This window comes from Glycine soja, chromosome 12, assembly GCF_004193775.1.
Source record: "Glycine soja cultivar W05 chromosome 12, ASM419377v2, whole genome shotgun sequence".
NCBI classification, from domain to species: Eukaryota; Viridiplantae; Streptophyta; class Magnoliopsida; order Fabales; family Fabaceae; genus Glycine; species Glycine soja.
This window is the reverse complement of record NC_041013.1, coordinates 37,197,942-37,270,030: the sequence shown is the minus strand read 5'-3', so window position 1 is coordinate 37,270,030 and position 72,089 is coordinate 37,197,942. Positions and strand designations below refer to the sequence as shown.

Sequence of the window (72,089 nt, the reverse complement as noted above, 5' to 3'; positions counted from 1 at the left end):
TGTAAGAATAATATTATTTCTATTTCCTATTTACAATTTTTTAAATTTTCTCTGTAGTCTATTACTCTATCATTTTTTTTTTCTCTTCTCCTTTTATTTCTCTTTTTGTTATAAAAAAATGCTGTAAAAGAATGAGAATAACATTTCTCTTCTTCTAATGCTGCTACTAGCCTACTATATTACATTTTTTTAAAAATTATTTTTCAAATTGACACATTTCAGCACATTAAGAAAAAGACTTCAAAATAAAAATATTTAACACATGATAAGTCAACACTTGTCTATGATAAGTCAACACTTGTCGATATATATCCTTAATCCTACAAAAATGATAGGAAACTCATGTGTTTGTTCATTCCATTAATCATATGTTTGTCATGGTCTCTTGTTAGGCAACACCTACTGTGAACTCTAAGAATGATAAATAGCAAGGGAAAAACATAAATGTAAGGAAGATAAAATTAACTATTTCATTTCATACCCTAGTTTGCTCTTCAAAAGGGAATAAAATACTAGGTTCCAACAAAGTCAAAAGGCCAATAAAGATAAACAAGGTTCCAACACAGAAATAATAAGAGCAACTTGGCCCAAAAACACTAAGGCCTAGTTTGAACAAAGTCTTTCAACCAGACTAGACTGATTTTAGAGTCCTCCTTTTTGGTCTATCTAGACCCTTATCCACGAATTCAACATTTGGGCCAACAATAATACTTCCCGCTCCATAATTCACTTTGTCCTCAAAGTAAGTTGTTGTGGGTATTAGTGAATGAGAGAGAGGGGTAGGGATTGATGAGTTGGCATGGGGTAATGGATGATGGATTGGGTGGAGATGAGGATTGGATGGGTTATGTTTTCTCTTGTCTTTTCATGAGGGAGGCATTGGGAGTAGGTGAAGGTGTAGGGAAGCATGCGGGTTGGGATGGGAGGAGAGCTGATAGTTAGGGATTGAATAATGGAGATGGAGAGATGGGTGAGTGTGTGCTAGTTGGATTGCACTTCGGGGAATTAAGTGAGGAGAGATGGTGGGCATGCAGGGAAGGATTTGAGGTGGTGCAATTTGAGTAGGTTAAGTTAGCATAGACTTTTGTACTTAGGGCAATGTAAATAAACTTAATAGATGGGTATGGAAATCTAGGGGCAAATTGTGTTTCAGATGAGGTAGAGGGTTTGAGAAAATGAGAAAAACAGGTAAAGTGTGTGAAAGAGGGGAATCTTCAAGAGGAGTTGCAAGTTGGCCCCCAAAAGTTGGACAGGGAGATTGGAAAAGGAGACAGAGGCTTGTTAGGGGGAGGACCACAATAACCATGAAGGATATAACACCTTGAAATTCACTTCTTTATTTACTCTACATTGTGCAAATTTACATTGTGATAGGCTAGGTAGTGAAAATTTATACTAAGTAAATGATTTCATGCTTATGTGATTTAATTTATTCTCTGTATAATCTTAAGTATATATTTGTGTTATATATATATATATATATATATATATAATTTGTTTAGCTTAACTGGAAGAGATATGGAAACTGCCTGAACAAAAATTCTATTTGTGACAAGAGTATACTGTACATTGAGTGATAGTGTAATTTAGCTCTATGTGACAATGATCTCTGTGTGAGGTTTACTCTGATTATGCGTAATCCTTAGAAGATTAGCACAATAATCAAGGCATTTAGGATAGATTTTACTAGTTTTGGTATAAAGCAAGAATACTCATTTATGGCAAAACTCTACTTTAATCTTTTTGAGTAAAATTTTTAAAAGTGAAGCACACCACATTTGGTATTGGATGGCTCGGGTGCACATAGTTGATCAAGGTCATTTAATGCGTCAAATTTGGTCATTAACTAAATCCTACACAAGATTCCAATGGACCATGCTCTAAGCTTCTTCAACAAGTTTCATTTAAACTCCAAAAGCTCAAAAAACTTGGTCATTCTTCCTCTCTTTCACAAGCTAGTCACAAGGGAAGGAGACACCATTTTCGTTCTTCTTCCAAGCTTTTCCAAGTGTTCTTGAACCCTTCTTCCATCAAGCTTAGGTAAATGACCTCATTTTCAATTCTAAGCTTGATTTTCACTTCATTTTCTTGGTCTATTCTCACTTGTAGTTTCAAAATCTTATCTTTGAACTCTTAAAGGTTGGAAACTTGAATCTAAACTCCTTCATTCTTCTTTCTAAATTTCGTGGAGTATCATTAAGGTAGATCGGGTCTCTCCAACTCTTGAACCCTATTGTTGTTGTTAGACTTCCTTAAATATGTTGTCTTAAAAATTTCGTACTGCTACCCTGTTCTAGATTTTTGTGCTAAGCTTTTTTTTTTTCTTGAGATTTTGATGCCAAAAATGAGTTCTTTGGTTATTAAAACCTAGGGTTATACTTAAGGTGTGTCTTAACCGGATTTTTCTAGAGAAAGTTATGAGCAAAACAAGTTAATGAGATTTTAGGAAGCCATAATTTTAGCATGAAATTGAACTGGTTAGTGTTGATGTATAGGCTGTTTTAATTGAATTTCAAAAATGAGTTTGTTAGGTATGAAAAGGTAGGATAACACATAACCTTTAGGAAAAATCGATTTTCAGAGCACCTAGAAAATCCAAATAAAGTTTTGGAACAACATTTGGTGAACCTGGACAGTAGGGGAATTTTGAGTATTTGATTATTTAATTCAGTAATTTTAAGCTCACAAATGAATTTAGAACATGGAAAAACCATCGGATAGTAAGGAGTGAAAAAATTGAGTTCTGGCAAAATTACAAGACAATAGATTTAGATAGATAAAATCGCTAGAATTGAGCACTTTGTGTTTTGCATTTCCGAATGACATGAATCAACATGTTGGACCTTTTATTCTGAATTGTTGTTGTTCTTAATATGAATAAAATCGTGAGTGTGAACTCTGACACTATTTATCTATGGTGTGTGAATTTTATTCTGGTTTGGAACCCTAGGATAGTCACTGAATATGAGTAAAACCGGGAGAGTGTGAACTCCAACAAATTCTATCTATGATGTGTGAAATTTATATTTTGATATATTTCGATTATCATTTTTTGTACATGCTCTGGGTTGGGTCTGAGGGTTTCTGATCTTCATCAAATTTTTTTATAGATTCTGGTTGGTTGTATTTTTAGCCGTTACATTATCCATGAATCGACGTGTTTCGTGTTCTTTTTATTACTTGAGAGATTGAGATTGGTTTCCTGAGAATAGTAAGTATGCTTGATTCTCGCCTCTATTTCTTGTTGTGTGAATGTTTGAATATGTTTGTCATATGTGGCACGAGGGCTACATACATGACACGACGACAAAAGTGAAAGGACCAAAGGAAGAGTAAGGAACCGAAGGTTCTATGCCATCGGTGAATGGTGATGTTGCATTCACAAAGTGAATGATGGATAGAGATACATTGGGGTGTAGTGGGCAGAGAGGTTCACGAGACGTATGGGAATTAGTGAGTGATGACTACCTGACATTATATGCACTCATTTGGCATGAGGAGCTCACATGCCTCACTTTTCTATTCCTGACTGGCTCTGAGACTATGCTTTTTAGGTTGGGAGTTGGGGGTCGATGTACATTGTATTTGTATGTGGCAATCACTCTCGACTGCCATCCATATAAAAATGTATGACCATGATGACCTGGGAGACTTGGTTGCAGTGGTTAGGCCCTATTGTGAAACAAGTGTAATAGTTATGCACTTAGGATGTGAGAGTGTTGTTTGCATAGACAACCACACACAGTGGTTCCATAGATTATATATTATTGTTTTGTTTGTTGTTTATGGCGTTTAAGGAGCAGAGGAATCACCCCTACAACCAATAACTTTTAGGTCTAGGAGATGTTGAAGGAGTCGTGCCCTCTGAGGGCTTGGTGAAGTAGGCAGACAGAAAAAGTGTGGTCGTGTCGGGGTACACGCACATCACTTTACAAGTGTCACACTTTGGTGCACATGGTGTTGCTAGATAGACTAGATGCCACACCTATCACCATTGATCACTTTTGGTACTGCTACATTCCTTGGGGATTTACATCTCGCTGACAACTGAAGTGGTTTGAAGACATCAATTTTTATTTAGGCATGGAAGTGTCTCACGATGCTCAAGAATTCATAGTGACCCCAATGAGGTTTGATGCGAGAGGTAATGTCCTAAGTTGGAGATTTGAGCTAGTACATCTTGTGCAGGTCACTAAGGACTAGGGAGATCACACCTATGTGACTCTTGAGGAGGAGGAAGAGTATCGCAAGCTTCTACGAGAGTTAAAGCCTTCATCTAAGGAGGGGGTTGATTACCTTCCCGTGTCTATACTTTAGGTGTAGTTCAATACTTTTAGTCGAGTAGTGATTTTCTCTGATCCTAGATCCTTTTGATTTTTTGATGCATTTTGAGGGGTAGGATCTTCACTGTAAATGTTTTTTTTATGTAGCAGATGTATATCGATTGTTTTACTACTTTTACACTTTGGTTGTATCCAAATTTCTTCTACCGTGATACTATTTATTTTCTTTATTTATGTACAAAGGCTTCGTATTATAAATCTACGTTAATTTATCTATGGATTTAATTGCGATGCAAAAACTTAATGTTTTCAAGCAACCCATTTATTGTACTTTATTTTATTGTATCCTGTTTATAAAAAGAAAAAAATTGATGAGATATTTTGCCAACTTAGAAATAAAAATTAAAAGTTAATGACGTGTGTTCCGCAATATTTATTGTTTAAATAGTTTTTGTAGCAAAATTTTGGAAAAAGAATTTAAGGTGTTACAAAGGAGGGAGACATGAAAAACGTTATGGATCCGTGACTCCAGAGGAAGGCAAAGCTCATAGGCGACTTTGCCAATACGCTGCATGATTTGAAAAGGACCAAAGAACTATCGAGCTAGCTTCTAAGAGGTGCGATGTGCGACTGTGTGTTGATGGCAAGCTTGCAATTTAAGCCAAACCCAATCGCCTATGGTGAATGTGTGATTTGAGTGATGTTTGTTTGCTTGCTTGGTCATTCTTTGGCGAGCACATTTCAAGTTTTCTTTTAATTTTATTAAAATTTGTTTGTGTTGTTGCAGAGTTGTATCCAGGAAAGTTAGGGGAGAACAACCATACAAGGCCTGGAGAGGAGATATTTGGATGGCATGGGCGAATGAAATGTGGAGTTGTACCATTGCTCAACAAGGTGTAGGAACTTGAATTGCTTGCGAGGTTGATCGTCCACAAAACAACGCAAGTAAGTTTCTAAGCCTCTGTTCAAAACTTCTATTTGGCCATTTGATTCGGGATGGTAAACAATGCTATATTTGATAGTCATTCTTTGTAACTTAAATATTTCCTTCTAGAAGGAGTTGAGAAAAAGAGGGTCTCTATCAGAAACTATGGACTTTAAGATACCATGAAGGTGACAGATTTCCATAGAGAAATGATTGGCAAGATTTGAAGCAGTGTAGTTTGCAAGGAAGGCAATGAAATAAGCGTATTTAGCCAAGTGATCGCATATAACCCAGATAACACTATGGCCAAAAGAGATAGGAAGATGAGTAATGAAGTCCATAGATAACTCTTCCCACACCTAGCAAGGTGTTGGAAAGGGTTGAAGGAGGCCTTGTTTCTTGGTGGGAAGGTACTTGCTTTGTTGACAAGCTTGATAGCGTTGGAAAAATAACTTGGTATCCTTATACATCCTAAGTGTTAGTCGTGATTTACGAATAACTTTTGTATTGAATAGTTACATGAAATTAGTCTTTTCCCCTAATTTATGGTTCTTTTTGTAGGAGTTGTACATATTTTCATGTTTAGTTTGATTTTACACAGTAGATACTCTCATTTTGTGAATTAATGTTGAAACCACTTCAGTTTCAGGCCAAAAGAAGAGAAGGTCAAGCAGCTAGTGTCTCGCTAAGCAAGGCATATGCGCTTAGCAAGTGACATCCGCTAAGCGAGGCACACAACTCGCTTAGCGTGATAGGAAACCCTAGAAGAGGATCAACCAGAGATGTGCTTGCCCAGCACACCGCAAGCTCACCCAGCGAGTCGTTTATCTTTTCTCGTGCTCAAGGCGCCCAACTTGTTAAGCCAAATTTCACTAACTTGCGCTTAGTGAGCCAATCTTGCTAAGCGAGCCTTCAGAATCTGAAACATCAAGGGGCCTTTAAAACACTGAAGTTGGTGGAAACTAAAAAGGAGGGAGTCAAAAAACAGATCCAAAGTATAAGCTAGAGCGACAAAAACAAGCCTCCAAAGAGAGTTTAGGTTAGAGGAGTGAGATTAGGGTTCTAGAGGTTGGAGGAGACATCCTCAATCATTCTTAGCCATTTTCTTCCCTCAAAATCTATCCTTTGTGGTGAAAGTTCATTACTTGTAATGGAAGGCTAAATCTCTTGTTGGGGAGTTTTGTTGAACCTTTGATGTAAAACTCTCTTACTATCTTTTTAATATTGTTTTTATGTGTTCATTGCTTCTATCTATGCTTATTTTTGCATGCTTGTGGCTTGATCATCCATTTATATGTATAGTTAGGATTTTTAGTACTGGGAAGTGCTTTAAAACCTTAGAACTTGATAGAGCAAGCTAGAAAACTGTATGTCTAGGAATTGAGTGTAGCGATCTAGTCCTTATTATGTTGTAATCATAATGCAACTCTTTTAGACTAAGTTTGTTGAGGGATCAAGGACGAGGTTTAAATAGAGTTAGGCCCATTCACTCGAGGGATCTTGGTTTGGGTAATTTCTCAGCATGAGAACACCAGGATAACATTAAATAGAGAAAAATATTTAACAACATCAAAGGAAATTCAGTAGGACGACCCAAAGTGTTTTTTACTTGACTGTTTTTACTTTTCAACCTCTAGATAATTTAATTTGTGTTTAACTAGATTTTTATACATAAATCCAACTCAATATTTACTTGCTTTGCATAAATGTTTGCCTATTGAACATACATTTCCTGAGTGAAACAAGTTGCCTGTGGATTCGATACTCGGTTCTTACCGTTTTATATTACTTGTGCGACTCGGTGCATTTGCCGATTAGCATCGCAAAATATTAGTGAACAAGTTTTTGCTGCAAACAACACTAAGCAAGTAAAATGAGGTAGTAAGGTGAGCAAGGGTGGGTTTCAAACCCGAATGGCCAGTAATAGGGGTAGCATGAAACTTCATCAGGATAGCTTGTCTCAAGTTGTCATGGTTAGGTATAAACAACCTTTGATTGAAATATAACAATCCATTCATAATTGTGAAATGTTCATGCATGCCAAGGTTGGATTGAAATTTACTAATTATTTGTTGGCCTTCATTGTGTGAGGTGTAATATGTTTGCAAAGTGGTAAGAAAAGCTAGACTGGGGGAGGAAAGAATAGAAAATAAGGGAGGGTCATCACAAAACTTACATGAAAGGGAGTCTGTGACTATGTTGCTTTTACCAGGTTCGCAACATATTTAAAACTGAAACCCCTAAAACTTGGTTGTCCATTTTTATTGCTCCAAAGTCTATATTGTTTGGGTCAATAGGGTGTTAAGGCTTTTATGATCCATGTATATATGAAAATGCCTTCCTAAGAGACAATGATACCAATTTTTTACAACTTCAGTAATGGCGTACATCTCACGAACATAGACAAAACATGCACGGAGCTGAGGACACATTTTCTTGCTGAAGAAGGCTAAAGGATGACCATTCTAAATCAGAACCGCACCAATCACCACAAAAGAGGCATCAGTCTCCAAGACAAGTAACTAAGAAAAATCTAGCAAAGCAAGAACCGACATTGTTGTCATTTCAATTTTCATCTCTGTAAAATCCATTATGGCCTCTATACTCCAAGAAAAAGTAGTGAAACTCAATAAACTGGTGAGAGGAGAGGCAAGTGTGGCATAATGACACACAAAACGATGATAAAAACCAGTAAGACCCAAGAATCCACAGAGAGCCTTGTGAGAATGTGGTTCTGACTAGTCTAGAATAGCATGCACCATGTCAGGATTAGGGGCAACCCCATGAGCATAAAGGATATGTCCCAAGTAATTCATAATAGAGACAATAAAAGAACACTTTGGAAAATTAGCAACAAACTAGTTTAAACAAAGTAAACCAAGAATAGTAGCTAAATGATCTAAGTGGGAAGTAAAATCAATACTGTAAATTAAAATGTCATCAAAGAAAACCAAACAAACTTGTGTAAAAAAGGTCACAACAAATCATTCATTGTTGATTGAAACGTGGAGGGAGCGTTAATTAGCCCAAAGGGCATCATAAGGAACTCATAGTGACTATTTGAAGTGCGAAAAGTTGTTTGGTGTGTATTTTTTTAGAATCAAATGAACCTGGTGATAACCCGAGCATAAATGAATCTTAGAATAAACAATAATGTTGCCCAACTCATCCAATGGTTCATCAATTGTAGGAATAGGGAAGCGATCTTTAACAGTAACAACATTGAGAGAGCGGTAATCAACATAAAATCACCAACTTCCATATTTTTTTTACCAATATAACCGATGAAAGAATGGGCTAGTACTAGGTCGAATGATGTCTTCATCTAGCATATCCTGAATGATTTGGGTAATGGTTGTTTTTTGTGAGTAAGGGTATCTGTACGGTTTAACATTGACATGGACAATGTTGAGTAGGAGAGGAATGTGGAGATCATGGGGATGAGATAAGGGTACGCCATGAGGGTTTTGGAACACAATGGAGTGTGAAAGCAAAATATTTTGAATAGTTTGGGGAAGGGAGTTGAGATTGGACCCATGGAATTCTAAGGGTGAGTCCAACGAACTAGGGTAGTGGTGGTAGAAAGGGGTTGGAAGGTTAGAAGATGAAGTGAGGCCACTAAGTTATTATGTAGTAAGTGACATAATTGAGTGAAGAAGGTTGGAGTAGGGATGTTGGTAGAGTCACCTGTAAGGGTAGTGGGAGTGTTTTGATGAGTGAATGATAGGCTAGGAATGACAAAATTAGTTGTGATTGGGCCAAGGGATCTGAACCATTCAATGTCGAGGACAACATCAACACCCTCAATGGGTAGTAAATAGAAGGCAATGGTGAAAATTGTGTTATGTAGGTGAATATCCACGTGGGGATAGAAACCTTGGCATTGGATATGATTTCCATTGCCTACCATCATAGAAAATGGAGAGATAGGGGTGGTGGGAAGTTTGAGATGACGAGCTATTTGAGGTTGAATGATGTTGTGTGAGCTGCTGGAATCCACCAAAATTGTAACTGGAAAATTGGAAATAGAGTCATAGAACTTAAGTGTTTTAGGGGAAAGGTGGCCAACTAAAGCTTAAGAGAAAATATGGAAGTGAGTAGTGGAGTCCTCTAGGGTTAGGGGTTCAGATTCTGAAGGATCATGGGCAATGAGTTTAGGGAAGTAAAGGAAAATGAGATTTTTTGTATTTATGTCTAGTGATGAATTTCTCATCACAATAATAACACAGTCCCTTAGCATGACGTTTCTGTATATAACTGGAAGTGAGGTGTGTAACAGGTAAGGAGGAAGGAATTAATGAAGGATTTGGGGTAGGTGGTGGTGATTTGGGTGGTGGAATATTTTGAAGTGAAGGGTTAGTATTTAAAGGTGGAAGGAACGAGATGGGCAGGGTTTAGAATCCTTAATCTTAGCTTCAACCAATTTGGCAAGACCAATAACATGAGATATGGAATAAGGGTGATGAATGACAAGTTCCCTACGAATTTTTGGAAGTAAACCAAAAAGAAAACAATTGAGGATCATATCTTGCGGAAGTTCATTGATCTAATTGTAAAGTTTCTCAAAATTGGTTTGATAAGCAATGAGAGATCCAAATTAGTGAAGTTTGAATAACTTAGCCTAGTGATTCTCATAGGAGGATGACCCAAATCTAATTTTCATAGCTCTAGTAAAAGATCCCTAATCAGAAAAATAGGAATTTTAATGCATCCATTTAAACCAATTAAAATTGTCACCCTTCATATAAAATGAAACCATGTGTAATCGTTGACACAAAGGAATGTGATACAGAGAAAAGTATTGATTGACTTGGAATAACCAACCTAAGGGATCAAATCCATCAAAAATAGCCAAGTGTAATTTTGGTGGTCGAACGAAGGAGTGATTAAGGAAAGAGAACGTGGTTGTGGTGGGGCTCATGGAGGTGAAATTAGGGGATGTAAGGGTAGGGACAAACATGTAAGTGGCTAGAGTGGTAGTAAGGACTATCACGTAAGTAATGTGAGGGAAAAATAGGGGGCAAGGATTGGAGTTGGAATTGGAAGAATAGGGTTGGGGGGGAATTGAACGATAGTGAAGGTAATGGGAAAAATCCAAAAGGGAATGAAAGGGTAGGTCTAGTGGTGGGGATGAGAAAGTTCATAGAGAACCCAAAGGAAGTCGATGGGGTAGTAGCAGGAATAACAGGTTGGGTAGTGGGTAGTGTTTTGGGAGGCTGTGGGCACAACAGAAATAGGTAAAGATGTAACATGTGCAATAGGTAGTGAGGAAGACAAAGAGGTAACCTGGGTTTGGAGGGCGGTGATGACAGAGGTCAGGTTGTCATATCTGGAGTCCATATTGGTCTTGATCTATTGTTGATGGTCATCTTGTGTTGTCATTTGAGTTTGCAACACAACAAGTTGATCTAGAATAACCTTGAGGGGATCATCAGTTTCCTTGTTCGTACGAGGAGGCAATGAAACCAAGATGAAAACACCAAAATTGTTAGGCAAAAACTACTCTGAACTCTAAGAATGATAAACATCAAGGGAAAAACATAAATGCAAGGAAGATAAAATTAACTACTTCATTTCATACACTAGTTTTCTCTTCAAAAGAGAATAAAATACTAGGTTTAGTTGACACAAGCCAAAAGGACCCCAAAGCAAAAGACCAACAAAGAAAAACAAGGTTCCAACACACAAATAATAAGAGCTACTTTGGCCCAAATGCACTAAGGCCCAATTTGAACAAAGTCCTTCAACCAAACTGATTTTTGAGTCCTATTTTTTGGTTTATCCGCCCCTTTATCCATGAATTCAACATTTGGGCCAATAACAGTCGCATTTGAGTGAACTTGCATGTTTTGAATCAAAAAATAAAAAAAAAATGAGAGGAAGGAAAAAAAAAGGAATTATAGCTAGACAATGTTATAAGAAATGGATAATTGACTATAGTCACGTTGAATGAGATTACATATGACCTTTTGCGTAAAAAACACACTCAAATGTTATTGTTTTAACACTAGTTGAGAATTGTACTCGGAGTTTAAAAAACACACTCAAATGTTAGACAATGTTAGTGTTTAAAAAACTTGTTAACTCCTTGGTAAATGTATCAATTTGTCCCAGTAGTATCAAAACAGTAAGACTGAGTGTCAAGTCCATATGGACTTTGACTATATTCGGAGTTTGTATATATCTAATTTTAAGCAAATAAATGACTAAACTAAATATTTTTTAAGGTGATAGTACGAAAATATAAACTTTAACCATAATAAAGGATAAAAGAGCAGAGCAAGATGCAAGAGACAAAAAAATAAACACTTGAAGGTGGAAATTGATGTTTGGTGCAGATTTTTGTGGAGATATTGGATGCTTGGCCTACCAAAACTACTCTTGATGCAATGTTAAAGATTTTTTACCATTTAAAGTTATTCCAACTATTACCTTCATCAACTAAACTACTCCAATCATGATTCCTCATGTGAAAGAGCCTAAATCACCTAATTTCACTCCTAATTCTTTAAGAGCTAAACCAAATAATTTGCTTTAAGAATAAAGATGCATAAATAAGGCTAAATAACACCATTTTTTCCCTAGACACGAATTACTTAGAGGCTCCTTCAAGTTCTTAGGATAAAAACATTTTCCAATTATTAAAATCCTATAACATACATGTGAATGGATGATCAAACCATGAACAAGGCAATAAACTTAGAAAGGAAATAATAATATTGAAATAACATTAAATGGATAGTAAAGATCATTACATCAAGAGTGTTTGGTATCCAAACCCCCAAAAATGGGTAATTTAGCCTCTCATAGTCATGAGAGGCTCAAAAATACAAGATGAAGCAAAGGAAATGGAAGAAGAAGAACTCCAAGTGAGTGAGTTCTGCTCCCTTTTCATGCGCTCTTGAATAACTCCCTCCAAAAGCACAATGTCACTCCTTTATAATCTTCAAAATGTCACACAATCATGCTTTTCAAAAATGACTATTTGCTAAGTATGCATGTGTGCGCTGAGCGCACATGTAAAGTACAGTTGACTTAAGTGACCACACGTTAAGCCTCCAAATGCGTGCTTAACACACATGCACGATACAATTGACTTCTAGTTTGACTTCTTGTGCTAAGCGTGCACTGACGCGTTGCTCTAATTCTTCAACATCTTTCAAACTTTTGTTACTGTGTCAAACTCTAAAAAAAAAAAAACAAAAACATTGTGATTTCCCTAAATTTAACATTCTCTTGATAAAAACTTAAAAAAAAAACTAAATTTTTATCTTTTAAATTAAAAGAAGTATTAAAAGAGAAAAAATTAGATAATTGATATATAATTTAAATGTATAAATTAAATATACATAGCAATTATCAATTCTAAATTTAATCTTCATTTGCGTTTTAGAACTTGAACTTGAATAGCATTTCAGTTGCTTGGAGTGAGGGTCTCAAAGATTCATAAAAATTTACTTAAAAAAAGATGTCACTTACATAATAAGTTCTCGCACAGTGTAGTTTAGATTCTAGTTTTATTTAATTAAAAAAATGACTTAATTTTAAATTTTTTATATATTGAAAGCCCTCATATTCAAGGCTTAACTAAAATAGCCATAATTTTGAAATTTTGTTGCCTAATTTCCGATTCCCTGAGACAATATATTTACCGACTTTGTATTACTTGTTATGATTAAAGTACTTCTTTGAGTAATACATAAAACAATTTTTGTACGGGGTATTACATTTATTTTCTTGAAAGATTACATATTGTTTTCTCGTATAATTTTTATAAATACACTTTTTTTCTTGCAAGAGATTCAATATGTTACATTTTAGTCAAGTTAATGCGAAAAAATCTCTTAAATGTGATAAGCAATTATGGTCCTACAATGATAATTTTTTTTATAAATATTTATAGGAGAAGAAAATGAAAGTGTAAAATAAATGAAACCTTTCTTATAAGTTAAAATCAAACTTATGCTCTTAAACTTTTATAGAAAATTTTCATTTAACTTTTCCAAAAATTGAGATGTAGTGTAATTAGTTGATCTTAATTTATAAAAGAAAATTGTTTTATTTTACATTTTATTTTTTTATCCTATATTAATACTTTCTATAAAGTTTGTCCGAAGAAAATTAAATGAGTCTCTTCAAAGTTATTTATATTTTATATACAACATTTAATATCATTATTAATTATTTTTGAAACTCCATTATTAAGTTTATGACTTTAAAAGATGAGGTGAAATTTTAAATATTATCATTATAAATTTTAAAATATTGTTTAAAATCTTTATTTTATTTTTAAAATTGTAAAATTAATAGTAGTAGCTCGTAACTAGTTGAAGTTTAGAGTTGGACAGGGTAAATAAATTAACTTTATAATACATCAAAACATAAAACATACAGTATTAATATATTTAAAAATGCATATTTTTTAATTAAGAAGAAAACAATGTAATTTAAATATACATTAACTAAAGAAGTTGTTAGTCCGAGTAATTCACAAGTAAGATCTCAGGTTTAAATTTTATAGATAAAATAAATGTAATTAGAAAGAAAACTCCATTAAAAATGATCATTAAAATTTTCTGATAGAGATTATTCATAAAATTGATAATACTCCATATCAATATATTCCTTACAAATATTTGAAAACAATAATACATAACAACAATTTAACCAACATATTTATGTGTCTCTTAATTAAGTACAAAAGTTGATTTAGTTTTGTAAGATGACTGTTGGGCGCGAGAAAGTATATCTAATTTCCTTTCTCAATTTTTCTGGGTTGATTATATATGCCTTTAGACGTTTATAACCTGCTTTCAATTCTTCTTCTTCTTCTTCTTGAAACAAGCCGAAGCACATGTAAATTGATACAAACATTATTTAACTCTTGAATTAAAAAACATCGAATGTGGTCCAAAACTTCACACTATTAATTTGTTTTTAAAATGCAATACTTTATGAGAGAAAAATATAATTTGACCAAAACGGAAGTTCTCAAAGTCTGCTTTGTCGTCTAAACAATAGTATAGTTAACGCCTTAACGCGATGCGAGGAGAAAGTTTTTAGGTGACCAATGCGACTATAAAATTAAAGGTCTCCTTAACTAACTGATAAGATAGTATAATATTATTTTGGATTACTAGGCTATGGTGCAAAATATTCATCAATGGCTTAAACATTTTTAAACATTTCCGTCCTTGTAATTTATTTTTTATTTGAATTATTATAAAATGTATTTATTTTATTTTTTATCTTTAAAATGTTTTAGATAATAATTTTTTCTCTGCTCAAAATAATTTTTTATTATTCAAAATGTTATTTAAAACATTTTAAGAGTAAAAAATAAAACAAACCCATTTTGTAAGGAATAAAATAAAAAAATTATAAAGATAAAAATGAAAAAAATACTAAATTTTAAGAAAAAATATTTAAACCTCAATTGTAAAAATAACTATTCTCTATTAAAAATTATAATACAGTAAAAGAATTATTAAAAATTTATGGTCTATTATTTTTTTAAAAATTATAAGTATTTTTCATTAGAAATAATCTTATTCAAACAAAATCATTATAATAAAATATCTAATTATTGATTAAACGCTTGATGGTCTTAATTTTAGTGTTTTAAAGATATTTAGTAACGTTTATTCAAGCTGGCAAAAGCTACATTGAACTAAGGCGTTGTAAGATAAGTAGATTAGAATAGTAAATTAAAAATTAAATGAACCTCCCTAGAAGCAAGAAATAGTGCCAAGTAAATAGTGGTCATAAAGTATGAAAAATATAGGCAAAAATCACATCCATGCAGTAGTGCACTGCAGCCTAACGTTTGAGTTGACTCAGAACAACAAAGCAATAAATAACCTCCCAATATTTATTAATATTATTACTCCCAGAAATCAAACAAATTACTCTCTTCTTCTGCACTTTACTTTTTTTCTTCACTCCTCTTCCGTTTTCTCTCACTAACCTCATTTCTCCGTCGGCAAACCCTAAAGCCCATTCATTTTGTTCGCCGGCGACTAATTTACCGGCCCGGCCCGGCCCGAAATATTCGACCCGAACCGCGCGTGGTTACTGTTTTCTCTGGAGAGAGAGAGAGAAGGGGGTGGTGGTGGAAATGTACAAGAACCAGCTTCAAGAGCTGGCCCAGCGGAGCTGCTTCAACCTGCCTTCGTACGCGTGCATTCGAGAAGGTCCCGATCACGCGCCGAGGTTCAAGGCCACCGTCAACTTTAACGGCGAGATCTTCGAGAGCCCTCACTACTGCTCCACTCTCCGTCAGGCCGAACACTCCGCTGCCGAAGTCGCTCTCAATTCCCTCTCCCACCGTGGCCCCTCCCACTCCCTCGCCGCCAAGATCCTCGTGAGTCATTGCGGCTTCTCTACTTCTAGGGTTTTTGCTTCTCTTCTCCCTCTCCTTAACCCCAAAATTTAATCTTTGACGCACCGAAGCCAATAACTCTAAGACTCTTTGCTATCGTGCGCTTTCTCATGAACCTTGACTCTATTAATAGTCGTATTCAAACTTATTAATCTCTTTTACTGCTTGACTGATGCTGATGTTTTACTTAATATTGGATTTTTTAAATGTTGCTGGTAGGTATAGAACTTTGATCTTACCAATCAACCTAAGATTATTAGCTAACATTTGCAGTTAATTAACATATATAAATAATCATCCACAAGTCTTTATTAGTAGAAACCTTTTTTGAAAGAGAACAGAACATGAACTTGTTACTAAAATTAGAAGTGAACTTTATAGCTTGTGAAAAGTTCACTCGCTGTAGACTTTTGTAGTGCTTTTTTTAATATCTATTTGTCGGTATGAAAGAAAGATGTGTAATGTTTGAACCGCATTGCTTGGTATTATGTCTTCCTTGCACCTTTAGTAGCTTTTCGTGCACATGCTTAGGATGCTCTCGATGTTTTTTAGGATGAGACTGGAGTGTACAAGAACCTTCTACAGGAAATCGCGCAAAGGGTAGGAGCTCCATTGCCTCATTACACAACGTACAGGTCAGGCTTAGGACATTTACCTGTTTTTACCGGGATAGTAGAACTGGCTGGAATCACGTTTACTGGTGAACCTGCCAAGAATAAGAAACAAGCTGAGAAAAATGCAGCTATGGCAGCTTGGTCCGCTTTAAAACAATGTAAGTGGCCAGCAAACTTTGGTCTGCAAAATTAATTGTTTTTTGTAGGAATACACACGACTTCGTGTCAATTTGTTCTATCAACATAGCATTATATGTGTCGTAGATTACAAAATGGGACAATGGAAATACCCAACCCAAGCCTGTTTCCCTTATTTTTGTCACTCTTATAACACACATGGTAAATGAACCTGGCCGATGAATTTAGCTTATAGTTCCAAGATAATTTGCTTTAGAAGATGTTATGTGCCAGATAATTTACGCCTCTTTTTACAATCAAACCACTTTTTTCATCTCCTGTGTATCTGAGTCTGATTTAGGATTCCTGTGTCAATGACTGAATATGAATGGACAATAATTTTCTTACCAGTGGCGAAAGAGACTGCAAGCTCCTCAACTGAACCAGAGAACAATGACGAACTGGAACAGATTACAATAGCGCGGGCTTTACTGAACTACCGTTTGAAGGAAAAGATGGCTATGTCTAATCCAAATGCTCCCGTTTCATTTCATAAAAGGTTTCAGATTCAAAATCCAAGGCCAATCAGTTCTCAACCGCCACCAGCCACTTCATCAAAGATCCTTCCCCTAATTTGCCAGAAGACAGCACCTCGAAGTAAGCCTTCATTGGCAACAACGGCAAATGAAAGTCCTCGAAGCAGGCATCCACAGGCAGCAATGACCAGTGACAATTCCACCCTGCCACCACAATCTTGTTCTCTAGAAAGCCGAGCAACTCGTCCACTGAAATTCCGTGCAGCAGGAGCAGCACCTTATGTTCCCATTCGACAAATGAGACCATCTTGCCAGCGGATTGCACCTCCGGTAACTATAAGGACAGTTGTACCTGCATTTGCCACACCACCTTGTCCACCACCTGCCTCAGTGCCCCATCCTGCTATACGGGCTCCTCCAGTACGAGTTGCTCCTCCAGTCACTATTCGGCAAGCTGTTCCTGTATATGCTGCTCCACCTTCAAAAAAGAATGAACCTGCTGCTGTACAACAAAAAGATCTACCAACTGCTGGTGCCTCTGGTCAGCAAGACAAACTGCCCGTTAAAATTCAGGAGATGGACAAGGCTGAGAACATTCCACCAGAATCAGAGACTATGCGTAGTTTGGAGCAGCTGAGAATTTGAAATTTATTGGAGTAGGTCTAATCCATGGTAACGCTGTCATGTTTTTGTACTTGATCCTATGATGAGTGATGTTAAATCATCGATTCCTTTTTCTTTACCCCATTTTGTCCTGTTAAATGTGTGACAGTTGGCGCAGGTTGATTAGCATCAGCAGTTCAATATATGTGAAATTCAAGAGCAGTTTGTCATTCGATTTACTCATGTTTTTACTTTATTTATATGCATACCAAATCTTGTTATACCTTGTCAGCAAGTTTGCGAGCTTGATCATTGCTCGCTTTTTCAATGCTTCAGTACTGCCCTACTCTGGTGTGCGAAATCGTTGCTTTTCAACATGGTTGGTAATAGTTATTTCAGAATTCAGAAGACAAAGATTACACTTTTTTCACGAAGCGGGTAATAAAAGTAATTTTTTTTAAATAAATTGATTTAAATACGTATTTTTTTTCCACTATTTGTTTGATCATCTTTCTCATATTTGAAAATATGTGGGAAAGAACAAGAAAACACTCCCACACGCTAGTTCTGTTATAAGCCTTAATTTTGAAACTGACCAGACATGACTTAAGTGTTCCATGATTGTTATCTACTTATCTTGACCTGTTATTGTTAGGGTTACATGTGTAGAAATGTAGAATTGAATCCTTCATACTAAGAGCATCTCCGGTGTAGGTTTTTTTTCCAGATGCTTAGTGGGAAGAAATCATTTTTTAATTTTTTTTTGCACTGGAACAAATCCTCGTGGCAGGGTGTGTTCTTTCCCTGTTGAGAATCTTTCTTATATAAGAAACTATACTTAATAGTTAAAAAAAAATGATTTTCTCACACAGACTAGGTTTAACATGTGGGAAAATAATTGTCCAAGAGAAAAACAGTGAACAAAAAATTCGTTGAACAACTATGATAAATCCCAAAAATCATCAAATTTGAAAAAAAAAAAAGTGATTCAAATCCATATTCAAGCAAAACAGTAAAGGGAGAAAAGGGGAAAACCAGATGCCAGCGAATGTGATGGTGGATGCACCATGAAGGAGGGTGTTGACGCCAGACGCGACCATGGCTAGAGGTGTTGACGCCAACAAAGGTGACGCAAGACGCTATCATGAGCGGAGGTGTTGACGTGAAGCGAAGGTGAGGCCAGACGAAGGTGTTGTGAGACGCTACCACAACAACGGGAAGGAAGAAGATAGAAAGGTGTTGCGGGACAAAGATGTTGCAGTGGTGGTCGGAGGTGTTGACGATAGCGAAGGTGGCGGAGATGCTATCACGACTACGGGAAGGAAGAAGATAGAAAGGTGACCATGTTTGGTGAGGCCAGACGAAGGGACGATGGCGGAGAGGAAGAAGATAGATAGGCACAGAGGGGGAAGCTTCTGGAGAGATAGATAGGCGCAGAGGAAGGAACGAATTGCGGAAAAGAGAAAAGTTTCTATCGAGAAGATAGAAAGGCACAGAGAGGGTAGGTGGTGAAGTTCAGAGAATCTTCTGGACCCTTTTGTGAACGTGGGAAGGTTGTGGACAATCGGGAACGTCCATTTTATTAATGAGGATGAATTTGGATTGTTGAATAGCTTAGGTAATTAATTCAGAAGGATTTGGAACGTTGATGCAAATGTTACCGTTGATCTGAAAATGTTGCCGTTAAATGTGCAAACATGACCGTTGTGTAGCATTTTTTCACTATGATGCATTGTTCACTATAAATTTGTGCGTCGTTGAGCATGTTTTGCACAGTTCATTTGTACTGCTTTTTTTTTTTGTTGCTATCAAGTGTCAATCTTTTTTATTCTCTCTGAAATGGACCCCAATCGTTATAATTATCAATGTTACTATAGTTATTTGCGAAACCAATCACTCCCTACTAGTGAAAATTCTCAAAATCCACCGTAATATGTTATGTGTCCACCACTACCCCCTACTAGTGAAAATTCTCAAAATCCACCATATTATGTTATGTATCCACCACCCCCACACGTGGTATATGCATCCTCCATCCAATGTAGAGTCACATACCAGTGGTAGTTCTCAAAATTCACAAATTTATAGTGTGGATGAATACGTTCAAATTGGTGAAACAATTACAGTGGAATGCTTGGAGCGATTTGTATCAGGCGTCTGCACCATATTTGGGAATGAGTACTTGAGGAGACCAAATAACGAAGACACTGAATGACTACTACAAATGGGAGCGACACACGGATTTCCAGGTATGTTAGGTTTCATTGATTGTATGCACTGGGAATGAAAAAAATATCCAGTTGCTTGGAAAGGTCAATTTTGTCGAGGTGATCATCGCAATCCAATAATCATTCTTGAAGCCGTGACATCACAAGACTTGTGGATTTGATATGCATTTTTTGGAACCGTCAATTCTAATAATGACATTACTGTGTTAAATGTTTTGTCAGGACGTGCGCCCGCAGTGCAATTTATTGTGAATAGAACCCAATATAATATGAGATACTATTTAGCGGATGACATTTATCAAGAGTTTGCCACGTTTGTGAAGACTATCTCAATGCCACAAGGAGAAAAACGAAAATTATTTGCACAACGATAAGAATCGGCAAGAAAGGATGTAGAACGGGCGTTTGGAGTGCTCCAATCTCGATTTGCAATTATATGTGGTTTGACACATTTTTGGGATGTTGGTAAAATGAAGAATATTATCGATGCATGCATCATATTGCATAACATGACTGTTGAGAACGAACGTGACACATATCAAAATAATATTGATTACGATAGTGTAAGAAATAACACTTCAACATTCGAAGTATCTTTAGGTGCTCACTCTAATATTAGATCAACATACCTCCAAAGGAGAGCACATGTTCATGACAAACAAAAATACCGTCAACTTCAAGCAGATTTAGTTGAACATATTTGGGAACGTTTTGAAAATGAAAATAACAATTAATTTTATGTAATATTTTTTTATTTTTCATCATTATATTTTTTTATTTCAATGTCAATGTATTTAATTATCTATTATTATGTAAAAATGTATTTTTTTTATTGTTACACATTTCCTTTTAATGTTATGTAATTTTTATTTATTTTTAATTTATATTTAATATTTTATTTATTTATTCATATTTATTATTTGTATACATAAAAAACTGAAAAAATGAATTAATTATTTTATTGAAATAATAATTAAGCTATAATAAAATAATTTAAATGTTTGGATTTTTAAAGTTTCTTGTAGTTTCTTGCGATTTCTTGCATTGGAGCAAATTTTTGTATGAGTTTCTTATGAGTGACATGACATCGTGAGAACTAAAAAAAGTGTTGCGGAGACCACAAAAAGATGATTATGAAACTCATATAAGAAACTTGCGCTAGATATTATCTAAAGCAAGTTCCCAACTTCCTAGGTTTTTCATCCTCGAAATGTGGTTCCGTGTTCAATGTTTTTGGATTAACTCTAACTTTATTTTTTGGGGGTAAACTCCATCCCTTAGTGTGCATTGATTGTCAATTTAACTCTTGTATGAAAATGATTAATTTAATCCACACAACTATGTAAGCGTATCGACAATTTAGTTCTAGATTTAATGGTAGGACTAAATAGTTTGTATATTTAGATAATTGTAAACTAAATTGATCATTTCCAAAAGACAAAATTATTAACGAGTCTAAAATACAAAAATGAAATTGATCATTTACCTTTTTTTCAATTGATTTCACTTGTATCATTCACTAAACTGACTCATTGCATAGCATCCCAATAATGCCTGAGAAGTTGAGATTGGTTTTGTTCATCCGTACTAAATTTTTTACCTATTCCTATACTTAGCAAAAAATTTATTTTATTTTTAATGAAGATTGTCTCAGACAAATAATACTTTCATAAAATAGACCCTTTTAAGTTCTAACCAGTAACCACTTAGTTGAAGAGTTTGCATTGTCATCCTTTTTACCCATTTATCCTTGTCACGTTCTATTCAACTAATAGAAACACGCACTCTAAAGTAGTTCAAACTGTGAGGCTGCATTAAATCAGAAGAAACAACTTCTCTACATCTGAGGTCATTTTCATGCTATCGTAGAATTACAAGCCTAAAGACTTTCCTGCTTAAGATGGGATGAAAAACTATTCAAAGACGATACCCTTTTCACTATGTAAATCACTGTGATACAACAATTCTCAGATTCTATAATTAAAGAAGCAGAGCCTCAGACCGGTAATCCGGAATCTATACTGTGTTGGAGACTTAAATGGAACTGCAAAACGACTTACGTGGCGGTAGTTAGTTTTTGTTTAATGCTTGTTTGAATAACTGAATTGGGCGGAATTTTAAGCTCAACCACGTTTCTTCCCAAGTTAATCATTATATCGAGACAGACCATCTTTTCTATAACCATAACGATCGGAAAGTGCAAGTATATGTCATAATTTGAGCCCAGAGATACCCAGAACACACTGAGTGTTTGTTTCCCATAATCTTGATAGAGTACCGAAAATATGAAGAGGAGAATATACATTTTCATATTTGTTAGGAGATAATAAAAAAATATTCTCATGCTTTTTAATTTTTTTATTAATTTTATTCTTATGGAGAGGAGAATATACATTTTCATATTTGTTGTAGTTATTCTTGATCTTCAAGTGCTAAATGTTTGATCCTTTATATTTCAAGATTTGCTCTCTGCATTGAAATATAGGAGGAATCAAACATTTATTTCCCAAGATTGGTAAGACAGAGGTCATTCAATGAAGGCCCAAGAGGAGCATCATTGCTCCCAATGACTTGATGGATTATGTCTGAAGGGTGGCAAGTCTAGTAGTGGTAGTTGTCAATAATTGTTTTATGCTGCTAAACAACTTTATGTTAGGCAATAGCGCTTGTCGGGTTGTGTGTGTTATTTGTGTGTATAGTGGTAGTTATGTTGAGGTGTATTAGGCTGTAGTGATCCTGCGAAAATAATATTCTAGAATACTTTGTAGAAGCCTACATAAGGGGATGTTTGGTTTGTCCATTTTCTATTTTCATTTTCAGTAAAAACAGAAAATGCATTTAAAAATGTGTTTGTTTTAAATTTTGAAAACATTTTTAGTGAAAACATTCTCAAGAAAAGGCTGAAAACTGAAAACAAGGATTTGTCGTTTTCAATGTTTTCTCTAAAAGGAAAACATGGTGGCATGAGTCGTAATTATTACCAACTTCGTTAGTAGTCTCTTCTCCGATACTCTGGACCCACCCTTCCCCTACCTTCTTGTCCATCAACATTTATCTCCCAAGACCATCACCAGTCCACAATGCATCACCACCTACTTCCAAACTCCATCACCAATGCCTCAAACGGCCACCACCCACACCTCCAAACACCAAACCATAATCCAAACCGATTGCACCACCCTGTCCTCCACAATCATCAGCCCAAACGTCAGCGACCCAACCTCCACTATCAAAACGTCATGCACCGCCACCTATCACACCAAAACCCTATTGCAACCTAAATTAGTCTAGTTAGTGGTTATGTTGGGGCTTCAACGATTTTGTTCCCTTCTGGGTAGGTTTCGTGGCATCCTCATTGATGGTGAGGTGCAACACTGGCAAACAGGGGTGGTTCGACGGCACAGTAGAGGGTGGTGACGACACAGTCTTGTGTGCTAGGGTTAAAAGGGTTAAAAAGGTTTTTGTTGTTGATAAGGTATTTGTTGAAAGACCTAAACCAATTTTCCAGAGCATACATTCTTATTAAATAGATGAAATGCCTAAGCCAATTTTCAAGAAATCAAATCAAACATGTTTTCAGAATTCTAATCTTTTGAAAATGAAAATAGTTTTCAGAAAATGATAACAGGAAATGAAATGAAAATGCAAATCAAATCTTTGGAATAAAAAGGCAAGCAGAATTTAGCCATATTCCTTCTCTGTTCTACTCTGGAGGTCATTAGTCCCCAAATTCTAAGCTTAGTGTCCAACACCCACCAATGGCCGAAATTAATTCCAAACAATTTTAGCTTTGAGTCCGAGCATAGTACATCTTGAATGAGAAATCTTGTTAAATTCGTAATATTCATGACATCATGATTATTAACGATTCTAAAATTATGTTCTTTTCATTGTACTTATTTTGGGGCCCATTTTATTTTATGTTATGTTGTTTTGTAACAAAACAAGCCTTGAAAATATGAAGATAATATTTAAAATTTTAGCAGTAGTGATAATCATGTCATGAAAGTAGGCATATCATGAATCTAAATAGATCTCATTATGATGTGCACAAACTCAATACTTAACACTAGGTAGGCCTCAATCATCAAAGTTCACCCACCCCTTAAAATCATTGTTCTCTTGACGATGCTTTGTAATTTTTTCTTCAACAAAAATTGTCTTTGAAATTAATGTTTCCCATCCTAACTAAGTCAAATAAAGCCTAACCCTAGGAACCAATGAAACCAATAACTTTGGGTTAATTGTTAAACTAGTGACACCTAACCAAACTCAATTATTCTTAAAATGAAAAAAAAAATAGTAGGACAATCTATGGAGTTTATATATTCTTCCTTTCCATTGCATTTTATAGCAACCCGTCATATGCTCTAGAATCATAACAATGCATTTGAATGGAGGCAATAACAATAACAATGGGAAGAAACACCTTTTCAGTTTTCAAATTTCACTTTCACACTTTATTTTTTCTGGCACTCCTCGATGGGGTATTAGAACACTTACTGTTATGTTGAAAATTGAGAATGTGTTACAGGTCTGTAACTTAGAAACTGGTTTCAAGGACTAGGGCCTCCATGAGGAAGAAGAAGAGTAAAAGAAGAACTTCTATATTTCTCATTCATAGTTGCCTTATTACATTGCTTCTCTATTTATATTGTTACTTAGAATAAAAAAATTTGTGATTCTGCTCTATCCTATCCTAACAGAATTGGATTTGCACAAGCAAAATGGCAGACAAGCATGGTGCGATAGTGGTGGGCCTTTTTGTAGGATGCGCCAACTCAGCAAAATCAGTTAACAAAAGCAGGAGTGGTGATCCTCCTTCGGGGCCTTACTGCAGGTGGTGGTGGTGCCTATGTGTTACTGCTATCATTCCCTGACCCATCAAAAACACCTTGTCCTCAAGGTGTTGGGGCTGCAACGCATGGCTTCCAAACATAATACCGGGATCCCAAGGTCTGTCCCAAAGAAACTCACCAGTTTTAGCACTTGTCCATAGTGCTAAGACAGTGGGGATGCACTTGCGTGATACCATGATAGTCCCAAAGAATCCAGGCCCCCATCAAATAGGGCGATGTCTCTATTTTATCCATGCTTGTCATGCGGAGCTGTTGCATGGCCATAACTAAGGACAGTGCTGAATAGGTGGTCGGAAATGGGAATAGTGGCACGAACATGATCTAGAGCGGAAAGATGCGAAGTCGGTAAGGGTGTGGGGCGCGACTGTATGAGTGCGGGAAGTGGAGGTGGAGTCGGCATGGGCGACGGAGGTGGCATGGGTGGCTGAGTCAGCATGGGTGATGGAGTCTGCATGGGCAGCGGAGTTGCGGCAAGGGTGTAGGGTGCGGCTGTATGAGTGCGGGAAGTAGAGGTGGAGTCGACATGGGCGGCGGAGGTGGCGGTGGTGACGACACGGAGGAAGAAGGGTAGTGGTGGCTGGTTCTCGGAGGCAGTTTTAGAAGAAGGGCATCCAGTGTGGATTCGAGGCGGCGTTGAGCTGTAGCAAGTTTGGCAAAGGCGGCCTTGAGGCGTTCCTCGCGAGCGGCAGAAAGTTCGACGTTTGCCATTCGAGGTGTGTGCTGAAATGGAAGGGAAGGTGGTTATTGATAGAGGGTAGTGTGGAGAGGAAGAAATGAGGAAAGATGGTTCGGCGGGTGGTGTGGGTTGCGGTAGTCGAAGCTGGTATGCCAGCCATGGAAGACAGCCATAAGAGCTTTGTTTGGCGGGTGGTGTGGATTGCGGTAGTTGAAGCTGGTATGGCAGCCATAGAAGGTAGCCATGGGCAGGTGGTGGTGGTGCCTATGTGTTACTGCTACCAGAATGTATCTTTAAGTTTCTCAAAAAGCCATTGTCAAGGTCAACACCTTGGTGTTCAACTCTACAAACTCCTTGAGTAAAACACAATAAAAAATAACGGTCAAGTAAGGGAGATTCATGCACGCACCAAAAATCTGACTAGGGTTTCGTTAGTGGGAGAAAAGGGACTTGTCGTTAGTTGAAAAGCTTTGTCTTGAGGGCATGCATTTTTCAAAATTTTATTTTTGCTATATTAATTTTTAAAAATAATATTTTTTTAATGTTTTTTGAAAGTTTTATTTTTAACCACTCTTTCGTTTTCCTCCATTAAAAACGTTAACTACTTTCTGCATGGTTTTTTACATGAGTATCTAATTCATTACTCATCGGTTACACTTTTTGTTTACAATTTTTCGTTATAGCATATATATATATATACATACAAAATTTTCTTGTTATAATTTTATTTTTTCATTTTTAAAAATATAACTAATTTAAATTATGATAATTAGATAAAAAACTTAAAACTATGCATTTAACTAAAGATATAATTTATTTTTTAATTTCTTTGTTGTTTATTGTTTTTATATATTGTTTGAATAAAAAATCTAGGAAAGTTAAAACAAGTAATTTCTTGGCACAAAAATATTTATTTTTTGGAACAATTAATTACTCAAACAACAAATAAGTCAATAAATTGGTGAAAATCCATATAACTTGTGGTGTTATTTAATCTATAGCAAGTTGAAATTCCTGTCATTAAACCCATATGAGATTCAAGGTCATCTTAAAAAGCCACCTGGTTTTGTCTGCTTCTTCAGCCTGAGGAGGTTAATAAACCTGTAAGTAGTTTTCTTATTGTATGTTGATAATGTTCCTATAATATATGAACTGCATGAATGATTGAATTTTATATGTTAAGACAGTTCTTGTGTTACCTAAGAGGGCTCCTATGTAACCTTTATTGTTGTTTCTCTTATATATCCAGACTCCAGCCACATTCTTTGCACAAAAACTTCATAAAACAAAGTAACAATGTTATTGACTTGAACCAATACATTTCTTGTGTTTCTTGGAGTAGGTTGAGGTCCCTTGGAGTAGCTTTCGTTGTAATATTAAGAATGCTAGCAGGGCCCGATAGGTTCGTCATAAACCATAAGATCTTATATTGCTGGAATAAAAAGTGTTAGAACAAAGGAGAATGTGGATGAAAGTTTGAAAACAAAGAGAAAAGAAAAAAGAAAAAAAAAGGCTTCAAGTCCCACATCAGTCAAGATAAACACTTGAATAGTGTTTCACTCCTTATATATAGAGAGCTCATTTCTTCTTTTTTTCTTGCCCCAGTTGAGAAGCATTTCCTCAACTTTTCTTTCTCCCTCCCATATTCCAGCCGATGCATTTCCGGCAAACTTCTCTCTCTTTCTTTCTGTCGCTCTAAAATTTCGGTTGGCTATAATAGTGACTTTTTAAGTCATATTTTTTGTTGGCTATAAGAGTGACTTTTTAAGTCATATTTTTCGGTTGACTATAACAGTGACTTTTTAAGTCATATTTTTCGATTGACTATAAGAATGACTTTTTAAGTCATATTTTCGGTTGACTATAATAGTGACTTTTAAAGTCATACTTTTCGGTTGGCTATTAGAGTGACTTTTCAAGTCATATTTTCGGTTGGCTATTAAAGTGACTTTTCAAGTCATATTTTTGGGTGGCTTTAGAGTGACTTTTCAAGTCATACAAGAGGGTGTAATTCTAGAAAAGGTTCCCTCAGTGCAGTGAGAATCTTATACAGTGATCTGGGCTGTTTTATCCTGGGGACTTCGTGGTTGATAGTTTGCTTGCACATTTTTTGGCAGTGCCACGAAACGTCTTAAAGAAAGTGACATTGTCCGCGACTCAGCCAGTAATTTTTTCGGCTTGCCATAAACTATTGTTACAACAATTTTAAGACGTTTTCTGTTCTGCTATGGCTATCGTAGATATTACTGGCTCGAACAGCAATGACCTCAACAAACCTTTTAGGTTTGAAGGGTATCATTTCAAACGTTGGCAACAAAAGATGATGTTTTCTTTAACTATGAGAAAAGTTGTCTATGTTTTGAACACTGATATTCCAGTGGTACCTGAGGATGCTGAGAAGGAAGTGAAGGATAAAATGACTATGGAATTAGCTCTTTGGAATGAAAATGATTACCTATGCAAGAATTTCATTCTGAATGGGTTAGCTGATGATCTCTATGATTATTATAGCCCATATAAGTCTGCCAAATTAGTTTGGCTAGCTCTAGAAAAGAAGTATGATACTGAGGAAGCTGAGACTAAAAAGTATGTTGTTAGCCGCTACCTCAAGTATCAAATGACTGATGATAAATCAGTAAAGTCTCAATCCCATGAGATACAGAAAATTGCTCAAGAGTCATACATAGCTGTGATAACTGAGATCAATATGATTGGAGGATCAAATGGATGGTGGGTAGACACTGGCGCCTCCCGCCATGTATGCTATGATCGTGCTATGTTTAAAACATACACGAATGTTGAAAATAAAAAAGTGCTGCTGGGTGATTCCCACACCACTACTATTGCTGGAACTGGAGATGTTGAACTGAAGTTTACCTCTGGAAAGACTTTGATTCTCAAAGATGTGATGCATACTCCAGAGATGAGAAAGAATCTGGTTTATGATTTTCTTTTAAATTAAGGAATACTGGGGGTACTTCATCCAGTTATCTTCTTGCTATTAGTAGTGAAAATCTTGCACAACCAGAACCAGATATAGAGCCTCGAAGAGGTAAGAGAGCAAGAATTGCTAAAGAGTATGGGCCCGATTATATGACCTATACATTAGAGGAGGATCCATCAAACCTCCAAGAAGCTTTGTCTTCTTTGGATGCTGACTTGTGGCGAGAAGCCATTAATAATGAGATGGATTCTTTAGAATCTAACAAGACCTGGCATTTAGTAGACTTGCCTCCTGGCTGCAAACCTATTAGATGTGAAATCATTGTTGTGTAACAACTTTGATATGAAAGACCTCGGAGAAGCAAGTGTAATCCTTGGTATTAAGATTACTAGGTCAAAAGAGGGAATTTCTCTGGATCAATCTCACTACATTGAGAAGATCTTAAAGAAATATGACTACTTTGACTGTAAACCTGCTAGTACACCATATGATCGAAGTGTAAAACTGTTTAAGAACACTGGTGAAGGTATACGACAAACTGAGTACACAAGTATCATTGGTAGCCTTAGGTATGCCACTGATTGTACTAGACCCGACATAGCCTATGTTGTGGGATTATTATGCAGGTTTACCAATAGACCTAGTAAGGAGCATTGGCACGCTATCGAAAGGGTAATGAGGTACCTTAAAAGAAACATAAACCTTGGATTACATTATAAAAGGTTTCCCGTTATACTTGAAGGATATAGTGATGCAGATTGGAACACTCTTTCAGATGATTCCAAAGCAACCAGCAGTTATATATTTAGCATAGCTGGTGGGGCTGTTTCTTGGAAGTCAAAGAAACATACTATCTTAGCTCAGTCCACTATGGAATCTGAGATGATAGCACTAGCAACTGCTAGTGAGGAAGCAAGTTGGCTGAGAAGCTTACTTGCAGAGATTTCGTTATGCGAAAGACCGATACCAGCTGTGTTGATCTATTGCGATAGTACCGCGGCTATTGCAAAAAAATGAGAATCGTTATGACAATGGTAAGAAACGACAGATACGTCGTAAGCACAACACTGTTAGAGAATTACTCTCAACAGGAGCTATTAGAGTGGATCACGTACCCACTGATGATAATTTAACAGATCCTTTGACGAAAGGATTAGCTAGAGAGAAAGTCCATTACACTTCTAAAAGAATGGGACTATTGCCCTTACTGCGATGATCATTCATGATGGTAACCCGACCTAAATGACTGGAGATCCCAAGAACTAGGTTCAATGGGTAATAACAAGTTATGAAGTGATATGAGATGAACATGCTGTTATAAGTGAAAGCAGCATGATTCCTCAAGTGACAAGAGGATGAGTTATGAAAAAAAAATTCATAATTCTTAATGAGATCTATACTGTATGTTGAGTGGAGTACCTAGGCTACAAGAGTACTCTTGATAGACTCACCTATGTGAATGTTGAAGTGGGGGCCGCTTCATATGAAATTTTGGGCAAAAATTTCTAGAGCATTCACTATATCGGGATAGACATGCATGGCCTTTAACGCACGGGCTTTATAGAATACACCTATGAAAAGGTTGTGTGTGGTTTGATGTTAGAGATAGAGTTCAAGACTTCGAGTCACTCTAGTAAAATCTGAATCTTACTCACTATGCAAAGGTTCAAGTTGTATGACACCTTTGTTTATGCACAATTTTATGAAATCCTCGAAAATCTTCTTTTCAAATTTCAAGTGGGGGGGATTGTTAGAACAAAGGAGAATGTGGATGAAAGTTTGAAAAAAAGAAGAAAAAAAAGGCTTCAAGTCCCACATCGCTCAGGATAAACACTTGAATAGTGTTTCACTCCCTATATATAGAGAGTTTCTTTCTTCTTTTTTTCTTGCCCCAGTTGAGAAGCATTTCCTCAACTTTTCTTTCTCCCTCCAATATTTCAGCCGATGCATTTCCAACAAACTTCTCCCTCTTTCTTTCTGTCGCTCTAAAATTTCGGTTGGCTATAATAGTGACTTTTTAAGTCATATTTTTGGTTGGCTATAAGAGTGACTTTTTAAGTCATATTTTTCGGTTGACTATAATAGTGACTTTTTAAGTCATATTTTTCGATTGACTATAAGAGTGACTTTTTAAGTCATATTTTCGGTTGACTATTAGAGTGACTTTTCAAGTCATATTTTCGGTTGACTATTAAAGTGACTTTTCAAGTCATATTTTTGGGTGGCTTTAGAGTGACTTTTCAAGTCATACAAGAGGGTGTAATTCTAGAAAAGGTTCTCTCAGTGCAGTGAGAATCTTATACAGTGATCTGGACTGTTTTATCTTGGGGACTTCGTGGTTGATAGTCTGCTTGCACATTTTTTGACAGTGCCACGAAACGTCTTAAAGAAAGCAACATTGTCCGTGACTCAGCCAGTAATTTTTTTGATTTGCCATAAACTATTGTTACAACAAAAAGGTTCTAAACCAAGCAGCAGACAGATGATAAAATCCAAGACTAAAGTTCTTGAGGTGGCATAATGGATCAACAAATAAAATTTGAATTCAAAAGTAGTAAACCAAGATCTTATCTCTTAGTTTATCTTGTAATTTGAACACAAATATAATCTAATTGTTACAACTAAGTTTATATTAGTATATATCTTTTTCTTTTCTTCTAAATAGTACTCAGATTGAATTAGGATTTAGGAGAATTGTTGCTGATTATGAAACTTAATCTTCGAGTTTCTCTATTCTCTTGAATTTGAATTAGTTTTTATCTTAAGAATTTAGTTTCATAAATCATTTCCAACTACTATATACATATATACACTGCATACACATTTAATGTGATTCATATACGTTTTATTTTTTCCTTTATTTTTTTCTTGGTATCGGTGTTCAGAAAATAATAATTCTAAAGTTAAAAAGGTTCATGCAACAATTTGAAAACTTTCAGAGCTTTTGATAAAATTGACTTGATTAAGAAGAAAGTGAAAAAAACATGTCCTCAAATTATGTCAAAACCTCCTCCTTTGATCAAGTCAATTTTGTCAAAACCTCAACGAAGCATCACACCCCGTGATTCATCAACACCCTCAAGGAATCAAGATAAACTACAAAACCAGTAGAAAAACACGGCATATGCAGTTTCAACAAACACAAAAAAAAAACTAATACTCAAAATCCATTCTCTAATTCTCTTTCCACACCATCTTTAGCTTGTGAGATCTCTGCTCTGCAGTTACATTTTTTCATCCATAGATTGACATTTGGGTGTGCACCAAACATTATTCAAAAATGCATTTTTTGGAATAAAATAAAATAGTGATATAACACCTCGTTTTAATGTTTTTTTTTTCGTTGGAGTCTCGTGGCCTTTTTTCTCTTGTACAGATGACCATACAGAAATCACCATAATAATTTAGAAAATAGGATAAATCTGCAAGGATGTGGACTAGCACATAAATCAACAGAAAAATTAACATGAAATGTCATCATACCTGTTTTTTTTCCAAGAATGTACCACTATTAATATATGTTCATTTCTCTAACAAGATATTAAAGGCGAAATTATAAACAAAAAATAAAATCATACACTCTTGGGTTTTTTAAGTTTTAGAATTTAAAAAGGGTGTGGTTTTATACACCCTAGTCTCCTTGCCAGATAACCAGACATACCTCACCACGTAACAGCGCACTCCCCGCATCCAAACCCTCTTCACAACTTAAGTGACCTCCAAAGTAGAACAGAGAAAGAATAAGACTAAATTCTGCTTGGCTTTTTATTCCATAGAATAGTTTATATAAGCTGCTACAAAGTATTCTAGAATATTATTTTCGTAGGACAGCCTAATACACCTCAGCATAACTACCATTATAGGCACAAATAATATGTACAACCCAACAAGCACTATTACCTAACAGAAAGTTGTTTAGCAGCATAAAACAAGTATTGACAACTAGACATAATCTTTCAAGTGATTGGGAGCAATGATCCTTCTCTTGGGCCTGCTTTGAGTGACCTCTGCCTTACCAATCTTGGGAAATAAATGTTTGATCCCTCCTATATTTCAATGTACGGAGCAAATTTTGAAATATAATGGATCAAACATTTAGCACATGAAGATCAATAATAACTACAACAACTGTAATTTTCATCCGCTCTATCAAAAAGAGAAAGAAAGAGAGGATCTTGCATGCAGGCAATAAAAATACTTATTTGTTAGCCTCCTTGGAGTTGAAGAAGAATACAAAATCAAACTCCTTTGTAACCTTGAGGACAAGGTTCTCAAAAAATGGGGAAGTACGTCTCAAAAGCAGGAATTGGGCCAAATCAGTCTACTAGGCCCAATTTGGAGAGGCTCTAACTAGTCAAGACAATTTCAATGTGGATGAAGGATTTTGTAGCCTTAGTTTACCAATTAAGATTCATTAACTTTTATAATAATATTTCTTTATTTTTAATTACAGTTGCATGATTCTCTTCTCCGTTAGAGGAAATAAGCTTTCATATAAAATGCATGAATTCACTAAATGAGAAATCAAAATATTGTTGCTTAAAAGTATCTTACTCTCCTGCCCTTATTACATCACAACCCTAATGCACTTCAAGGCTAATGAACACAGGGTAACAATAAAACATGAATCCAAATTATTCTCAGTCACTCTTGAGAGAACAGAATTCCAACCTCTCAAATTCCTTCTCTCATTTTAATTTTTCTAATAATGGTATAAAAAGGTGTCACTCCTGATATTTTAGGCTGTTATTATGGGCTTCTCTATCGGCACGAACTACCTTGTACAAGTTATATTACTTGTGTATGGTGTACAATAAATAATGACCTTTACAAAGAGAGAAGAAAAATCAGATAATATTATAGAAAAAGAAAGAACCAAAAAACAAGTTATATACACATTATGACTCATCCAGCTTCAGTTCAAGTTGTAATTTGTTACAAAATATGACCATTTTCTGAGATGGCAGAAGCAACGGACTCATCCAGCACTCCTGAATTGCCAATACATGTAGTACAGCCAAATCCAACAATATGAAAACCTTGTTCATTTAGATATTTTTGCAGTCCACTGGCAATAAAACAGAAACAAATACAAAATTAGAATATATTTTCCCTAATTTGTACAGAGGGGAAGTGACTACATTATAATACAAATTACTGCATAAGAAGCACAAAAAACCTCTGGAGTAGATATTTTGTAACAACTCCAGAGCCTAGAGCAAGACTTGTTTTAACCCAAGGCTTGACCTGGCAAAACAGTGAAAACAGTAAACAGTTAGAATCAAGAAAAGAAAAGAACCATCCAAAAAACACACAATCTTTTCCTTTTATTATGCAAAGCGAAAAAAAGACACCAGAAGATAAGGACTTCATCCTGATATCATTGCTGCTGTTAAGGTCCCCAGAACAAAGTCATTTACATGGATCTCCCAAACACTCATTTTGACATCATTGCTGCTGTTAAGGTCCCCAGAACAAAGTCCTGCAAAAATAGGAACATGAGTCATAGACAAGAACGAACGAGTCTTGACTTTTTCAAAGGCCAGAAAACATATCATGCATAAGTGGTCACTAATAGCTTGGTGCTCAAGCTAGTGAAAGCCAGCAAAAGTTGATAAATATAATGAACAGGTGAATGGAACAGAACTGATGTTGAATGGAACAGGTGAATGGAACAGAACAGTTGACAAAATGAAGATCAATAGATCTATAAGCACTTCACATCAGAATATAATAAATGAGTTTGATATATGGTACTTACAGTCTCATCACTTCTTCCCGTTAACTTGAGATACTGTAATGTAACATGATCCACAGGGAAGAAGCCCATGGTGGCACCATATTCAGGAGACATATTGGCAATAGTGGCCCTGTCAGCCAAAGATAATTCACCCATACCATCACCTAGAGAACAAAGCAAATAACTATTAATCAGCAAGGACAATCAGTGTAAGTTGAAAAAAGGAAGAAAAAAATATGCAACAGTAGGCCACAAGAGAATTTAATTACCATAAAATTCAACAAATTTCCCCACAACACCATGCTTTCTGAGAATTTGAGTCACAGTTAGAACTAAGTCTGTTGCTGTAACACCATTGCGTAGTTTTCACTTCAAAATGGACGTTGTGAGGAGTATATGTTCTTAAATTGTGTCTAATTATAGTTGCAAACTGTGATGAGTTTTTACGTATTTTGCATGTTGAGAAGTGAAATGATAAAAAATTGTCAAAAAAAATTAATAACAATAATAAGTGGTGAATATTGAATAAGCAGAAGTACCTGATCTTGTGTTATTCACATTCAGCTGCTCAACTGTGAGGGCTGCAATGGAAGCAGCTACTATGAGTCCTAACCTGACTATCATGAATCTATAGGCCACATTATAATGTCTTATAATCCTTAAAAACTCATCACTGGCACATGAACATGGCCGAGAAGCACTCTACAACAATAACAACCAAACATTTTTCCCACTTGGAAGGCTCAGCTAAATGGATCAAATGATGACAAAGAAACACCCTATACACAGTAAATGATATATTCAAAGGAATTCAAGTGCTCGAGACAGTTACCAAGCAATTTTATTATGAGAACATTAAGTTCAATTATAATATATAATCACTGCAACCTGCCTTTTCATGCTATTTCAAGTCTCACCACATTTTGCTCCGGGCCTTCTGGCCTAAAAGTTGATCCGAAGTGGCGTTTTCAAAATAAACATGAAGCTCATGTTCATTTGATTGACATGAATTAGTAGGTATTTAACTCCTATATTATATATATATATATATAATGTAAATTCACTTGTTTGGTATGTTCTAAATTCAAATCATCCAAGGTACAAGCCCCTTACAATTTGAATCATTAGTAGTAGTAGAACTATCCACGTGATCAAGAAGTAAATCAACAAAAGGCTAGAACTTTTGATAGAAATTCAGTGTCAACCAATTAGCACTAAATAAGAACAGGGAAATTCTATTTATTCTCTGAAATAAATAACGGAAAAATAAAAATAAAAATTGAGTTCCAATGGAGTTCCTCTATAGATGAGGAAGACTAGCCTTCCCGATTATTCATAGTAAACTAGAATACAAATTTCCTATCCCTCAGTTCTGCCGGGCCCCTATACATATTGTTTCTCTTAACAGTTTTTCCTAAAAACAAGAATAAGGATAAATAATAGAAAAAGATAAAGATAGATGAAGGAATGGCTAACTCATTTCTATTTATTAGGCTTTCTTTCTGCAAGAGTAAACTTGAGTTATGAGGGGATATTAAAACTACACCTATGTCATTTTAGTGTATGCAAAAAATATATAAAACTTTCAGCTGTTAATTAAGTGAAACTTGTTATGGAGTTAACTTCATATTCCTTATACAATTAGTAACACTACTTTTTTTGGCTAAAAATTAATAGTGGGAGGGCTAACTACAACTACTGACATTTAAGCCTAGGCATATATTTATTACACACAAAGGAATTATAATTTAAAAAACATGTTTTTATAGTAATATGGCATGTCATTAAGTTTTGTGCTTAATTTTAATTTCCTAATTTCATTAAATAACAATCATATTTAAAAAAAATCAGTGACTTAATGAGAATTCAATCATAATATTTAAATAGAAAAATTAAGAGGTGCCAAAATATAAGCTTCTTTAAATTGAAAAATCTAGAACTTTTTAACTTTGATAGAAAACTTAGAAGGGGTAAAATTATGAAGTAGAAAGCTAGGTGTAGAGATAAAAATAAGAGGTGCCAAACCTTTTGCTTTACACTGTGTGTATGCATTAATTCCTCTGCACCTAGCTAGTGTGTAATAAATATATGCCTAGGCACCTTAAATGTTGAAACACTAGAGTGGCTACATGCACTAATAGAGATTTTTTTTTTTTTTACGTGAAAGTACTACTACTACTGCACTAATAGAGATGCTTTATTGATCTATAAAATATCCTTTGAAATCACGCTGCACTTTCAAAAGATGAATGACATAGACTAATTAAAAATTGTATTAAGTAACATGTTATCACATGACAGGCGTAAGCAGCAAACAGGTGCTATGAAAATTAAGTAACAAGGACCCATGCCAAAATATTGAATATTGCAAGGACTATTTTAATTGATTTATAAATAACTATAAAAAAGTGAGTATATTACATGGATTAAACATATTTAAGCCTAAAAACATTTAAGTTATACATGAAACCAAGCAAGAATAAAAAAAAATATACTTTGAAGCATGAATCACATGCACTTTCAAAAGATGCATGTCAATCATAAAAAAATGAATAAGTAAACTGGCGAGTTCACAGAAGTCCAATTTCCACTGCATGCATGTCATTTGTACACTCTTGGGCAGCTAGACTAACCTGTGAGTAACAAAAACAACAGGACGATTCCCAATTCCAGCAGCAACAAGCTTCTCCAACAGCATAGAGCTAACTTCCTGCAAATTTCAAAATAAACAAGTATATCAAGTAGAATCTAACAAGAAAAAAAAAAAGGGAGAAGCCAGCAGTAGGAAAGTGCAAGGAAAGCATAGGTAAAGATACGAAAGAAACATCATACTGCAACCATGTGCAGGGAGGAAATGGAGAAATTGAAAGACCTGGGTCACTCTGACTAAGAAGCTGGTATCATCGAACCAAAGTTCAGTAAAAATAAAAACCAACCAATATTATAAATACAAACAAAAAAAATGCCCAACACCACATATATACATTCTCTTTGCCGCTTTGGTCCATCCTTGTTAACATCTGCACTAGCATTATCAGTCCTGGGGGTGTCTCTCTTTGGAGCAACAGCAAAAGCCTTTGGGGGTGGTGAAACTTTCTGCCTTGGAGGTAGAGTATATCTTGCCTTCATGACATTGCCATCTATTTGGGCCTGCATTACAAAAAGCAAAGGTATAAATCTACAAATGTAGCAGCCAGCAAGCTTGATTTATTGAAAACAGTCCTATTCAGTCACAGAAACCTACACCACCCATGTACAATAATGCCTTTCAGCATCCCCTCTTGTCTTGAACTGCACATATCCATACCCTTTTGGAAGATTGACCTGGAAATGAGGAAAAAATGAAATGTCATATCACATTAAATTCCTCTATATAGCTATGATGCCAAAGTAAATGCAAACTTACAGTTCGATCCATTGCCAACTCGACACTTATAATCCCACCAAAGTTACCTGAAGTTAATGCATAAAGGGGGATTCCTAAAAGGTCAACAAAAACACATGTGTACAATGAAGTTATAAAGGTTACTAAGAGCTTTCTTTCATTACTGATATTAATTCCTTAAAGCCACTAAAATGTCTCTTCACTAAATTAGGCAATAAGACATCAAGCCAATATGTCTCCACAGTTAATGATATTAATATTAAAATTGCTAAGTTGAAGCCCAAATGATTGAAAGTCATAGTTTAATGAGAAATAAACGAAAATGGAACAAAAAGAGAAGCTGCACGGGGCTTAATTCATGGATTCTACCTCCATGAGACATTGCTTACTCCACCACTGGACTAGACCAATTACATGTGAATTGCCAAATAATAACTCTTACAACTATTTGGCAACTACAAGGATAACAGAGAGCATATAATATATTATTACATTCAAAATGTAAGATAAAACTAAAAGGTATAAATAATTAAAACATACTGAAAATTTCTTTCTAGTGCCCTTCATTGACATTTCTGCTAAGCTTTTCTACATGAAGAACAAGTGATCCACGTACAGGAGAAGGTTTCCTGAGTTCAAACACAGGAGATAAATACATAAGCAAGAAGTACGAGTAACACAAAAGGGAAAAAAGACTGTTAATGTTGAAGGAAGATACCAAAGGTTAGTTGATAAATTGATTTACTTGTCTCATATCCGACCTGACATTGCTTTTTCAGTGAGTGTTGTAAGTCAGTTTATGCACTCTCCTTATGAAGAACACCTTGAGGCAGTCTACCGAGAGCCTAGCAATTATTTGAGAAATTGGATGCTGGAATTATTTGCTTGCCATTTGTGCCTTCCAATCAGCAAACAGCTGACATCTTGACCAAAAGCCTAGCAAGACCCATTTTTGAGCGTTTAACAAGCAAGTTGGGCATGATAGATATCTATGCATCAACTTGAAGGGAGAGGGAGGGGTGTAGGAATTAATAGAAGATATTGCAGTTTCTTATATTAGATGAATCGAGATTTGATTTACTTTGTTTTAAAATAAGATCTTTATCATTATTAGCTATTATTTGTTTCCTTTATTATTTCTCGAATCAAGGAACAAACTTTATTGTAATATTTCTATATAAGCAGTACTTTTACTGCTTGAATAAAATAAGAAAGTCTTTCCTATTACTTTCTACACAAAGATTCAAGTAAATTTTGTTTACATCTAATCCACACACTCTGCAAATTAAGTGGGGTTAAGAAAGTTTAGTGTTGAGGCCGATCCATGGGTTATCTCTTATTTATTTATTTATTTACTTCAAATAACATAGTAAATGCAACAGCAACAATAGAGCCTTATCTCGCTGGGTGAGATCGGCTGCATGGAACCGATAACAAAGTAAATAAATTAAAAAAATTTAGAATGAAAGACTCATCTATGAAAAGCAAAACCCTAAGAATACTACATGAACTTCTATTCCCTAAGTGGAGAATCTCATCATTGCCATCATCCCCATCATCACTACCATCATAGTTCCTCCCATCACAACCATTACTGCTGTTATCATAAACAAACTAAAATCTCTCATCAGATAAAATCGTAAAATTCCTAAAAATTTAAGAAAATAGTATATGAAACCCCTAATAAGATAAATCCTCAACAAAATTACAAAAACTAGTAACCTAAAGATTATTTTTGCTGGGAGAAGATTATTTTTTAAAATCTGACTTATATAAAATAAGATATTCATAGACAAATGACATTTACAGCATTACATAACTGGTGTTACTGTAAATATTTCTAAGCTTTTGACATATACATTTGGTTGATTCATTTTCATATCTTTATACGTTGTGTTCCACATAATGTTTTCTTTCTTCACCTTCTATTTTTCTTGAAAAGATATCCACTGGTTCTAACTGAGGTTTACCATTAATTGCTTGATTGTTGAATTCCCTGCATGTAGTAAAATTTGCAAGCTAATTAATTGCTTGATTGTTGAATTCCCTGCATGTAGTAAAATTTGCAACCTAATTAATTGCTTGATTGTTGAATTCCCTGCATGAAATAAAATTTGGAAGCTAATGAAGATGATTGCATACTCACGGCAGAAATTCAATTTTGTCCTCTGTTGAGAATTTCTCGATGGATAATGTTCGCCTTTCTTGCGTTACATTCCTGCACCCACATCAAGGAAGCACTAGAGTATGTGTTTAAAAAACTTGATGCTAATGGTGACAAAAAAAAATCTCCTCCTCAGAACTGGGTGCCATGACGAAAAGCCTTGGGCAACACATGAGCTAGGAAGAGCTTCATAAAATGATCAGCGAGGTAGATTCTGATGATGGTGGTCACATCAACCTCACAGAGTTTACTGAGTTGAACACCAAGGTGTCTACCCTGACAATGTTTTTTTCTTGTTGGAGAAACTTGAAGATTCATTCTCAATTTTCGACAGTAGCAGTAACAGTACTATTTCTGCAAAGGAGTTGTGCATGGTGGCGGCCAGCCTAATCAGTGAATGCTCTGTCGAGGAGTGCCTGAAAAATAATTGGCAACATTGACAGCAATGATGATGGCACGATAAACTTTGAGGAGTTCTGGATGATGATGACAGAAAAAATATAGAGTGGAAGTGAAATCTGAAAACTGAAAAGTTGTTTCTTCCTTTGTTGTTATTACCTTCCTTCAAATGCACTGTTATGATTCTAGACTGTTTGATTCGGCAGCTATAAAATGCAACGGAAAGGAAGTATATATAACATTCTAGAGTTTGGTTAGGTGTCACTACTCACTAGTTTAACATAAAACGTTTTGGGCAGACATCCCAACTGAGATGATTGGATTTAATTCAAGTCTGCAATTTGTCTAGCCTTTATATATAATTGTAGTTTTGCTCTTTGAAGCAATTCAAGACATAAAAGAAAAGAGGCTTGGGAAATTGTAGACTTGAAGAATTGAATCCAAACACATGTTAAGATCAAGACTTTGTTTGCTATCGGAATGGTGTTACAATTATTAAACCTTGATACATTTGACATCATGTATCGATCATTAGGGATATTATAAACCAAAAAGAAAAGATGAGCCTCAACTATGAAAAAGGGAAATAGCACATTTATAATCAAATAATCATGCAATGAAAGTAGGTATATTACAGATTTAAAAAGATCTCACTCTCAAGATGCACAATACTCAATAGTTAAAATCAAGATTCATGGCATGACTATTTTCAAAGCAGGAACAGTATTGAAACCAATAAGAAAGAACATTATATTCAAATTAGATATGCTTTTATTGCATTTTACAGAAGCCCGATCATAGGGTACGAATGATAACAGTACATGTGAAGGAAGGAAGGTAATAAATAAATACGATAACAATAAGAACGAGAAAGAAACAATTTTTATGGGTTTTGAGATTTCACTTTCACCATATATGTTCTTCCATGCCATCGTTGTTGGGGATGGAACTGCTACCGTCAATGCCGAAAATGGAGAACGCGTCATTGAAGGTTCTTGATAACCTGGTGGCGGTGGATATTGCTTTGCGTTCAACTCAATAAACTCTGGGAGGTAAACGTGACCGTATCGTCAGAATGTATCTCAGAGCATTTGATGAAGCTTTTCTTTCTGGCTTGTGTGTTGTTCTGGATTTTCATCACTGAAACCACTTCCAAAGAAGAGATGTTTCGTCACCATCAGCATCAAATCTTTTACAACACCTACATTCTCTTCTCTTCTCCCCCTTTCTTCCACGTAATGAAATTCAGAAAGTTATAGCTGTCAAAACGGGCCAGCCCGGTTAACATGGGTTGGCCCGCAACGGGTTGAGTTAAAAATGGGTGGGATATGCTAGGTGCACCCAGCAATATTACTGGTGCACCCAGCAATTTAATGAAACTACCATTTTACCCTTCATTAAAAAAGTTTAAAATATTTAAATAGTTTTCTTCTCCTCTCCCGGAATCACTCAGCCACTTCTTCTTGCTTCTGCTTTTCTTCCTTTGCTTACCTCTTCCACGAGCCTTCTCCTTCACCGCGAGCCCAGGTGCTGCTTCTTTCGGTTGGACGCCATTTCCGTTCGAGGTAGGTGTCCCTAATCTTCCCTTTGCTTTTATTATGCACTGTAGTTGTAGCATTTAGGGTAGGTTAGAAGAACCTTAGGTTAGTGGAACCGTAGGGTAGAAGACGAGAGCAGGAGACGCCGAAAAAAATGGGGAAATGGCTGACGACGGAGTCTTCCGAAAGACCCGTTAGGGGTTCTTCCGGAAGTTCCGGAAGAACCTTTTCCGAAAAGTTTCCGGAAGAAGTGTTCTTCCGGAAGTAACCAAACGTCTTCCGGAAGAACACTTCTTCCGGAAGACTCCCGGAAAACCTCTTCCGGGAACTTTCCGGAAGAAGTGGTTCATCCGGAAGAATTCCGGAAGACGCGCACTTCCGGAAGAACTTTCAAATTTCCGGAAGACCTTTCCGGAAGAACCACTTCTTCCGGAAGTGGTTTTTTTATTTTTTTTGTGTTTTTTTTTAAAATTTTTTTAAACAGAAATTGTTTTGTTTTTTTTTTAAATGAATTATTTTATTTATTTTGGTTATTTTGTTTTTTAGATTTTATGAAAAATGAAGTTTGGGTTTTTGATGTCATATTTTTTTTATAATTTAAATTGTGTATTTTTACTAAATATTAATTTGTAAATTAATTTTTTTTATAAAAGTAGTTGTGTTTGTTTTTGTTTATTGTTTTTTTTTAAATTAGTGTTTTTTCTTTAAAAATGAAGTTGTCTATTTTTATAATTAAAGTTGTGTGTTTTGGAAGTTTTATAAAAATACTAATTTTTTATAATTAATTAGTTTATTTTATTATAAATGAAGTATTTTATTTACTAAAAAAATTGTGGATGTTTACTAAATAATTTTTTTTACATTAGTTGTTTAATTTTTTTTAAAATTAAGTTGTGGATGTTTAGTAATGAATTATTTTTATATTAGTTGTGTTTTGTTTTTATAAATGAAGTTGTTTATTTTTTAAAAAAAAAATTAACTTGTGGATGTTTACTAAGTAATTTAGTTGTGTTTTTTTTTAGAAATGAAGTTTCTTATTTTTTTTTAAATTAAGAGTTGGATGTTTACTAATTAATTTTTTTTACATTAGTTGTGTTTTTTTTTATAAATGAAGTTGTTTAATTTTTTTTTAAAATTAAGTTGTGGATGTTTAGTAATGAATTATTTTTATATTAGTTGTGTTTTTTTTTATAAATGAAGTTGTTTAATTTTTTTTAAAAAAATTAAGTTGTGCATGTTTATTAATAATTTTTTTTTACATTAGTTGTTTTTTTTATATAAATGAAGTTGTTTAATTTTTTTTTAAAATTAGGTCGTGTATGTGTGAAAATAATTTGATTTAAGTTAGTCTTATTTGTTTATAAATAAAGTTGATTTTTTATAAAGAAAATTGTGTATATTTTGACCGAAAAAAATACGTGTTCGACATGATTTACAGATCATGGCCAGAACACGAGGTTTAGGTCGTGCCATAGGTAGAGTTGTAGGCAGAGATAGAGCTGCTGACGAGGATGCTGGCGATGTTCCCGAGAGGCGTAGGCCTACTGCCTCAGCCCGTAGGCTACGCGTTTATCAGATGACTACGGAGGGACGTGATATGGTTGAGGACGTCGCTGACATGACTGATGATGTCCCTGATCAGCCTACGGAGGCACCTGAGATGCGTGCGGACGCACAGGGTGCTGATAGTGGTGAGGGGTCAGATGGTGATGATGCTGCAGAGGGATTCCCTGGTGGTCCACGTGACCCGTCAGTGCTCACATCATTTGCCGAGCATGTTGCACATGCCGTGTGGAGTGGACAGGTATTTTAATTTGTTAATTATTTGTCATTGTTTATTTATTTGTTTATGATTAATTTTTTTTAATAATTGTATAATTTGTACTTCAAATCAGGAACGTCCTGATTTGAAGTTAGTGTCACATGGGAGGAAGGTGACACTGATTGGGAGGCCAGTGCCTGAGATTGAAGGCCTGGTGGCTGCCACAGGATTAAGTCCATTGATAGATTGTTCAGTTATTACTGGCGATCCTAGACTTATATCCGCATTTGTGGAGAGGTGGCACAGTGAGACTAGCACCTTCCACCTTCCTGTAGGAGAGCTGACGATCACATTGGATGATGTGTCGTCCATTCTACATTTGCCCATCACTGGGGCCTTGCACAGTTTCCACGCTCTTTCTACGGAGGAGGCCAGAGCCGAGACAGCACTCACACGTGGAGCATATGTACGATTAGGATGGGTTCGTGACATTTATGAGACCAGATGTCAGGCCCGGCGGTGGATTGTCGCAGCTCGCGCTTATCTGCTGCACCTTGTCGGTTGCATTCTTTTTGCTAATAAGAGTGCAACATACGTGCATGTGGTCCACCTTGACGCTTTCCGGGACCTCGCTCATAGTGGTGGTTACGCTTGGGGGTTGCCGCGCTGGTTCATATGTATGACCAGTTAGATGAGGCTTGTAGGACCACCACCCGACAGCTTGCGGGGTACTTGACGCTACTTCAGGTAAATTTTGTGTTTATTAATATGTTAGGTTCGATTATGATTTAAACATGTTTTTATGTTATGTTAACCTCAATTATTGTGTAGTGCTGGATCTATGAGCACTTCCCTAGTGTGCATCAGTGCGTGACTGACGATACATACCAGGAGACGTCCCCACGTGCTTCCCGGTGGTTGACGTCGAAGGCGCACATGAAGGGCATCACAGGAGCACCCTACAGGGCACGTTGTGATGGTTTGACCGTCACAGATGTGTCCTGGTTGCCGTACACGGAGCATCGGGGTGTTAGGGCGTTTCAGGAGATTTCATCGTTCCAGGGTCAGCTCAGATGGGGTCCTATGATCGTCACAGTTCGACCGGAGAGGGTGGTGCGCCAGTTCGGTTACATCCAGAGCATCCCTCCGCCGCCTGTTAGTGCACGATTGTCACACGATCAGATAGATGACAGGTGGATGGAGTTTGCGGATCACTTACTACCTGCGGGTCAGCCTTGTCTAGTGCCTGGGCAGGTATCTGCGGATTACATTGAGTGGTTTTTCCGCATATCTCACCCTTTCATGACACCGACCCAGACAGCTGACCAGCAGAGGGATGCACCAGCTGCAGACCCTGAGGACTACATACAGCCGCCCAGCCCCCAGGTTCCAGTGGCATTTGACCCCCCTCCATATGTGGTAAGATTATTTGCGCGTTTAATGTTTTATGAGTTGTTGTTTATTTTGAATTTCATAATAAATGTTTTTACTGACTTTGACAGGATGATTACGAGGGATATGAGGCGATTGCACAGAGGTTGGAGCGTGTGCTCAACCTTAGGATAGTCACTGCAGACACAGAGTTATATGACATTATGCAGGACTGCCTGACGATCGCGAGAGGGGGACCCAGTGCTGATGGGACGGTCAGGGCTTGTCAGAGACGCCGCACGGACCATTGATCATTGTATTTATTTTGTTGTGTTGTAGTTGACATGAATATTTGTAATTATTACAGTTTTTGTTTAATATAGTTGACGTGTTTTGCACAGTTTATTATTTTATAATATAGTTTGTTATTCCGATTGTTTATGGTCCTTAAGTGAAGTTTACGGTTGTTTTAAATTTATTTTTAAAAAAAGGGAACCTAGAATCATGATTTTTGTTTGTAAGAATTACATAAAAAATAAAAGTTTTTAAAATGATTAATAATTCATAAGTGAACCCTTTTTCCATGTTCAAGTACCCATGTTTGTAAGAATTACATAAATGAACCCTTTTTCCATGTTTGTAAGAATTACATAAAAAAACATAAGTTTTTAGAATCATGAGTTTTGTTTGTAAGAATTACATAAATGAACCCTTTTTCCATGTTCAAGTACCCATGTTTGGGATTTTTTTGCGTGGGTGTGCCAGTGCCCTAAGACAATGGAGGGCAGCCATTTCTCATGTTTGGACGTCAAAGAATCCAAAAAAAATAGTCCCGTTCCCCAGTTCCGTCAACTAACACGTCAAAACAAAGCCTCAAAATCCAAAAAAATAGGAAATGAACCCTTTTTCCATGTTCAAGTACCCATGTTTGGGATTTTTTTGCGTGGGTGCACCAGTGCCCTGAGACAATGGAGGGCAGCCATTTCTCATGTTTGGACGTCAAAGAACCCAAAAAAAATAGTCCCGTTCCCCGGTTCCGTCAACTAACACGTCAAAACAAAGCCTCAAAATCCAAAAAAATAGGAAATGAACCCTTTTTCCATGTTCAAGTACCCATGTTTGGGATTTTTTTGCGTGGGTGTGCCAGTGCCCTGAGACAATGGAGGGCGGCCATTTCTCATGTTTGGACGTCAAAGAACCCAAAAAAAATAGTCCCGTTCCCCGGTTCTGTCAACTAACACGTCAAAACAAAGCATCAAAATCCAAAAAAATAGGAAATGAACCCTTTTTCCATGTTCAAGTACCCATGTTTGGGATTTTTTTGCGTGGGTGTACCAGTGCCCTGAGACAATGGAGGGCGGCCATTTCTTATGTTTGGACGTCAAAGAATCCAAAAAAAAATAGTCCCGTTCCCCAGTTCCGTCAACTAACACGTCAAAACAAAGCCTCAAAATCCAAAAAAATAGGAAATGAATCCTTTTTCCATGTTCAAGTACCCATGTTTGGGATTTTTTTTGCGTGGGTGTGCCAGTGCCCTGAGACAATGGAGGGCGGCCATTTCTCATGTTTGGACGTCAAAGAACCCAAAAAAAATAGTCCCGTTCCCCGGTTCCGTCAACTAACACGTCAAAACAAAGCATCAAAATTTAAAAAAATAGGAAATGAACCCTTTTTCCATGTTCAAGTACCCATGTTTGGGATTTTTTTGCGTGGGTGTGCCAGTGCCCTGAGACAATGGAGGGCAGCCATTTCTCATGTTTGGACGTCAAAGAACCCAAAAAAAATAGTCCCGTTCCCCGGTTCCGTCAACTAACACGTCAAAACAAAGCCTCAAAATCCAAAAAAATAGGAAATGAACCCTTTTTCCATGTTCAAGTACCCATGTTTGGGATTTTTTGGCGTGGGTGTGCCAGTGCCCTGAGACAATGGAGGGCGGCCATTTCTCATGTTTGGACGTCAAAGAACCCAAAAAAAATAGTCCCGTTCCCCGGTTCCGTCAACTAACACGTCAAAACAAAGCCTCAAAATCCAAAAAAATACGAATGAACCCTTTTAACAATTAATTTTTTGGACCACTGAAACAACGCATTCAACTTTATTATGGGAATTAAACACGCCGTAAACATATAAAGGTTACATCAACGAAAAAATAAAAAATTAAACATCACATTCAGTTGTTTAGCGACATCCCACTGACCTCGTCTTCAACATATTTAGTAAAGACAGCTAAAATTTCTATTGGTCCATATTTTTTCCTGTAGTTAGATTGTACTAACACCTTCAGCAGTTCTTCGTTGGTGATCAGCTCATTTATTTCATATTTTATAACCGTATATGAATACTCAAACCGAGCTGGTTGGCGGAAAAACAATCGTCTTACCGTTTGTGATTCGTGAATTTCAAGAGGGGGAATCCCTTTAGGTGCAACTTGCTTGATTAAATTCTTCAGTTCATCGATGGTACATGTTGAAGGAATTTGAAATTTCTTAGGATTTTTTCCTGTGAACGCGCATCCAACAAATTTGTTCTGCGGTGGCATGTTCCATTTGCCGTTGTAATACAGGATCGCGTCATGAATACGAGGCATAGTGCGTTCAAGTAAGTTTATTATTCCATCTGGTGTTCTTCCAACGGTGCATAATAACTCAATCGGACCAACACAAGAAAATTGATCATTACACATTAACATTGTGTTGACATCGTCATCATTTATCAATTTGATACACTCAAAGCGAATTTGGTTACCTGTATCGATGAATGGCTTCCGGTAGTGAATTTCATCCAAAAATTGTTTGTCGGATAGCTGAAGGGTATTGTGTATTCTGGTTTTTAGGCTTGCAAAATCACACCTATTTGGTACTCGAATGGGCACCGGAGTTGAAGTTTGGAAGTAAACCCCAGTATCATTGTGAATAATCGATCCATTTGGATAAATGAAAGCCAACCTTGAGTTGACAATCGTCTGACTACTAGTTTCTCCTAGAAATGCCATAGTTTGTGTATCAGTTGGGAGATTATTTGAAAGCAAGATAATGTGTGATTTAGTAGCCTAGTCTGCCATATATATAGATGGTTGTGACCGAGCCTTTGTTTAACTTTGTTTACAAAAAAATAGACACGCGTAAATGTGTTGTCAAGTCAGCCAATGTGTTGTCGCTAATGTGTAGTCAAGTCAACCAATGTGTTGTCGAGTGACTGCTAGTTTCAAAATGTGTACTGAAGTCAGCCAATGTGTTGTCACGCTCAAACTGTAATACGCATGCATGTCATTATGTGTTGTCAATTATGACAATGATGTATGCTGCACGCGTAAATGATTTTTGTTGGACCAACAATTTCCTTGCTTAACCAAACGAGTAGTTGATAATATTAATTTGTTAGTAACGGGTTACAACAAATTATATCGCATAATGAATACAATTAAATAAACAATGCATGTTTAGTCTTCATTTAGGTCTACATAGTGTGTTTTGAATGACATCAAGCTTGTGTATTGCTGCATTCTACTAATATATGGAATTGCCCATTGCTTTGCCTGAGAATAACAATTGGTTGACCACAATAGCGCTGGAGGCGGCAACGGACAATGGTCTTTCAAATAAACCTGTTGTACATGAACAAACATTATATCATGCGCTGACCGTGCCAAACGAACCAGCGAAGTCATTGCATAATTGTTACACTAACTATATTCAATGTACCTGAACAAAATGATTTCCAAACACGTGACCGACACATATGATGCGGTGGCCAGAAGAGTCAGGTGGTGGTTGACTTCTAAGAGGGAAAAATGTCATGCTTTGTTGTTGGGACAACGATACAAGGATTACGTTATACCGTGAAGCAATCACATATCCCATGTCTGTTATATCCATCCACTTGTCCACACTAACCTGAATGAACCAAACATACACATGTAAGTAATTTAAACATTGTTATTAAAAAAAATTAACCTAAAAACATACCTTTGAAAAGCCATCAACAAGTAGGGACAAATTTAATTGTTCAAATCTCTCTGTGCCACCGAAGAGGTTCATGTACTCATGCGACCACCTGTCAAGTTCTTTAAGCAATTCATTACGCACTAACAGCCACGAATCTTCCCCCATACCTAATAAAGCGCCAATGGACCGATATCCACAGTTACCGTCCGCTTTCACATCCACAACGTCACGAATGAAACCTTGAAAGAATGACGCAAATTGATCCAACATCGGGATGATCCTTGTTGGCTGACGCGGTTGAGAACATGATGCACTTCGTTTCACTGGAGAGTTGCTGCTTTGAACAGAATGAAAAACATCAACATACTCCCAGTAAGACGGATCACGCTTTGTGGATGTTTGACTTCTTTTCATCGGTTTCTTCGGTGCACCTTTAGTGTTCACCTTTGACGGAGGAGGGCACATAGAGTTATGATCAGGGTATACGATTTCTCGAAGTTTACTCTTCAGATTTACTTTGCCAGCCACATCAAATTCATCAAACCTTTTAGATATGACCTCTATTTCTTCCTTGATGGTGACTTCCGTCTCACATAACCCTTAGTCTGAAAAGCAAAGTCTCCTCCAAAAAAGATGGACTGACTCCAATGGGATGCTGCTAGCAGTATACCTAGAAAGCTCACATGCACAAGGAAGCCCGTGCGTGCTTCTCATCACACAACCACAAGAAGAGAGATTGTTCCCGAGATAACGTAGACGGTCAATCTCAGAAGCAATCTGATTTAAAGTATCCCTCGAAACCATCCCAAGAAGCCTCTTGTATAAGGTTTTTTTATATACATGGCCAACCACATGCGTACTGGTTTCAAAGGATGCTTTAATTTCGACGTGTTGCAGCGTGATCATGTTGTTCATGGCATCCCAAACACTACATAGGTCTCCAACGCTATTTTGTAGTACTCTTTTGAGAGCCCAATGAGCTGATTCAACCCTACATTTAAAATACACAACAAACATGAAAATATACAACAATTAAATATCATTTAATATTAATCGTTACTAACAAATAAAATCAGTTGTTAATACCTGTTTGTTGTTGTGTTGCCTAGATGCATGACCTTATTCGTCCATGCTGTAATAAATTTTTCCTTGTGGGGGATAATCCATGTGTCGTTAACATAGTCAACGAACATCGGCCAAGGCGAACAAGCAACTTGAAACTTCTGATGTGACTCATGGAACTCGTATTCGGACGGACAATCAACCAAAGTACCCCAGCTATCCATTACATAGTCCCACGCATTTTTTTCCCCGATTAAAGATTTGCACTTCGCCTTCACATTCTTATCGATATGAAACCTGCACAACAAATTAGTAGACTCGGGAAACACAGTTTTCACTGCATTCATCAGTGTTAGGTCTCTGTCAGTGACAATAACAAGAGGGAGGCGATCGTGTCTTAAAAATAGGCTTCGAAATCGTTCCAAAGCCCATACAATATTATTAACACGCTCAGCCTCCAGATATGCAAACCCAGCAGAGAATGTCATCGCCGTTGGTGTCACTCCAACAAAGTCAAGTAGTGGGAGTCTGTACCTGTTTGTTTTGTAGGTACTGTCTATAAAAAAACATCAGATGACATGCATTGCATAACTTTACTGCATTTGGGTGACACCAAAACAGATCACGCACCACAACTTCATCCTTCAATCTATGCCAATGAATGTATTGATCACGTTCGAGAAGCTTCATCAGATGCTGCATTTCGGTATCAGCTCCTCTTATTGAAGAACGATATGCACTTCTTGCATTGTAAATTTGCTTTATCGTGGTGTAACTGTCGGCATTGTGTTCCTTCAACGTTAGCAAGATGTTTTTCGGTTTCACCATCGACTTTGTCATATCAGCAATAATTTTCTTTTCTTCCTTAGTCAATCGTCCGGCGTATGGATGTCCAACTAAGGACTTCGCCAATTCATGATTATGAATCCCACAGATCAACTTCACCATCCAACCTTCCCCTTCACGCACTGGTTTCCCACGAAGCCTGAAGGGACAACCACATTTCCTACTCCCGGTGTCTTTTCTAACGAATTCTTTATTTCTACTCTTGTACGTACCACTCCTTTCACACCCAATTAACACAAATGAACTTCTTCCTCTGCTACCGGTCTCTGTGTCAGATCTCATAATCACTGCAACAAATCCATTTTCATGGGCAACTGTTCGAGCCCATTGCAAAACATCATCTTGAGTAGCGAATACCTACAACGCAACCCTAACATATTAATTTTCATACAAACCATCAATTCAACCAATGACTCAAATTATCTATGATTACCTGAGATGTATTAAAAGCATTTGAACAATCGACATGTGGTTCATTCACTCCACATTCTTCTTGATTATCATAATCATAATCCATATGAACTTCTTGTGACATCGCAAAGTCATACCTCCATTGATCTTCGTCCATCTTAAGGACATATGCATCATACACAAGTACATTCAAATTATCATATAACCACATCCAAAAATTTACTACACCTTAAATAACAAACATATTAATAGGACATATGCATCATACACGACTATATTAAAATTATCATATAACCACATCGATAAATTGACTACTTATTAACTAACAACTAATACAAATATATTCTAAATTTATAACTACATTATTTACTTAAACTAAACTTATCACTATAATAAACAACTAATAAAACATTTTTGTACCATTATACATTTAAGTTACCTAAATCATTTAATATTATACCATTATACCTAATTAAATCAATAATCCACAACATATATAAAACAGAAATAAAAAATATTATAAAACAGAAATATATATATATATATATATATATATATATATATATATATATATATATATATATATATATATATATACACCATTATAAAACAAAAAAATTATTAAATGAATTTTATTGTTATAAATTTTAATGTCCACAATATATACCATTATACCTAATTAAACAAATAATCCATTAATCCATTATTAACTAACAGAAATATATATATATATATATATATATATATATATATAAATTATAAAACAGAAATAAAAAAATGCTAATAATTTAACATTCCGGAAGTTACTGAGGCCTACTCCGGAAGAAGTGTTTCCGGAAAACACTTCCGGAAGCACTTCTTCCGGAATGGGCCTCAGTAACTTCCGAAAGAAGGTCTTCCGGAAGTGCCTAAAATTTCTTCCGGATACACATTTTTTTACTGCTTTTCTTCTCTAAAAACTAGCCGGAAAAGAAAAAAAAAATACCCATAAAAGCGTACCTCCGACAAAATAGGAAGAACACCCACTAACAAAACTTCAAATACCGAACACGGGACCACCGAATCTCTAAATACTTCACGGGACCACCAATGGAAACTGCAAAAGGGACCACCGAAAGAACACCAAGCAACCGGAAGAAACAAAGCAGAAGAAAGCGAAAGGCAGTAAAAAGAAGTGAAGAAAGCGAAAGCGCAGTAGAAAGAAGCGTGTACGCGTTAATTTAAAGAAAATTACACAAGGGCAAAATCGTCATTACATACGCATTAAATATTATTTTATTTTTACTTATTATTATAAAATGAAAATTCTTATTTCGTTACATACGTTCACTAATTATTTAATTATTTATGTATAATAATATTAATTATTTTATAATTTAGTTTATCCATTAAAAGTAAATTATATTATCAAATAAATTTTTTTTAAAAAAAGTTAACTTCCGGATGACGTTCTTCCGGAAGTAGTTTGTGGGTACTTCCGGAATTCACAAATTCTTCTTCCGGAAGATGTTTTTTTTCCGGAAACTTTCCGGAAAAGCTTTTTCCGAAAAGTTTCCGGAAATACTTCTTCCGGAAGAAGAATTATTGAAGGGCAATTTTGTCACTTCACTGTTTGTTGGGTGCCCCAGTAATAATGCTGGGTGCACGTAGCAACTCCCAAAATGGGTTAGTCCAACTCAGCTTACTTTTGTGTGGGCTAAAAAAATGCCAGCCCGGCCCGGTCCATCATAGATTGGTGGGTTATGCGGGTTGACCCACTTTTCTACTTTTTTTTATAAAATAAAATAAAATTAGTCCAAACAACTTAAAATAAAATCCAATATAAAAATCAAACTAAATCAAATTCAAACATTCAATATTAAAGTGATTGAAGTCTTCAAAATAAACATTCAACATTAAGATAATTGAAATTTAAATATCATTAAAAATAAACTTCTAAACTATTGAAATTAAACATTAGAGGCATGGACTGTGAAATTCAGAACAACTTCCTCTTCTTTTTCAACAACACCATTAATTTCATCTACAAAGACAAAAAAAAAATAATATCATTAATAAGTCAAATAAATAAAACAACACACATTATTGTTATGATTATTTTAAGAACAATTATTGTTATGTTTTTACCCATTACTTCATATTGATTATGTGAGTGAGAAATTAGAAATTTACTCACATTATTGTTATGATTATTTTAAGAACAATTATTATGATTATATGCTATAAAATTATACTCATATCTTTGATGATTTCAAAGTTAAGTTAATTATTTTATATTTTACTTTTTTTACTTATTTAAATATTAATAAATATGAAATATACAGGTTATAAGAAAATATATGATAAGTTACTTTAACAAATCATAATATTTGATATATTGTATTTTATGATGATAATCACATGAAAAGATTGATCATCAATATGTTTAATTTTAAAAGATATTTATAATACTTACAAATTTTATTTATAATGAATTATTTATAAAAAATTATAAAATAATAAAAAATTTATTTTATAAATATTTTATAATGCAAAAGTTTAATGAATTTAAATTTAAATAATTATAAATTTATATTTACTATTTTCTTTTTAATTTATACACATAATGAGCAAATCATGAAAATTTTGTTGATAGGGTTAAAAAGGTTTTTGTTGTTGATAAGGGATTTGGCGAAAGACCTAAACCAATTTTTTAGAGCATACATTCTTATTAAATAGATGAAATGCCTAAGCCAATTTTCAAGAAGTCAAATCAAACATGTTTTCAGAATTCTAATCTTTTGAAAACGAAAATAGTTTTCAGAAAATGATAACAGCAAAAGAAAATGCAAACCAAATCTATGGAATAAAAAGGCAAGCAGAATTTAGCCATATTCCTTCTCTGTTCTACTCTGGAGGTCATTAGTCCCCAAATTCTAAGTTTAGTGTCCAACACCCACCAATGGCCGAAATTAATTCCAAACAATTTTAGCTTTGAGTTCGAGCATAGTACATCTTGAATGAGAAATCTTGTTAAATTCGTAATATTCATGACATCATGATTATTAACGATTCTAAAATTATGTTCTTTTCATTGTACTTATTTGGGGCTCATTTTATTTTATTTTATGTTGTTTTGTAACAAGCCTAATGATCGATCCATGAAGTTAAATGCATCAAGGTTTAATGCATTTGACATGAAAGAATAATCGATAAACAGATTATAAAGAGCAGTACAAAAATAAAATAAAAAACGAGCCTTGAAAATATGAAGATAATATTTAAAATTTTAGCAGTAGTGATAATCATGTCATGAAAGTAGGCATATCATGAATCTAAATAGATCTCATTATGATGTGCACAAACTCAATACTTAACACTAGGTAGGCCTCAATCATCAAAGTTCACCCACCCCTTAAAATCATTGTTCTCTTGACGGTGCTTTGTAATCTTTTCTTCAACAAAAATTGTCTTTGAAATTAATGTTTCCCATCCTAACTAAGTCAAATAAAGCCTAAACCTAGGAAACAATGAAACCAATAACTTTGAGTTAATTGTTAAACTAGTGACACCTAACCAAACTCAATTATTCTTAAAATGAAAAAAAAAATAGTAGGACAATCTATGGAGTTGTTTATATATTCTTCCTTTCCATTGCATTTTATAGCAACCCTTCATATGCTCTAGAATCATAACAATGCATTTGAATGGAGGCAATAACAATAACAATGGGAAGAAACACCTTTTCAGTTTTCAAATTTCACTTTCACACTTTATTTTTTCTGGCACTCCTCGATGGGGTATTAGAACACTTACTGTTATGTTGAAAATTGAGAATGTGTTACAGGTCTGCAACTTAGAAACTGGTTTCAAGGACTAGGGCCTCCATGAGGAAGAAGAAGAAGAAGAGTAAAAGAAGAACTTCTATATTTCTCATTCATAGTTGCCTTATTACATTGCTTCTCTATTTATATTGGATTTTGCTCTATCTTATCCTAACAGAATTGGATTTGCACAAGCAAAATGGCAGACAAGCATGGTGCCATAGTGGTGGGCCTTTTTGTAGGATGCGTTAACTCAGCAAAATCAGTTAACAAAAGCAGGAGTGGTGATCCTCCTTCGGGGCCTTACTGCAGGTGGTGGTGGTGCCTATGTGTTACTGCTATCATTCCCTAACCCATCAAAAACACCTTGTCCTCAAGGTGTTGGGGCTGCAACGCATGGTTTCCAAATGTAATACCGGGATCCCAAGGTCTGTCCCAAAGAAACTCACCAGTTTTAGCACTTGTCCATAGTGCTAAGACAGTGGGGATGCACTTGCGTGAGACCATGATAGTCCCAAAGAATCCAGGCCCCCCTCAAATAGGGCGATGTCTCTATTTTATCCATGCTTGTCATGCGGAGCTGTTGCATGGCCATAACTAAGGATAGTGTTGAATAGGTGGTCGGAAATGGGAATAGTGGCACGAACAAGATCTAGAGCGGAAAGATGCGGAGTCGGTAAGGGTGTGGGGCGCGACTGTATGAGTGCGGGAAGTGGAGGTGGAGTCGGCATGGGCGGCGGAGGTGGCATGAGTGGCTGAGTCAGCATGGGTGATGGAGTCTGCATGGGCAGCGGAGTTGCGGCAAGGGTGTGGGGCGCGGCTGTATGAGTGCAGGAAGTAGAGGTGGAGTCGACATGGGCGGCGGAGGTGGCGATGGTGACGACACGGAGGAAGAAGGGTAGTGGTGGGTGGTTCTTGGAGGCAATTTTAGAAGAAGGGCATCCAGTGTGGATTCGAGGCGGCGTTGAGCTGTAGCAAGTTTGGCCAAGGCGGCCTTGAGGCGGTCCTCACGAGCGACAGAAAGTTCGACGTCTGCCATTCGAGGTGTGTGCTGAAATGGAAGGGAATGTGGTTATTGATAGAGGGTAGTGTGGAGAGGAAGAAATGAGGAAAGATGGTTCGGCGGGTGGTGTGGGTTGCGGTAGTCGAAGCTAGTATGCCAGCCATGGAAGACAGTCATAAGAGCTTTGTTTGGCGGGTGGTGTGGATTGCGGTAGTCGAAGCTGGTATGGCAGCCATAGAAGGCAGCCATGGGCTCTCAATGAAAGCACCAAATGTTATGGGTTTGCAACTTAGAAATTGGTTTCGAGGACTAGGGCCTCCATGAGGAAGAAGAAGAAGAAGAGTAAAGGAAGAGCTTCTATATTTCTCATTCATAACTGCCTTATTACATTACTTTTCTATTTATACTGTTAATTAGAATAACAGAATTTGTGATTCTGTTCTATCCTATCCTAACAGAATTGGATTTGCACAAGCAAAATGGCAGACAAGCATGGTGCGGTAGTGGTGGGCCCTTCTGTAGGATGCGCCAGCTCAGCAAAATCAGTTAACAAAAGCAGGAGTGGTGATCCTCTTTCGGGGCCTTGCTGCAGGTGGTGGTGGTGCCTATGTGTTACTGCTACCAGAATGTATCTTTAAGTTTCTCAAAAATCCATTGTCAAGGTCAACACCTCGGTGTTCAACTCTACAAACTCCTTGAGTAAAACACAATAAAAAATAACGGTCAAGTAAGGGAGATTAATGCACGCACCAAAAATCTGACTAGGGTTTCGTCAGTGGGAGAAAGGGACTTGTCGTTAGTTGAAAAACTTTGTCTTGAGGGCATGCATTTTTCAAATTTTTATTTTTGCTATATTAATTTTTAAAAATAATATTTTTTTTTATGTTTTTTGAAAGTTTTATTTTTAACCACTCTTTCGTTTTCCTCCGTTAAAAACGTTAACTACTTTCTGCATGGTTTTTTACATGAGTATCTAATTCATTACTCGTCGGTTACACTTTTTGTTTACAATTTTTCGTTATAGCATATATATATATATACATACAAAATTTTCTTGTTATAATTTTATTTTTTCATAATTTTTAAAAATATAACTAATTTAAATTATGATAATTAGATAACAAACTTAAAACTATGCATTTAACTAAAGATATAATTTATTTTTTAATTTCTTTGTTTTTTATTGTTTTTATATATTGTTTGAATAAAAAATCTAGGAAAGTTAAAACAAGTAATTTTTTGGCACAAAAATATTTTTTTTTTGGAACAATTAATTACTCAAACAACAAATAAGTCAATAAATTGGTGAAAATCCATATAACTTGTGGTGTTATTTAATCTATAGCAAGTTGAAATTCCTGTCATTAAACACATATGAGATTCAAGGTCATCTTAAAAAGCCACCTGGTTTTGTCTGCTTCTTCAGCCTGAGGAGGTTAATAAACCTGTAAGTAGTTTTCTTATTGTATGTTGATAATGTTCCTATAATATATGAATTGCATGAATGACTGAATTTTATATGTTAAGACAGTTCTTGTGTTACCTAAGAGGGCTCCTATGTAACCTTTATTGTTGTTTCTCTTATATATCCAGACTCCAGCCACATTCTTTGCACAAAAACTTCATAAAACAAAGTAACAATGTTATTGACTTGAACCAATACATTTCTTGTGTTTCTTGGAGTAGGTTGAGGTCCCTTGGAGTAGCTTTCGTTGTAATATTAAGAATGCTAGCAGGGCCCGATAGGTTCGTCATAAACCATAAGATCTTATATTGCTGGAATAAAAAGTGTTAGAACAAAGGAGAATGTGGATGAAAGTTTGAAAAAAAAAAGAGAAAAGAAAAAAGAAAAAAAAAGGCTTCAAGTCCCACATCACTCAGGATAAACACTTGAATAGTGTTTCACTCCTTATATATAGAGAGCTCCTTTCTTCTTTTTTTCTTGCCCTAGTTGAGAAGCATTTCCTCAACTTTTCTTTCTCCCTCCCATATTTCAGCCGATGCATTTCTGGCAAACTTCTCCCTCTTTCTTTCTGTCGCTCTAAAATTTCGGTTGGCTATAATAGTGACTTTTTATGTCATATTTTTTGTTGGCTATAAGAGTGACTTTTTAAGTCATATTTTTCGGTTGACTATAAGAGTGACTTTTTAAGTCATATTTTTCGATTGACTATAAGAATGACTTTTTAAGTCATATTTTCGGTTGACTATAATAGTGACTTTTAAAGTCATACTTTTCGGTTGGCTATTAGAGTGACTTTTCAAGTCATATTTTCGGTTGGCTGTTAAAGTGACTTTTCAAGTCATATTTTTGGGTGGCTTTAGAGTGACTTTTCAAGTCATACAAGAGGGTGTAATTCTAGAAAAGGTTCCCTCGGTGCAGTGAGAATCTTATACAGTGATCTGGGCTGTTTTATCCTGGGGACTTTGTGGTTGATAGTTTGCTTGCACATTTTTTGGCAGTGCCACGAAATGTCTTAAAGAAAGTGACATTGTCCGTGACTCAGCCAGTAATTTTTTCGGTTTGCCATAAACTATTGTTACAACAATTTTAAGACGTTTTCTGTTCTGCTAGGCTATCGTAGATATTACTGGCTCGAACAGCAATGACCTCAACAAACCTTTTAGGTTTGAAGGGTATCATTTCAAACGTTGGCAACAAAAGATGATGTTTTCTTTAACTATGAGAAAAGTTGTCTATGTTTTGAACACTGATATTCCAGTGGTACCTGAGGATGCTGAGAAGGAAGTGAAGGATAAAATGACTATAGAATTAGCTCATTGGAATGAAAATGATTACCTATGCAAGAATTTCATTCTGAATGGGTTAGCTGATGATCTCTATGATTATTATAGCCCATATAAGTCTGCCAAATTAGTTTGGCTAGCTCTGGAAAAGAAGTATGATACTGAGGAAGCTAAGACTAAAAAGTATGTTGTTAGTCGCTACCTCAAGTATCAAATGACTGATGATAAATCAGTAAAGTCTCAATCCCATGAGATACAGAAAATTGCTCAAGAGTCATACATAGTTGTGATAACTGAGATCAATATGATTGGAGGATCAAATGGATGGTGGGTAGACACTGGCGCCTCCCGCCATGTATGCTATGATCGTGCTATGTTTAAAACATACACGAATGTTGAAAATAAAAAAGTGCTGCTGGGTGATTCCCACACCACTACTATTGCTGGAACTGGAGATGTTGAACTGAAGTTTACCTCTGGAAAGACTTTGATTCTCAAAGATGTGATGCATACTCCAGAGATGAGAAAGAATCTGGTTTATGATTTTCTTTTAAATTAAGGAATACTGGGGGTACTTCATCCAGTTATCTTCTTGCTATTAGTAGTGAAAATCTTGCACAACCAGAACCAGATATAGAGCCTCGAAGAGGTAAGAGAGCAAGAATTGCTAAATAGTATGGGCCCGATTATATGACCTATACATTAGAGGAGGATCCATCAAACCTCCAAGAAGCTTTGTCTTCTTTGGATGCTGACTTGTGGCGAGAAGCCATTAATAATGAGATGGATTCTTTAGAATCTAACAAGACCTGGCATTTAGTAGACTTGCCTCCTGGCTGCAAACCTATTAGATGTGAAATCATTGTTGTGTAACAACTTTGATATGAAAGACCTCGGAGAAGCAAGTGTAATCCTTGGTATTAAGATTACTAGGTCAAAAGAGGGAATTTCTCTGGATCAATCTCACTACATTGAGAAGATCTTAAAGAAATATGACTACTTTGACTGTAAACCTGCTAGTACACCATATGATCGAAGTGTAAAACTATTTAAGAACACTGGTGAAGGTATACGACAAACTGAGTACACAAGTATCATTGGTAGCCTTAGGTATGCCACTGATTGTACTAGACCCGACATAGCCTATGTTGTGGGATTATTATGCAGGTTTACCAATAGACCTAGTAAGGAGCATTGGCACGCTATCGAAAGGGTAATGAGGTACCTTAAAAGAAACATAAACCTTGGATTACATTATAAAAGGTTTCCCGTTATACTTGAAGGATATAGCGATGCAGATTGGAACACTCTTTCAGATGATTCCAAAGCAACCAGCAGCTATATATTTAGCATAGCTGGTGGGGCTGTTTCTTGGAAGTCAAAGAAACATACTATCTTAGCTCAGTCCACTATGGAATCTGAGATGATAGCACTAGCAACTGCTAGTGAGGAAGCAAGTTGGCTGAGAAGCTTACTTGCAGAGATTTCGTTATGCGAAAGACCGATACCAGCTGTGTTGATCTATTGCGATAGTACCGCGGCTATTGCAAAAAATTGAGAACCGTTATTACAATGGTAAGAAACGACAGATACGTCGTAAGCACAACACTGTTAGAGAATTACTCTCAACAGGAGCTATTAGAGTGGATCACGTACCCACTGATGATAATTTAACAGATCCTTTGACGAAAGGATTAGCTAAAGAGAAAGTCCATTACACTTCTAAAAGAATGGGACTATTGCCCTTACTGTGATGATCATTCATGATGGTAACCCGACCTAAATGACTGGAGATCCCAAGAACTAGGTTCAATGGGTAATAACAAGTTATGAAGTGATATGAGATGAACATGCTGTTATAAGTGAAAGCAGCATGATTCCTCAAGTGACAAGAGGATGAGTTATGAAAAAAAAATTCATAATTCTTAATGAGATCTATACTGTATGTTGAGTGGAGTACCTAGGCTACAGGAGTACTCTTGATAGACTCACCTATGTGAATGTTGAAGTAGGGGCCGCTTCATATGAAATTTTGGGCAAAAATTTCTAGAGCGTTCACTATATCGGGATAGACATGCATGGCCTTTAACGCACGGGCTTTATAGAATACACCTATGAAAAGGTTGTGTGTGGTTTGATGTCAGAGATAGAGTTCAAGACTTCGAGTCACTCTAGTAAAATCTGAATCTTACTCACTATGCAAAGGTTCAAGTTGTATGACACCTTTGTTTATGCACAATTTTATGAAATCCTCGAAAATCTTCTTTTCAAATTTCAAGTGGGGGGGATTGTTAGAACAAAGGAGAATGTGGATGAAAGTTTGAAAAAAAGAAGAAAAAAAAGGCTTCAAGTCCCACATCGCTCAGGATAAACACTTGAATAGTGTTTCACTCCCTATATAGAGAGAGTTTCTTTCTTCTTTTTTTCTTGCCCAAGTTGAGAAGCATTTCCTCAACTTTTCTTTCTCCCTCCAATATTTCAGCCGATGCATTTCCAACAAACTTCTCCCTCTTTCTTTCTGTCGCTCTAAAATTTCGGTTGGCTATAATAGTGACTTTTTAAGTCATATTTTTGGTTGGCTATAAGAGTGACTTTTTAAGTCATATTTTTCGGTTGACTATAATAGTGACTTTTTAAGTCATATTTTTCGATTGACTATAAGAGTGACTTTTTAAGTCATATTTTCAGTTGACTATAATAGTGACTTTTAAAGTCATACTTTTCGGTTGACTATTAGAGTGACTTTTCAAGTCATATTTTCGGTTGACTATTAAAGTGACTTTTCAAGTCATATTTTTGGGTGGCTTTAGAGTGACTTTTCAAGTCATACAAGAGGGTGTAATTCTAGAAAAGGTTCTCTCAGTGCAGTGAGAATCTTATACAGTGATCTGGACTGTTTTATCTTGGGGACTTCGTGGTTGATAGTCTGCTTGCACATTTTTTGACAGTGCCACGAAACGTCTTAAAGAAAGCAACATTGTCCGTGACTCAGCCAGTAATTTTTTCGATTTGCCATAAACTATTGTTACAACAAAAAGGTTCTAAACCAAGCAGCAGACAGACGATAAAATCCAAGACTAAAGTTCTTGAGGTGGCATAATGGATCAACAAATAAAATTTGAATTCAAAAGTAGTAAACCAAGATCTTATCTCTTAGTTTATCTTGTAATTTGAACACAAATATAATCTAATTGTTACAACTAAGTTTATATTAGTATATATCTTTTTCTTTTCTTCTAAATAGTACTCAGATTGAATTAGGATTTAGGAGAATTGTTGCTCATTATGAAACTTAATCTTCGAGTTTCTCTATTCTCTTGAATTTGAATTAGTTTTTATCTTAAGAATTTAGTTTCATAAATCATTTCCAACTACTATATTCATATATACACTGCATACACATTTAATGTGATTCATATACGTTTTATTTTTTCCTTTATTTTTTTCTTGGCATCGGTGTTCAGAAAATAATAATTCTAAAGTTAAAAAGGTTCATGCAACAATTTGAAAACTTTCAGAGCTTTTGATAAAATTGACTTGATTAAGAAGAAAGTGAAAAAAATATGTCCTCAAATTATGTCAAAACCTCCTCCTTTGATCAAGTCAATTTTGTCAAAACCTCAACGAAGCATCACACCCCGTGATTCATCAACACCTTCAAGGAATCAAGATAAACTACAAAACCAGTAGAAAAACACGGCATATGCAGTTTCAACAAACACAAAAAAAAAACTAATACTCAAAATCCATTCTCTAATTCTCTTTCCACACCATCTTTAGCTTGTGAGATCTCTGCTCTGCAGTTACATTTTTTCATCCACAGATTGACATTTGGGTGTGCACCAAACATTATTCAAAAATGCATTTTTTGGAATAAAATAAAATAGTGATATAACACCTCGTTTTAATGTTTTTTTTTCCGTTGGAGTCTCGTGGCCTTTTTTCTCTTGTACAGATGACCATACAGAAATCACCATAATAATTTAGAAAATAGGATAAATCTACAAGGATGTGGACTAGCACATAAATCAACAGAAAAATTAACATGAAATGTCATCATACCTGTTTTTTTCCAAAAATGTACCAGTATTAATATATGTTCATTTCTCTAACAAGATATTAAAGGCGAAATTATAAACAAAAAATAAAATCATACACTCTTGGGTTTTTTAAGTTTTAGAATTTAAAAAGGGTGTGGTTTTATACACCCTAGTCTCCTTGCCAGATAACCAGACATACCTCACCACGTAACAGCGCACTCCCCGCATCCAAACCCTCTTCACAACTTAAGTGACCTCCAAAGTAGAACAGAGAAGGAATAAGACTAAATTCTGCTTGGCTTTTTATTCCATAGAATAGTTTATATAAGCTGCTACAAAGTATTCTAGAATATTATTTTCGTAGGACAGCCTAATACACCTCAGCATAACTACCATTATAGGCACAAATAATATGTACAACCCAACAAGCACTATTACCTAACAGAAAGTTGTTTAGCAGCATAAAATAAGTATTGACAACTAGACATAATCTTTCAAGTGATTGGGAGCAATGATCCTTCTCTTGGGCCTGCTTTGAGTGACCTCTGCCTTACCAATCTTGGGAAATAAATGTTTGATCCCTCCTATATTTCAATGTACGGAGCAAATTTTGAAATATAATGGATCAAACATTTAGCACATGAAGATCAATAATAACTACAACAACTGTAATTTTCATCCGCTCTATCAAAAAGAGAAAGAAAGAGAGGATCTTGCATGCAGCCAAGAAAAATACTTATTTGTTAGCCTCCTTGGAGTTGAAGAAGAATACAAAATCAAACTCCTTTGTAACCTTGAGGACAAGGTTCTCAAAAAATGGGGAAGTACGTCTCAAAAGCAGGAATTGGGCCAAATCAGTCTACTAGGCCCAATTTGGAGAGGCTCTAACTAGTCAAGACAATTTCAATGTGGATGAAGGATTTTGTAAGCCTTAGTTTACCAATTAAGATTCATTAACTTTTATAATAATATTTCTTTATTTTTAATTACAGTTGCATGATTCTCTTCTCCGTTAGAGGAAATAAGCTTTCATATAAAATGCATGAATTCACTAAATGAGAAATCAAAATATTGTTGCTTAAAAGTATCTTACTCTCCTGCCCTTATTACATCACAACCCTAATGCACTTCAAGGCTAATGAACACAGGGTAACAATAAAACATGAATCCAAATTATTCTCAGTCACTCTTGAGAGAACAGAATTCCAACCTCTCAAATTCCTTCTCTCATTTTAATTTTTCTAATAATGGTATAAAAAGGTGTCACTCCTGATATTTTAGGCTGTTATTATGGGCTTCTCTATCGGCACGAACTACCTTGTACAAGTTATATTACTTGTGTATGGTGTACAATAAATAATGACCTTTACAAAGAGAGAAGAAAAATCAGATAATATTATAGAAAAAGAAAGAACCAAAAAACAAGTTATATACACATTATGACTCATCCAGCTTCAGTTCAAGTTGTAATTTGTTACAAAATATGACCATTTTCTGAGATGGCAGAAGCAACGGACTCATCCAGCACTCCTGAATTGCCAATACATGTAGTACAGCCAAATCCAACAATATGAAAACCTTGTTCATTTAGATATTTTTGCAGTCCACTGGCAATAAAACAGAAACAAATACAAAATTAGAATATATTTTCCCTAATTTGTACAGAGGGGAAGTGACTACATTATAATACAAATTACTGCATAAGAAGCACAAAAAACCTCTGGAGTAGATATTTTGTAACAACTCCAGAGCCTAGAGCAAGACTTGTTTTAACCCAAGGCTTGACCTGGCAAAACAGTGAAAACAGTAAACAGTTAGAATCAAGAAAAGAAAAGAACCATCCAAAAAACACACAATCTTTTCCTTTTATTATGCAAAGCGAAAAAAAGACACCAGAAGATAAGGACTTCATCCTGATATCATTGCTGCTGTTAAGGTCCCCAGAACAAAGTCATTTACATGGATCTCCCAAACACTCATTTTGACATCATTGCTGCTGTTAAGGTCCCCAGAACAAAGTCCTGCAAAAATAGGAACATGAGTCATAGACAAGAACGAACGAGTCTTGACTTTTTCAAAGGCCAGAAAACATATCATGCATAAGTGGTCACTAATAGCTTGGTGCTCAAGCTAGTGAAAGCCAGCAAAAGTTGATAAATATAATGAACAGGTGAATGGAACAGAACTGATGTTGAATGGAACAGGTGAATGGAACAGAACAGTTGACAAAATGAAGATCAATAGATCTATAAGCACTTCACATCAGAATATAATAAATGAGTTTGATATATGGTACTTACAGTCTCATCACTTCTTCCCGTTAACTTGAGATACTGTAATGTAACATGATCCACAGGGAAGAAGCCCATGGTGGCACCATATTCAGGAGACATATTGGCAATAGTGGCCCTGTCAGCCAAAGATAATTCACCCATACCATCACCTAGAGAACAAAGCAAATAACTATTAATCAGCAAGGACAATCAGTGTAAGTTGAAAAAAGGAAGAAAAAAATATGCAACAGTAGGCCACAAGAGAATTTAATTACCATAAAATTCAACAAATTTCCCCACAACACCATGCTTTCTGAGAATTTGAGTCACAGTTAGAACTAAGTCTGTTGCTGTAACACCATTGCGTAGTTTTCACTTCAAAATGGACGTTGTGAGGAGTATATGTTCTTAAATTGTGTCTAATTATAGTTGCAAACTGTGATGAGTTTTTACGTATTTTGCATGTTGAGAAGTGAAATGATAAAAAATTGTCAAAAAAAATTAATAACAATAATAAGTGGTGAATATTGAATAAGCAGAAGTACCTGATCTTGTGTTATTCACATTCAGCTGCTCAACTGTGAGGGCTGCAATGGAAGCAGCTACTATGAGTCCTAACCTGACTATCATGAATCTATAGGCCACATTATAATGTCTTATAATCCTTAAAAACTCATCACTGGCACATGAACATGGCCGAGAAGCACTCTACAACAATAACAACCAAACATTTTTCCCACTTGGAAGGCTCAGCTAAATGGATCAAATGATGACAAAGAAACACCCTATACACAGTAAATGATATATTCAAAGGAATTCAAGTGCTCGAGACAGTTACCAAGCAATTTTATTATGAGAACATTAAGTTCAATTATAATATATAATCACTGCAACCTGCCTTTTCATGCTATTTCAAGTCTCACCACATTTTGCTCCGGGCCTTCTGGCCTAAAAGTTGATCCGAAGTGGCGTTTTCAAAATAAACATGAAGCTCATGTTCATTTGATTGACATGAATTAGTAGGTATTTAACTCCTATATTATATATATATATATATAATGTAAATTCACTTGTTTGGTATGTTCTAAATTCAAATCATCCAAGGTACAAGCCCCTTACAATTTGAATCATTAGTAGTAGTAGAACTATCCACGTGATCAAGAAGTAAATCAACAAAAGGCTAGAACTTTTGATAGAAATTCAGTGTCAACCAATTAGCACTAAATAAGAACAGGGAAATTCTATTTATTCTCTGAAATAAATAACGGAAAAATAAAAATAAAAATTGAGTTCCAATGGAGTTCCTCTATAGATGAGGAAGACTAGCCTTCCCGATTATTCATAGTAAACTAGAATACAAATTTCCTATCCCTCAGTTCTGCCGGGCCCCTATACATATTGTTTCTCTTAACAGTTTTTCCTAAAAACAAGAATAAGGATAAATAATAGAAAAAGATAAAGATAGATGAAGGAATGGCTAACTCATTTCTATTTATTAGGCTTTCTTTCTGCAAGAGTAAACTTGAGTTATGAGGGGATATTAAAACTACACCTATGTCATTTTAGTGTATGCAAAAAATATATAAAACTTTCAGCTGTTAATTAAGTGAAACTTGTTATGGAGTTAACTTCATATTCCTTATACAATTAGTAACACTACTTTTTTTGGCTAAAAATTAATAGTGGGAGGGCTAACTACAACTACTGACATTTAAGCCTAGGCATATATTTATTACACACAAAGGAATTATAATTTAAAAAACATGTTTTTATAGTAATATGGCATGTCATTAAGTTTTGTGCTTAATTTTAATTTCCTAATTTCATTAAATAACAATCATATTTAAAAAAAATCAGTGACTTAATGAGAATTCAATCATAATATTTAAATAGAAAAATTAAGAGGTGCCAAAATATAAGCTTCTTTAAATTGAAAAATCTAGAACTTTTTAACTTTGATAGAAAACTTAGAAGGGGTAAAATTATGAAGTAGAAAGCTAGGTGTAGAGATAAAAATAAGAGGTGCCAAACCTTTTGCTTTACACTGTGTGTATGCATTAATTCCTCTGCACCTAGCTAGTGTGTAATAAATATATGCCTAGGCACCTTAAATGTTGAAACACTAGAGTGGCTACATGCACTAATAGAGATTTTTTTTTTTTTTACGTGAAAGTACTACTACTACTGCACTAATAGAGATGCTTTATTGATCTATAAAATATCCTTTGAAATCACGCTGCACTTTCAAAAGATGAATGACATAGACTAATTAAAAATTGTATTAAGTAACATGTTATCACATGACAGGCGTAAGCAGCAAACAGGTGCTATGAAAATTAAGTAACAAGGACCCATGCCAAAATATTGAATATTGCAAGGACTATTTTAATTGATTTATAAATAACTATAAAAAAGTGAGTATATTACATGGATTAAACATATTTAAGCCTAAAAACATTTAAGTTATACATGAAACCAAGCAAGAATAAAAAAAAATATACTTTGAAGCATGAATCACATGCACTTTCAAAAGATGCATGTCAATCATAAAAAAATGAATAAGTAAACTGGCGAGTTCACAGAAGTCCAATTTCCACTGCATGCATGTCATTTGTACACTCTTGGGCAGCTAGACTAACCTGTGAGTAACAAAAACAACAGGACGATTCCCAATTCCAGCAGCAACAAGCTTCTCCAACAGCATAGAGCTAACTTCCTGCAAATTTCAAAATAAACAAGTATATCAAGTAGAATCTAACAAGAAAAAAAAAAAGGGAGAAGCCAGCAGTAGGAAAGTGCAAGGAAAGCATAGGTAAAGATACGAAAGAAACATCATACTGCAACCATGTGCAGGGAGGAAATGGAGAAATTGAAAGACCTGGGTCACTCTGACTAAGAAGCTGGTATCATCGAACCAAAGTTCAGTAAAAATAAAAACCAACCAATATTATAAATACAAACAAAAAAAATGCCCAACACCACATATATACATTCTCTTTGCCGCTTTGGTCCATCCTTGTTAACATCTGCACTAGCATTATCAGTCCTGGGGGTGTCTCTCTTTGGAGCAACAGCAAAAGCCTTTGGGGGTGGTGAAACTTTCTGCCTTGGAGGTAGAGTATATCTTGCCTTCATGACATTGCCATCTATTTGGGCCTGCATTACAAAAAGCAAAGGTATAAATCTACAAATGTAGCAGCCAGCAAGCTTGATTTATTGAAAACAGTCCTATTCAGTCACAGAAACCTACACCACCCATGTACAATAATGCCTTTCAGCATCCCCTCTTGTCTTGAACTGCACATATCCATACCCTTTTGGAAGATTGACCTGGAAATGAGGAAAAAATGAAATGTCATATCACATTAAATTCCTCTATATAGCTATGATGCCAAAGTAAATGCAAACTTACAGTTCGATCCATTGCCAACTCGACACTTATAATCCCACCAAAGTTACCTGAAGTTAATGCATAAAGGGGGATTCCTAAAAGGTCAACAAAAACACATGTGTACAATGAAGTTATAAAGGTTACTAAGAGCTTTCTTTCATTACTGATATTAATTCCTTAAAGCCACTAAAATGTCTCTTCACTAAATTAGGCAATAAGACATCAAGCCAATATGTCTCCACAGTTAATGATATTAATATTAAAATTGCTAAGTTGAAGCCCAAATGATTGAAAGTCATAGTTTAATGAGAAATAAACGAAAATGGAACAAAAAGAGAAGCTGCACGGGGCTTAATTCATGGATTCTACCTCCATGAGACATTGCTTACTCCACCACTGGACTAGACCAATTACATGTGAATTGCCAAATAATAACTCTTACAACTATTTGGCAACTACAAGGATAACAGAGAGCATATAATATATTATTACATTCAAAATGTAAGATAAAACTAAAAGGTATAAATAATTAAAACATACTGAAAATTTCTTTCTAGTGCCCTTCATTGACATTTCTGCTAAGCTTTTCTACATGAAGAACAAGTGATCCACGTACAGGAGAAGGTTTCCTGAGTTCAAACACAGGAGATAAATACATAAGCAAGAAGTACGAGTAACACAAAAGGGAAAAAAGACTGTTAATGTTGAAGGAAGATACCAAAGGTTAGTTGATAAATTGATTTACTTGTCTCATATCCGACCTGACATTGCTTTTTCAGTGAGTGTTGTAAGTCAGTTTATGCACTCTCCTTATGAAGAACACCTTGAGGCAGTCTACCGAGAGCCTAGCAATTATTTGAGAAATTGGATGCTGGAATTATTTGCTTGCCATTTGTGCCTTCCAATCAGCAAACAGCTGACATCTTGACCAAAAGCCTAGCAAGACCCATTTTTGAGCGTTTAACAAGCAAGTTGGGCATGATAGATATCTATGCATCAACTTGAAGGGAGAGGGAGGGGTGTAGGAATTAATAGAAGATATTGCAGTTTCTTATATTAGATGAATCGAGATTTGATTTACTTTGTTTTAAAATAAGATCTTTATCATTATTAGCTATTATTTGTTTCCTTTATTATTTCTCGAATCAAGGAACAAACTTTATTGTAATATTTCTATATAAGCAGTACTTTTACTGCTTGAATAAAATAAGAAAGTCTTTCCTATTACTTTCTACACAAAGATTCAAGTAAATTTTGTTTACATCTAATCCACACACTCTGCAAATTAAGTGGGGTTAAGAAAGTTTAGTGTTGAGGCCGATCCATGGGTTATCTCTTATTTATTTATTTATTTACTTCAAATAACATAGTAAATGCAACAGCAACAATAGAGCCTTATCTCGCTGGGTGAGATCGGCTGCATGGAACCGATAACAAAGTAAATAAATTAAAAAAATTTAGAATGAAAGACTCATCTATGAAAAGCAAAACCCTAAGAATACTACATGAACTTCTATTCCCTAAGTGGAGAATCTCATCATTGCCATCATCCCCATCATCACTACCATCATAGTTCCTCCCATCACAACCATTACTGCTGTTATCATAAACAAACTAAAATCTCTCATCAGATAAAATCGTAAAATTCCTAAAAATTTAAGAAAATAGTATATGAAACCCCTAATAAGATAAATCCTCAACAAAATTACAAAAACTAGTAACCTAAAGATTATTTTTGCTGGGAGAAGATTATTTTTTAAAATCTGACTTATATAAAATAAGATATTCATAGACAAATGACATTTACAGCATTACATAACTGGTGTTACTGTAAATATTTCTAAGCTTTTGACATATACATTTGGTTGATTCATTTTCATATCTTTATACGTTGTGTTCCACATAATGTTTTCTTTCTTCACCTTCTATTTTTCTTGAAAAGATATCCACTGGTTCTAACTGAGGTTTACCATTAATTGCTTGATTGTTGAATTCCCTGCATGTAGTAAAATTTGCAAGCTAATTAATTGCTTGATTGTTGAATTCCCTGCATGTAGTAAAATTTGCAACCTAATTAATTGCTTGATTGTTGAATTCCCTGCATGAAATAAAATTTGGAAGCTAATGAAGATGATTGCATACTCACGGCAGAAATTCAATTTTGTCCTCTGTTGAGAATTTCTCGATGGATAATGTTCGCCTTTCTTGCGTTACATTCCTGCACCCACATCAAGGAAGCACTAGAGTATGTGTTTAAAAAACTTGATGCTAATGGTGACAAAAAAAAAATCTCCTCCTCAGAACTGGGTGCCATGACGAAAAGCCTTGGGCAACACATGAGCTAGGAAGAGCTTCATAAAATGATCAGCGAGGTAGATTCTGATGATGGTGGTCACATCAACCTCACAGAGTTTACTGAGTTGAACACCAAGGTGTCTACCCTGACAATGTTTTTTTCTTGTTGGAGAAACTTGAAGATTCATTCTCAATTTTCGACAGTAGCAGTAACAGTACTATTTCTGCAAAGGAGTTGTGCATGGTGGCGGCCAGCCTAATCAGTGAATGCTCTGTCGAGGAGTGCCTGAAAAATAATTGGCAACATTGACAGCAATGATGATGGCACGATAAACTTTGAGGAGTTCTGGATGATGATGACAGAAAAAATATAGAGTGGAAGTGAAATCTGAAAACTGAAAAGTTGTTTCTTCCTTTGTTGTTATTACCTTCCTTCAAATGCACTGTTATGATTCTAGACTGTTTGATTCGGCAGCTATAAAATGCAACGGAAAGGAAGTATATATAACATTCTAGAGTTTGGTTAGGTGTCACTACTCACTAGTTTAACATAAAACGTTTTGGGCAGACATCCCAACTGAGATGATTGGATTTAATTCAAGTCTGCAATTTGTCTAGCCTTTATATATAATTGTAGTTTTGCTCTTTGAAGCAATTCAAGACATAAAAGAAAAGAGGCTTGGGAAATTGTAGACTTGAAGAATTGAATCCAAACACATGTTAAGATCAAGACTTTGTTTGCTATCGGAATGGTGTTACAATTATTAAACCTTGATACGTTTGACATCATGGATCGATCATTAGGGATATTATAAACCAAAAAGAAAAGATGAGCCTCAACTATGAAAAATGGAGATAGCACATTTATAATCAAATAATCATGCAATGAAAGTAGGTATATTACAGATTTAAAAAGATCTCACTCTCAAGATGCACAATACTCAATAGTTAAAATCAAGATTCATGGCATGACTATTTTCAAAGCAGGAACAGTATTGAAACCAATAAGAAAGAACATTATATTCAAATTAGATATGCTTTTATTGCATTTTACAGAAGCCCGATCATAGGGTACGAATGATAACAGTACATGTGAAGGAAGGAAGGTAATAAATAAATACGATAACAATAAGAACGAGAAAGAAACAATTTTTATGGGTTTTGAGATTTCACTTTCACCATATATGTTCTTCCATGCCATCGTTGTTGGGGATGGAACTGCTACCGTCAATGCCGAAAATGGAGAACGCGTCAGTGAAGGTTCTTGATAACCTGGTGGCGGTGGATATTGCTTTGCGTTCAACTCAATAAACTCTGGGAGGTAAACGTGACCGTATCGTCAGAATGTATCTCAGAGCATTTGATGAATCTTTTCTTTCTGGCTGGTGTGTTGTTCTGGATTTTCATCACTGAAACCACTTCCAAAGAAGAGATGTTTCGTCACCATCAGCATCAAATCTTTTACAACACCTACATTCTCTTCTCTTCTCCCCCTTTCTTCCACGTAATGAAATTCAGAAAGTTATAGCTGTCAAAACGGGCCAGCCCGGTTAATGTGGGTTGGCCCGCAATGGATTGAGTTAAAAATGGGCTAGTCCACCTGAGCTCACTTTTGTGTGGGCTAATAAAATGCCAACCCAGCCCGGTCCATCATGAATTGGTGGATTATGCGGGCTGACTCACTTTTCTACTTTTTTTTTACAAAAAAAATAAAATTAGTCCAAACAACTTAAAATAAAATCCAATAT

General features: G+C 35.6%; 3 protein-coding genes across 21 annotated transcripts; 1 reads left to right on the top strand and 2 right to left on the bottom strand.

The window, feature by feature from the left end:
- The first annotated feature begins 15,089 nt into the window (after positions 1-15,089).
- On the top strand, positions 15,090-17,698 carry LOC114380493 (double-stranded RNA-binding protein 2-like). Its single transcript, XM_028339580.1, has 3 exons — positions 15,090-15,571; positions 16,142-16,361; positions 16,732-17,698. Exons 1-3 carry the CDS (start codon positions 15,326-15,328, stop codon positions 17,499-17,501), a joined length of 1,236 nt encoding a protein of 411 aa, XP_028195381.1. The 5' UTR covers positions 15,090-15,325; the 3' UTR covers positions 17,502-17,698.
- Positions 17,699-32,777: 15,079 nt separating this feature from the next.
- Positions 32,778-41,072, bottom strand: LOC114378533 (putative aconitate hydratase, cytoplasmic). 10 transcript variants are annotated; one of them, XM_028337141.1, is made up of 15 exons: positions 40,759-41,072; positions 39,438-39,871; positions 39,214-39,338; positions 38,010-38,227; positions 37,832-37,920; positions 37,313-37,359; positions 37,151-37,230; positions 36,891-37,056; positions 36,739-36,800; positions 36,540-36,616; positions 34,446-34,487; positions 34,176-34,250; positions 33,928-34,070; positions 33,346-33,413; positions 32,778-33,234 (listed from the first exon to the last, which is right to left on the bottom strand). In XM_028337141.1, exons 8-15 carry the CDS (start codon positions 36,936-36,938, stop codon positions 33,102-33,104), a joined length of 648 nt encoding a protein of 215 aa, XP_028192942.1. In that variant the 5' UTR covers positions 36,939-37,056; positions 37,151-37,230; positions 37,313-37,359; positions 37,832-37,920; positions 38,010-38,227; positions 39,214-39,338; positions 39,438-39,871; positions 40,759-41,072; the 3' UTR covers positions 32,778-33,101. The 10 variants fall into 10 exon arrangements, with proteins under 10 accessions (XP_028192942.1, XP_028192943.1, XP_028192939.1 ...); XM_028337142.1 differs by having other exon boundaries at positions 37,313-37,386; positions 40,765-41,072; XM_028337138.1 differs by having other exon boundaries at positions 40,765-41,072.
- A 22,460-nt stretch (positions 41,073-63,532) lies between these two features.
- On the bottom strand, positions 63,533-71,828 carry LOC114378594 (putative aconitate hydratase, cytoplasmic). 10 transcript variants are annotated; one of them, XM_028337229.1, is made up of 15 exons: positions 71,521-71,828; positions 70,193-70,627; positions 69,969-70,093; positions 68,765-68,982; positions 68,587-68,675; positions 68,068-68,114; positions 67,906-67,985; positions 67,646-67,811; positions 67,494-67,555; positions 67,295-67,371; positions 65,201-65,242; positions 64,931-65,005; positions 64,683-64,825; positions 64,101-64,168; positions 63,533-63,989 (listed from the first exon to the last, which is right to left on the bottom strand). In XM_028337229.1, the coding sequence occupies exons 8-15, from the start codon at positions 67,691-67,693 to the stop codon at positions 63,857-63,859; spliced, it is 648 nt and encodes a 215-aa protein (XP_028193030.1). In that variant the 5' UTR covers positions 67,694-67,811; positions 67,906-67,985; positions 68,068-68,114; positions 68,587-68,675; positions 68,765-68,982; positions 69,969-70,093; positions 70,193-70,627; positions 71,521-71,828; the 3' UTR covers positions 63,533-63,856. The 10 variants fall into 10 exon arrangements, 9 of the variants coding, with proteins under 9 accessions (XP_028193030.1, XP_028193033.1, XP_028193031.1 ...); XM_028337232.1 differs by having other exon boundaries at positions 71,567-71,828; XR_003659381.1 differs by adding an exon at positions 64,276-64,403 and having other exon boundaries at positions 63,925-63,989; positions 70,193-71,828.
- Between the last annotated feature and the right edge of the window lie 261 nt (positions 71,829-72,089).

Excerpts from the sequence above, each read along its gene's own strand:
- LOC114380493 (XM_028339580.1), top strand. The coding sequence starts at position 15,326 with ATGTACAAGAACCAGCTTCAAGAGCTGGCCCAGCGGAGCTGCTTCAAC. Across the intron at positions 15,572-16,141 it reads CCCTCGCCGCCAAGATCCTC|GATGAGACTGGAGTGTACAA; the intron begins GTGAGTCATTGC and ends GATGTTTTTTAG. Across the intron at positions 16,362-16,731 it reads TTGGTCCGCTTTAAAACAAT|TGGCGAAAGAGACTGCAAGC; the intron begins GTAAGTGGCCAG and ends TTTTCTTACCAG.
- LOC114378533 (XM_028337141.1), bottom strand. The coding sequence starts at position 36,938 with ATGCTAGTGCAGATGTTAACAAGGATGGACCAAAGCGGCAAAGAGAAT. Across the intron at positions 34,488-36,539 it reads GTTGTTTTTGTTACTCACAG|CCCTCACAGTTGAGCAGCTG; the intron begins GTTAGTCTAGCT and ends CTTCCATTGCAG. Across the intron at positions 33,235-33,345 it reads ACAAAATATCTACTCCAGAG|TGGACTGCAAAAATATCTAA; the intron begins GTTTTTTGTGCT and ends TTTTATTGCCAG.
- LOC114378594 (XM_028337230.1), bottom strand. The coding sequence starts at position 67,693 with ATGCTAGTGCAGATGTTAACAAGGATGGACCAAAGCGGCAAAGAGAAT. Across the intron at positions 67,372-67,493 it reads CCTCCCTGCACATGGTTGCA|GAAGTTAGCTCTATGCTGTT; the intron begins GTATGATGTTTC and ends TGAAATTTGCAG. Across the intron at positions 65,243-67,294 it reads GTTGTTTTTGTTACTCACAG|CCCTCACAGTTGAGCAGCTG; the intron begins GTTAGTCTAGCT and ends CTTCCATTGCAG.